Raw genomic sequence first — 72,089 nt, forward strand, 5'->3', positions numbered from 1 at the left:
CATGTATGCAAGCCGTGTTCAACAAATAACATTAAATAGTAATATTTAATGTTAATAGTAACATAATAGTAACATAAATAGTCTTAACCTATGACACAGAGCATTATAGATTTTCTGAACATAAAGGAGCACAGCAGCTGTTTGCCTTCTTACTCTCTTTCTGCAATTGAGAATAATGACAAAATTAATCTTAAGAGCAGCCAAAGAAGGGAAGGTGTCATATGAGTACATTAAAGCTTAAACTATTGAGCTCTGTAAACAACAGACTTATTTAGCAAAGCAGCTATGAACAGCCTGGAAAACATGTGAAGAAGACCTTGCTGTCTAGAAAGGAAAATATTAAATATTATGCAATCATTCACATTTATAAAAAGGTTTAGTCCTGTAAATTTGGATGGGTAATTGGCCGAATGACTAGAGAGGGAGTAACTGTAGCTTGCAATTTACTAAACAGGTACAAAGTTAGAAGCGATAATGCAAAACAAGTTTAGGATGCCAAAGAGCATGCATACACTACAGAGTAATTCACAAACATGGACTCCTCACATTAATGTCTCTGTAGCTTAAAGGGTAAACCCTCATGGTTTTTTCACCTTAATGCATTGTATGCATTAAGGTGAAAAATCCTCCTGTAGTGCTGCAGCCCCCCAGTCCCCCCGTTTTACTTACACTGTCTTTCTCCATCTCATGTCCTGATTGAGTAGATTGATAGCAGCGCAGCCATAGGTTCCCGCTGCTATCAATCAAATCCAATGACACGGGCGTCGGGGGCAGGTCTGAGTCCTGCTTCCCGTGTGAATACACGCAAAAGCAGGACTTGGGAGCTCGTGTGCATGGGTGTCGACCAAGGAGAGCGCTTCTCCAACATGGACACCTGATGCATAGAGAAGCTACCAGCACCACGGGGGATCCCCAGAAGAGGCAGACTGGGGCCACTCTGTGCAAAACTAACCACACAGTTGATGTAAGTATGGCATGTTTTTTTTTTTTAAAACAACCCCTTTAATTGGGGTAAATTGGCTGCATAGAATAATATCTGTAATGCCGCGTACACATGACCGGACTTTTCAACGGACTTGGTCAAGCGGACAATCAGACGGACTTTGCAGCTGAGGTCTGCTGGACCTTCAAACAAACGGACTTGGCCACACACGATCAATCCAAAAGTCCGACGGATTTGAACGTGATGACGTAGAATAAAGAAGTTCATAGCCAGTAGCCAATAGCTTCCCTAACGTCGGTTTTAGTCCTAGCACACAGACGACTGTATTTGTTGACCGGACTCGAGTCTGTCGGAAAGATTTGAAGCAAGTTTTATATCTAGGTCCACCGGACTTTTGGGAAGAAAAAGTCCACTGGAGCCCACACATGATCGAAATTGTCCGACGATTCCAGTCCGCCAGACCAAGTCCGTGCCAAAAGTCCGGTCGTGTGTACACGGCATAAGACTCTGAAAAAACAGAGGTCTAGCTGCGAGTCAGTACATCAGCAAAATAGTTCAGAACCCAAACAGTTATTTGTGATTACTCTGACAGACTGCATCCCTCTCAGTGAAGTCCAGGGTAGCTCTGGTAATAGAGTTGAACAGCTGAAGGGATCAAATGCGCAAGGGTGATGCACCACCGCAATGAAACTTGGGTATTCTGGTAGTTATCAGGGTGGGGTTCCTTGCAGTAGTCTTCTGAAGAAGCTGCATGCTCTTAGGCTCTAAACTGGATGGCCACATGCCAGTTCTGACAGTGGAGGGCCACTCAGCTGGTTGTAAGTCACTTGCCCATGTCTTTGCCTTATCAGGTGTGATCTCTCTGAGCTACTGGAAAGGGAAGGAAGCTGGGCATCTCCAGGAACCCAAGGGAGTTGTGGGAAAAGAAGTAAAACAAGCTTGTACCTGCATCTGGGCATGCTGAACAAATGGGCACTTAGCTACAATAACAGATTAAAACATGGTCTCACTTTATGTTTTTTAATTATACTTGATTGTCATACAAGACCAATTTCTGGAGGGAGCATGGTCACACACACCATATGTGAAGAGTTTATCAGTGGACAGCACCCTCAAACTGAACCTGCCAGCCACTTAAGGCCCCTTTCACACTGGGCAGACTCCATTTTGATCAGCAGGGGATTTGTCCCCTGAGAGCGGGCAGATGACAGGTCAGCAGAGCGGGCAGATGACAGGTCCGTGTCCATTAAGTTTCTCCAGAGCCCACTGTGCTCTATAGGTGGCTAGGTGTAAATGGGCTCCGCTGTCCGTTTACACCCAAAAGCCGTCAGATCCAATTCATCTAGACGAAGGAGGATGGATGCCTTTAGTTTTATTTTAGCAGACTGGATTTGATCAGAGGTAGGCAGGTGTAAATGGACTTATATCAGTCCATAGGGGTGAATAAACTACGCGATCAGTTCCACCTAAAAACTGTGTCCGCTATTATCTTTATTAGCTATAAGTAAGAATTCACACTAGAATGGACAGCTGTTGGAGCGTAAACCCCAGAGCTATACCTCTCTGGCAGCTTCCGACTGCGATAGGGGACGGGGTGTTGTGCGATTCATCACACAGCTCCCTTTTTTTGTACAAACTTTATTTTTAAATGTACATGTTGCCATACAGCAACACAATGCTATACAGTGCTCTACGATAAAATTAAGCATGTCTGCATTTTATAGCAGCCCGCTGCAGCGTAGCGGGCTATGTTACATTGTGAATAGGGCACACAGAAAACAATTGTTTTCTGTGTGTCTTTGCAGTGCTTGGCATTTGACAATGCAGTGCAACGCCTGTCACAGCACATAGTGTGAATTAGTCTCCATTGAGAGTCCCTTTGATTTTATACATTCAAAGAATAGAGCAACTCCTGGTTGTTTCTTTATTGTTGCATAAAAAAAGAGAGTAAAAATATATAGGGGCTCACGCGTTCTGGTTTACAAGCCTTGACCACAGTGCAATCACTTTGATTTTAGTTTTACTTTGTTACTAAGGAATTAAGTTTATCCAGCTCAAAGTGTTTGTTCATATTCCTGATATGTACCTGCTGTACCATGTACTCGTATGATAAAGTATCCTCTTCTCTTTGTATGCTGCTTTTATATACAATCTCTGGTGTTCCTGCCAATCCCCTTGCTTTCCTATTAAAAACTGACCAAACTACGTAGGAGAACATACTGTGGTCAGTTTTCTAGCTATGCTGGGAACTCAGTGTACTCTCCTTCAATGATCTAACTTGTTCTGACACGCCCCCCCTGCACAGCCATTCACTGAGGAGCTCAGTGTGCTGCTGCTTCTCCTCCCCCCAGCTCTTATGCAGCTGAGAACAGTGGGAATATGATCACTTATAAAAAGGTGTATTTATAATGCAGGGACGTGCAGTCAGAACATAAAACAAAAATAAAAAAAAGATCAAGCTTTGAGGGTCATAGCTTGGCGACCTGGGGTTACCTGGGGTGTAGGTAGCTTAAGTCCTACCCCCCACCCCCGGTCAAAATTTGGGGCTCCAGCCGCCTATTGTTTTGGAGATACGGGGTTTCTTGTGCAGCCTGTCAGAAGCTACATATAGAGTAGTCAGTTTAAATACAAGCTGGCACACTCTGTCTGCAGCAGAGAGGATGAGCTCACATTGCCTCTCCTCACTTCTTGTCAGAGGCACTGAGCTCAATGGACAGCTTGGAGCCTTGTACCAATGATAAAGCGCTATTGGTCCCAGCTGTCCAATAAAAATGTTGCAGTGGAGGCTGTCCTCTCACTGCAGTGTCATAGAAGGGGCATGTGTCTAAAAGACAAATGCTGCCTTCCAGCACAGCCCTCTTAACTAGAAGGAAAATGTATGAGTGAGTATATGGGTATAATATTTACCCACAATCCCATGTTTTTCTCACACAGTTTGCTTCCTGCTGAAAAGGTTTTGTTTTAATCAAGCTAAATCGTATATTATTATGCTATATGTTATAACATAATAATTTATTATTTATCTATTTACTGTTAAATTACTGGTTAGAAGTTATAACTTCAAACTTCAGTAATTTTTCCATTAAGCCGCCTGCTTGAGTACAGTTTTTGAAAATATAGTAAATTACCTTAAAAACAATATATAATGATTATTTATATATTACTTACTTATGATAATTAACCCCTTGTCACCCAGGCCATTTCTGGCTCTTCTCTCCTACATGTAAAAATCATATTTTTTTTTGCTAAAAAATTATTCAGAACCCCAAACATTATATATATTGTTTTAGCAGGCATTCTAGGGAATAAAATGGTGCTTATTGCAACTTTTTGTGTTACACAGTATTGGCGCAGACATTTTTCAAATGTGTTTTTTTTTTTTAAAACAGTTTTGTGAATATATAAAAAAACACTAAAGCTAGCCCGATTTTTTTTGTATAATGTGAAAGATGATGTTACACCAAGTAAATAGATACCTAACGTGTCATGCTTTAAAATTGCGCACACTCGTGGAATGGCGCCAAACTTTGGTACGTAAAAATCTCCATAGGCGATGGTTTAACATTTTTTATAGGTTACATGTTTAGAGTTACAGAGGAAGTCTAGTGCTAGAATTATTGTTCTCGCTCTAACATTTGCGGCATATGTAACCTGTGTATCTGGCTCTGATACTAGCCAGTGCCTCACCAGCCATTGACCTCACCGCATGTCCCTTATAATGTTTTTTTATATCTATACACAAACGTGTTGCCTTTCATTTATATTTTAAATGAAATGGGTTGTTTTACAAGGTGATTGTTTACAATCACTTTAAGGGCTGGGCTCCTCCATCACACCTTCCACTCTCCAACGACAGCACTCTTGTTGGTCACTGAACCATGTTCATTGGACAGGAGGACAGTGGATTAGCTTCAAGACCAGGGTTTGGCCCTAATGTCATTGATGACATTGATGAGTAATTTAAAGCTTAGCAAATTAACCACTTCAATACCAGGCACTTAAACACCTTCCTGCCCAGACCAATTTTGAGCTTTCAGCGCTGTCGCAATTTGAGTGACAATTGCGCGGTCATACAACACTGTACCCAAATGAAATTTTTATCATTTTTTTCCCACAAATAGATCTTTCTTTAGTGGTATTTGATCACCTCTACGGATTTTATTTTTTGCTAAACAAATAAAAAAAGACCAAAAATTTTGAAAAAATGTTTTTTTTGTTTCAGTTTCAAAACTTTGTAAATAAGTAAGTTTTATCCTTCACTGATGAGCACTGATGGGGCTGCACTGATGGGCACTGATAAGGCAGCACTGATGGGCATCGATGAGGTGGCACCAATGAAGTGCCACTGATGAGGTAGCATTGATGGGCACTGATATGAGGCACTGATAGGTGGCACTGATGGGCTCTCATAGGTGGCACTGATGGGTGACACGTATGGGCACTGATAGGTGGCACAAATTGGCACTGATAGCTGGCACGGATTGGCATGGATAGGCGGCATGGATGGTCATGGATAGGTGGCACAGCTGGGCATGGATAGGCGGCACGGGTGAGCATGGATGGGCCCTGATAGGCGGCATGGATGGGCACTGATAGGTGGCATGGATGGGCACGGATGGGCACAGATGGGCACTAATAGGCGACATTATATTTTATTATACTGTACTGATGGATGCCAATCAGTGCCAAACAATAATGCATGCCAATCCATGATGCCCATTGTGGGCACTGATTGGCATCCATTGTGGGAACTGATTGGCACCCATTGTGGGCACTAACTGGCATCCCTGGTGGTCTAGGGTGGCATACCTGGTGCTGGGCATCCCTGGTGGTCCAGTGTGGGCATCCTCGGGGGGCTGTGCTGATAATCGATCAGCACAGACCCCCCCTGTCAGAGGAGCAGCTGATCGGCTCTCCTCTACTCGCGTCTGACAGACGCGATTGAGGAAAAGCCGATCACCGGCTCTTCCTATTTACACTGTGATCAGCCGTGATTGGACACGGCTGATCACGTGGTAAAGAGTCTCCGTCTGAGACTCTTTACCGAGATCGTAGTTGCGGGGTGTCAGACTGACACCACTCAAAATCCTGATCACATCATATGATGTCCGGTCAGGATTTTGAAACCACTTTGCTGCTGTCATTCTGCTATAGGCAGTGGTTAAGTCAGAATCAGATGGGTGCACAGAGGAAGATTCTTAGCCAAGATATTTTTAAAATTTTTTGTATTTTTTTCTAGTTTTGGAAAGAGACGGAAGGATAAGAACTTATGTCCAATTCTTTCTGCTGGGTAGATTCTCTGTATTTGTCCTGGTGAAAATTATGTGAAATCCAAAATTTACTACGGTCACATAATAACAGTGAGCTTAAAGTGGTTGTAAAGGCAGAAGGTTTTTTTCATCTTAATTAATTCTATGTATTAGGATAAAAAGCATTCTGTGTGCAGTAGCCCCCCTCAGCCCCTAATACTTACCTAAAGTTCAATCTAGATCAAGCTATATTGCAGCAGTGTCTCAGCTGTCCAGGACTCCCCTGCTTGTTGGCTAAGATAGCAGTGTGGTGCCATTGGCTCCCTAGCCTGTCCATCAAAGTCAGTCAGCCAATGAGGAGAGAAAGTGGGTGGGGCCGGACCATGGGTTAGACTAAATTGACACAGGGAGTTGTGGCACTCAACAGGAGGGAGGGGCCAGGAGCACCGAATAGGGACCAGAGAAGAAGAGGATCTAAGCTGCTCTGTGCAAAAGCAGTACACGGGCAGGTAAGTATAAAATATTTGTTATTTTTAACAAAAAAAACAAGACTTTATAATCACTTTAAACCTTCCATTGGGGATACCTGTTCTACTAACAACTGTCTAACATGGTAATTGCCCTCTCTTTGTAGAGAGTACCTCTTACTTCCTTCTGAATGTCCGAGACAGGAAGCGATGGGATATCTCACCAATGGGACACATAAAGTAAAAAATAAACAGTGTTTTAACATTTCCCTATTCTAAAGAACACTAAAAAGAACATTTTAGCTATGCATACATTTATACACGTTTGCGTTAAAGTAGAACTATAGACAGCACTTTTTAAAAATTTTGGATAGTGTAAGGAAGGATCATAACCCCTGGCAGTTTTTTATTTTTTTGGCATCTGCGTCCCTTTAGGGAGATTTCTCTTCACTTCATGTCCCATAACCAAAACAAGAAGTGAGAGGAAATCCCTGCAAATTACGTTAATTCCTTGGAGACCCCCAGATCACCAGAACTAGTGTCCCCATTGGAAAATTTCCCCTCTATTACTTTTCTGAGGACATCCCAAAATGTGGGCTTTTCTTTTACTTTCAATTTCAATGTATATGATAAACAGGACAAATAGAGAGGGTGAATCTCCCTAACGGGGGCACAGACAGCAATAAAAACTCCATTCTTTTCATGGGAAGAAGCATGCTTTTACCCTCTTTTACCTTTTCAACTGGTGATTGAATAGGCACACTTCTAATACTATAAATGGAGCCAGCAGCGTTTGCTCATGACATGTATAAGACGTGCCTGTAAAGGAACAAGACAATTAAATCTTATTCATGGCAATCTAAAAATTCCAGATCTAGCAAAGACATATTCATGGGCTCAATGTGGGGAAATGTTAGATTACAGAGCTTTATCGCTCTTTATTCTTTTTACAACTGCAGCTGTGGTTTACCAAACAAGGCTATGATACCATCACAAAACATTTTATTGCTGAGAACATCAGAAAATTAGATACATGTGAAATTTCAAAGAGATCTTAAAACTAAATTATAGGAAGAACTTGCAGAATACAAATTACTTTTTCCAATAAAACCTTCTCCTAAAACTTTGAATCAATTTCCAGGACACGCAGAAATATGCTCTTGCTCACGATGGGTAGGTTTGATAAAGTCCCTCCCAGGGAATTGCATAACTGTATACAGTATATCAGGCATGTCAAACTCAAGTCTAAGGACGGTTAGCAAAGGCAGTAGGAACTTTCCTGTAAGGCACACTTTGACAGATATTCTTTTCAGACAGATATTACATGTTAAAGCAGACCTTCCATGTAAATAGAAAGTTCACTTACTTACTGCACCCAGCATTCCCAAATGAAATGCCTTAAAAAAAAAAAAAAAAACTATTTAAAAAAGTTTGACCAAAAACTAGCGCGAAAGTACTGTTTTTTTGGGGTTTTTTTGTGGGATTTGAGTGCACAAAACTCTACAGGAGGCTATGGTGAGACCAGGACCGAAGTAAATATTTTAAATATTATTTTTGATAAGCAATTTAGCGGTACCCCCATGAAGGCCACTTACAGAATGTATTGTACCCCACTGGTTGCCCTGACCTTGCAAGTGCTCTGACACTCTGGGTTCCGACATTCTTGCAGTGACAAAAGATACTCAGAAACAGTGGTGGCCGTTCCATAAGGGGCACAGGGGCACCGCCCCCCTAAAGTTTTGACAAATAGGAAAGCTAATCATAGGATGATTTATTTTTAAATAAATGATAATATGACTAATATTTTTTAACATCTCAAAGTAAAAAAAAAAAATGTTAGTCATATTATCATTTATTTAAAAATAAATAGTTTTATGTGTGTGCATTATGCGGGGCACCGGACTAATGGGTTTCTATAATTCCTGTAATTTTTTTACATGCATGTGATTAGAGCCTGACAAACTCCCTCTCATCGGTTTTCATAAAGAAAAACCCAGTGACCACGTCCCATAGTGACGAAACGCGTAGGGAGGAGGAGCAACGTCCTGACGCCACCAGCTCACGTGTTTGTTCCGGAAGTATTGGATGCTACTTATCGAGACCGGCCGGCTCGAATTTGTTACGCAACTTGTTTAAACTACTTTTTTGTAAGTGCGCAATCTGTTTTTTACTTCATTAAATCAATTGGGTTTTATACTATTGCGAGTTTTATTTTCTTTATGAAAACCGATGAGAGGGAGTTTGTCTGAAGGCTGGGAGAAGTAACAGGTTCCTGTATCCTCTTGTATCTATTTGGTAATACCCTGGACTGGGGGAATCAGTCACTTGCGCTACATGGTTCTCTGTAACAAGGAACCATACACCTTTGGTAAGCGGCAATAATATCTGTGGTGGAGGTCGTGCACTGTTCACATCAATTTTGGATGGTTTACTGTCACTATATCACTGTGGAGTTGCTGTAAACAGATTTTTCTTCTAAAGACTTTATGGACATTTTTCAAATTATTTTTCACTATTTACTATTGTGTTTCACCAGTATACTAAGTTAATTGAATTTTCTGAGGAAACATTTTTTTTTTCTCTCTTCTTTTTTATTATTCACACTGTATCAGATTAATTAATTATTATTTATGGTGTTTGTATTAGGAATAAGGATTTATGCTTGTTATCTTCATTGACACAGTATAGTTTATCTTTATGTGATTTAATTTCTTTTACACAGGATCGATTAATTATTCATCAATTTCTTTAATCATTCACTTTGGTGTAACTCTGCTTAGTTTTTACATTCTTATTTTTAGCGCAACCCACTATTTTTTCCTTTATGCCAAATGTAGTATAACATTTGGGTTTGCTGCTTAATATTTTATATTTTATTCTTTACTTGATAAGCGCGGTTTTTCCTCTTTTTCTATATCTTGGTTTCCATGCCTAGGCAAATGATGTCATACAAACCATGAGCCTTCGGGAGGGGAGAAGGGGTTTTCTAAGCTAAGCACACCCTCCTGACTGCATGCCTGAACTAACGGCAGATGGATTCCAGTAAGTAAATGCTACATGGATCATTTGCCTTTACTCAAGATGGCCACAGCAAGAAATGCTAGAGGGGTGTTTTACAAATGGGTTGATTTACTAAGTGCAGTTGCTCCAGACTTTAGTAAATGGGCAGAAACTCTGCTGACTTCCATCCAATCATGTGAAAGCAAAAATACTGTTTTTTTAATTTTCTTTGTACGTGATTGGATACTCTTTGCAAAGTGAAGCTTTACCTCATTTACTAAGCTCTGGAGCAACTTTACTTTGCAAAGTGCACAGTCAATTTGCCTTTAGTAAATCAACCCAAAAGTGATATCTCAGCAAAATAAAGTACAAGCACATTGATGGATGGGAGAGTTTGCTTTGAAAATGAAAAATGAATTAAATAAGATTTTTGGTTTGTGGTGCTCAGATGCTGTGTAGTTTCTCTTTAAGTGCTACCTCAGTACTTCTGCTATGAACTTTGAGTTTAAATTGCTCCACAGAGGTTAGTGCGATTTTGGTTCTAAGCTTATTTACTACCTTCTAAGAATGTACTGTATAAATACTTCAATATCCATAGGCTGGCCACAGATTCACTTTAAGGCGTTGAAAGTTAACCAAAGTAATAATAATGTCATACAAAAAGTACATTTGGTAATCCCCAGTTATTTTTTTATGGACCAGGGGAGCCTGCAGATACTCTACATAGGGTGTGGATGTCTGACCTGACTCAAGGCTAAAACTCCCAACTGATAAACATAATATGTGAGCTCAAAATGAAAATGCTTGGTGTTAATGAAAAGGCTTACATTCTGGGTTAAAATCAGAAACATCACAAAGAAATTAAATTTAACACAAATTCTTTCTTTTAAAGTGTTCTTAAACCCAGAAGCCTGCATTCACTATATCTGGTTTCCCACAGTACACAGAACAGGGAAATATATAAATAACTATAACAAATATAGCACCAATCAAAGATCATAATCTGTAATTGATAACAACAAATTCATTGATAGGGTAGGATTACTCACACGATGGACTAAAATCCCACCTATATTATATGTGCTATATTTGTTATAGTTATTTATATATTTATGTGCAATATGGGGGAGCAGTTAGATGCCCCAGTAGAAGTCCTTTGTGACGAAATGCGTAGGGCGAGGTTTCTATGTTCCATGTATTGCTTTTATATATGTGATCATGTTTTTTAATATTTTTTCTGTACATGCTGGTTTTGTGCCAATAAACAGCAAATCCTGTTTTTGAACTACACGATGGGAAGTCATTGTTCTTTTTGTTTTACATATGATTCCCTTCGGGGGTTTTTTCTTCATTATTGAATATTGGTTGGAGACCATCTTTTTCCCATTGGAAACTTTGGAAGAAAGTTTGGAACCCTCGAGACGGTGTTGTTGACTAGTATTTATGATTATGTGCATACCCCTCAATCATTGTAGTAGTATGGACATATACATATCTAGATCTGAGAGATCTTGTACAAAAGAGATAGTTCAATCAGCAATACACATTTATTTATAGGGTTACATAATATATACAAATTACACACCAGACAGTATGTACATCACAATATACAGTGTAGGTCCCCTGGCTTACATGATATTTATGAGTTACTCACAGAATCGTATTTACAATACAATATAAGGTGCAAGTTCAGAGTTAGATTACCTGTTAACTTCAGGTCAGCCCATGGTGACTGCCGTGTGCTCCCACACCAGAGTGACTTGGCTTGCTCACAAAGCATTATATCCCCCCTACTTCCTGTAGTGTGGCTAATCTAATTTTCCCTAATTGGTCACTGTACCTAGTCAATGTATATTGGGAACAGCCTGATTGGATGAGTCAACAAAAGCTGTTGTTTACTTCCCAGGTGAGATGTTATCAGGGAAAACAAAAGGCCAAGCTTTGAAGTTGAACCAATTACAGTAACACCAACACAAACACTCAATACTTTAAATATATATTTAAATCTAATGGAAATATATTTCTAATTACAATGTTGTACAGGTATTAATGGAGATTTCACATAAACTCATAAGGCTACAGATGGCCCCTTGTGGCCAGTTTAGAATATGAGACTCGGCCACACATAGAATAATGGTTTATGTGCAATCTTCTTTAATATTTGGAACGTTTGGCTTTGCCCTCTGAAATGAAATAAAACTCTTTGAGAAGAAAAAAAACTTTTAAAATCCCCATCTCTACAGTTCACATTTCTGGATCCCAGTATCGGTAGTCCTCACTTGTTCTGAATGTAATAAGTCCATAATAAAAATCATAGGATACAAAACACAATAAAAAACAAACAAAAGGGATAAAAAAAAAAACATGAGGATCCTTGTTCTCAACCGTCCAATAATAATAGTACGAAAGTCAATAATGTCCATCTGGTCATGTTGCCCTTGCTTCTGGGACAGCCTCCCATGGTGATTCACGTTGGATACCGCATACAGTAATGGCCTTTGGACCAGCTTTCCCGGCTAAGATTATACTTTGTTAATGTGGACAGAGGTAGAGAAAGAACACCACAAGTACATTTGAGACACATGCATTCAAATTAATGCTTGTCTGGTAAGTCTGAGCAGTTAGGACCTTTTATTAGAATTACCATAGATATACTGCGACATATTAATAAGACCCCTTTCTCAGTGACATGTGTAACAATTTGGTTACGCCCTTCAGCCAGGTGTCTGATTTCCACCCCCCATCTTTCTTCCTCCATGGTCATATGCCTGCAAGTAACTCTGTTCTGCCTTCTGCTGTATACCACTGTGTGTCTGTGTATGACCCTTCAAGTGTCCAGGGGGCTCTTGTTGCCATCGCAACTCACCACTACCTCCTTTTACTGGAGCTGTGTTCCATGCTGGTCCCAAACATTGGGCATACCGCTCCATCCTTGGCTACCATGTGTAGCTACTGTACGAGCCCTGCCTTTAGCAGGCTACGGAAGAGGTCATCACTTTAAGAGTTCTCATTGCAGATTAAGCAGTGTCGCCTACGCAGACAAAAATAACTTGATTTCAGAATACAGATAGGTGTGATGTCACCAGTCACTAGTGGCTTCAGGAAAAATCTAACTAAAATACTCTTGAGTACAAATGTACTATACTCCCTGCTATTTGCCAATCACTATGAGTCTCACAAGTCCCAGTATATCTATGATATTCACGCAATGCTCTTTGAACTTATTATGGCACAAAAAGGAAAAACTGAGCAACCTAAAAAAAAGGAAAATGATCAATGACCACATCTGATGACTGCCCAATATTAGAACTGTAGAGAGGATTGTATGTCACATATACCCAGAAAATAGTCACATGGTTGTAGCTAAACCCTAATATTACTATTGTCATGATAATAGCTACAATGACCTAAATTCATATAAAACAATTATCCAATGTCATAAAAGAAAAACAAAAACTGTTGGATACTCGACCCGTCCCCAAAATGCTAAAGGGAAGCTTTTAATATTCTATATCAACATTTGTAATTGCTTTAAATGTTCTCCATATAATGTTCCCCATACTCCCCTCTTTTTTTTTTTTTTATTTCACCATAGGCAAGCCAAACTGAAGAATCACCAAAAAAAATAAAAAAAATAAGGTGATATAGGAAGTAAAGAAAAAAAAAATAGTTTTCCTTAAGAGAAAAAGTTGAAGGAAAAAAAACTAAACAATAAAGAGAAAAAAAAACTATTCAGATTGAATGCTGCCTCAACCTTTAATTTGTTAAAGAGCCTTGAATCTGTAATTGTGTTAAACAAGATGATTGAATTTGCCTTTAAGCATTGCGCAACACCCTCTCTTGGTGGTGATTAACCTATTAATTGACTCTCCATGCAAAACAATTTGCAAGTCAAGCAGGCCACAAAAATTTGTATTAGAGAGCGCAGGACCTCTGTTTATTGAAACAGACCGCCCCCAAAACATTTTTTTTTTTGTTTTAGAATTTAGTTAGGCCTGACTGTAATTAATTCCATTCAAGGCTTCTCCTTAAAACCAACATAAAATTATGTTTTAAGGTCCTCATCTGTGTTTGACAATACTTTGCCCTGTCTGAGTCCAATCATCCATCCTTGTTTGGGCAATTACCCTAAAATACAAAACTTAAAAATCATGAATAACACCTCACTGTACCTCTCTGAGAGGTTCATAATGGTCTACAATAGTAGTGGATGCTTGGAACAGACTTCCAGCCAAGGTAATGGGTCCATTAACCGTAAGTACAGTCAATAATGTCCAGGACCCACCCCCATATCTATACTCGGACAGACCAAAAATTATGGAAAAACTGGGAGGGTTTGTAAATACTTAAATTCTAAACGACAACATGTAGATCTATAACCTTCACACATATTAGCATCACATGAGTTAATTTGGAAGGAAAAACAAAACAAAACACAAGACCTACTGAATCCATAAGATGCCACAAGGTGCAAAGTAATGTATCATGGTAGTTTCCGAGTGTCAGAGTGAAAGAACCTTCACTCTAAACCACAGGAAAGGAGAAAACAAAGATATACACAACATCCCTACAGTTCCTCCTAGTTATAGGGATTGAGATTTCATATTTGTACAAAGGTTATTTATTCGCAAGTACATTTAAACTTGTAAAAAAAAAAAAATTATAAATTTAAACTGGTACCAGCATTGAGCTCATTTCCAATGAAAAAAAAAATTATAAAATAATCATAAACAGTACAACGCATGCGCATTAGTGTGATCACACTTATTTATGGCCATAAAGCAATGTTGAGTACAAAAAAGAAAAATATCTTTGTTTACACATGGACAGTTCATACCCATGCATTCCATCACTCAAACATACACATTCATTTCGATTGCATCCCATACATCCTGGATAGCACCTTGGTAATTGCAAATTAATTGTTATGTGTTTCTGCAAACGGGAGAGAGAGAAAAAAAAAAAAAACAACAACCAAGAACACCAACCAAAAACAAAAAATAAAAATAAACTGAAGCAAGAGTAAGATTCTGTACTAAGCAACACTTGTACCCTATACCTTTGAATATTTATCGCAGTCTTCTGATCCTTTGGGGAAGATAAACACCTATATTACTAATAACCATGTTTGAATACCTAGCCTAATATACATTACCTTAGGTGTATGTATTTATGTATATACATCTATATTGATACACCTGCTTAACATGTAAATACTTTTTCATGAGCTCCCTGCACCTGGAAAATATAACTTATACAAAAGTTATTACCCTTTTCCCTTTCTTTGGCACAAAGAAAGCAAACACTACCACATTGTTACATTTGCATATTTACATTGTTATATGTTCACTGACATCCGCACTTGGATCTGGTGAAAATAAATTACTCAGATCATAGACATCTGAATGACACATTAGATCTGGTATTTCTTTCGCTGTGTCTACATTGCTTATATTTAAGTTTTGTTCCCCGTAAGGGGAAGTCCTAGCAGATAATATAGATAGATTGGGCCTCCCTCCTGTATTTTCTGTTTGAATGGAATAGACGGTTTTCTGTGGGGTCTTAACAATTTGATCAAAAGATTGTTTTATTTCTTTCAGTTCTTTATTACACTGTACCACATCTGCATGGCATGCTTCATATTTTTCCTTAAGAACATGTTGTGATGTTTCCATTATTTTATTGGTATTTTCCCAATTATGAATATGTGCCTTCAGTAGCTTAATCTCATTTTCAAGAGACGTAATTGTGGTTATTAACGTAAGTTCTTTCAGAACTGATCTCCTGTGCTGTAATCTGAGATCGCTTTCCATGGTATTTACATTCAAAGGGGAGCATGAGGCTATTTGCCTTTGACTAGTAACTGTGGAGCCATGCCTATAGATCTTATCTTTGGAGGCATTGTAATTGTAATGATGTCTCTTTCTGTTTGAAAAGGTGGCCAATTCTCCTGTAGTGTGACTTGCTAAATAGGTATTTTTGTTTGTACGCTGGTGATAAATCTTTGATTTCACAGAATTAGACCTTCTGGCTACATGAAAATAATTGTGCATACAATCCATGATACTTTGATATGAATCTTTAAGAGGATTTATAAAAAATCCACATTGAATTTTAAATTTTGGATGGGCATTAGATATTAGGAGGGTTTTGTACTCTGGGTCCTCTCTGTGTACATTTCTCCGTTTGCCTACATAGTAAGCTGACCATAGCCTGTTTGCATATAGAAGTGGATTCTCGTTATTTTCCTGTTTTGTTCTAAATGCTGCTATTAAGCCTAGGTCAAAGGGATATAATATTTTTAGCAGTTCATCTACAGTTTCATTGTAATCTGCTCTTCCTTCTTTAACATGGTCTGGTAAGGAAGACCATGTGTCTAAGTTAACTGTTAATAGTAAAACTTTAACCTGATCTCTGGAGTTGGCAACTCCCAGCAATTTACATCGTTGCAAGACATTATCTGCATGAAATGTTATGTGCACTCCTGGCAATAGTTTGCCAATATTGTTAGCTACAAGTAGCACATTTTCTAAAGACTGTCTGTCCTCCCTATCCATCTTTTGTGCTGTACTCTCAATTCCTGTTACATGCACTTCATTCACTGCAGGAATCATCTTTCAAACCTTTTTTTTTTTTTTTTAAATAGACTGAATCTTCATGCATATAAACATTGGGCAACAGCTCTTTTTATCTCCTTCTAATGTATCTGGACTCTTCATGTACAAATTCTATAATATATTTAGCTTTTAGCATAAATGATGTGTTCCTTAGTATACTAACAGTTGGCTTCCTAATGATTACACACTGTACAACACAGCTATTTTTTATAGCCCATTTCTATATTGAGCACATAGAGCACCCAATGTTACTTTTTAGCCTTCAGATGAAAAACCCTTTCATAGTGTGCCTTTTGTAGATATTGCAACCCTTTGAGATACTGCTGAAAGAGACCACCAATTTTTCCTGTCCCTTCGTCGGTCGCCATTTGTTGACTAGTATTTATGATTATGTGCATACCCCTCAATCATTGTAGTAGTATGGACATATACATATCTAGATCTGAGAGATCTTGTACAAAAGAGATAGTTCAATCAGCAATACACATTTATTTATAGGGTTACATAATATATACAAATTACACACCAGACAGTATGTACATCACAATATACAGTGTAGGTCCCCTGGCTTACATGATATTTATGAGTTACTCACAGAATCGTATTTACAATACAATATAAGGTGCAAGTTCAGAGTTAGATTACCTGTTAACTTCAGGTCAGCCCATGGTGACTGCCGTGTGCTCCCACACCAGAGTGACTTGGCTTGCTCACAAAGCATTATATCCCCCCCTACTTCCTGTAGTGTGGCTAATCTAATTTTCCCTAATTGGTCACTGTACCTAGTCAATGTATATTGGGAACAGCCTGATTGGATGAGTCAACAAAAGCTGTTGTTTACTTCCCAGGTGAGATGTTATCAGGGAAAACAAAAGGCCAAGCTTTGAAGTTGAACCAATTACAGTAACACCAACACAAACACTCAATACTTTAAATATATATTTAAATCTAATGGAAATATATTTCTAATTACAATGTTGTACAGGTATTAATGGAGATTTCACATAAACTCATAAGGCTACAGTGTCGACCCCTCCTTCATTGACGAAGGGACCTACAGCCCCTCCATTGGCTGATTGACCATCGGTGACCTGTTGCACGGTTCCTGTGGAGTCGAGGACTCATTTGTTCAAGCTCGTTTGACCTGGTGTTATCCACATACAGGTCCTCTGTCTCTGGTAAGAGTACCCATTTTATTTACATCTCGTTTGATGTCATCTCCCCAGATGCAATGGGACCACCTTTTTGCCTATGCAACATATGAGCCACCATATTGGTGATATATACATGGACTCTGGGGACTGATTTATTAGTGTTTGTATTTTTTGTGTATTTGGATTGTACCATTTGGGTTGGTGTTAGCCATTTCACCACTCTTTTTATTATTATTAATAATATTTTTTTTCAGCGCTACATTATTGTCTTTCTTTTTACCTTAATGCATTCTATGCATTAACATTAAAAACCTTCTGTGTGCAGCAGCCCCCCCTCAGCCCTAATACTTACATGAGCCCCATCTCGATCCATCTCATTGGCTGAGACAGCAGCGGGTGCCATTGGCTCCTGCTTCTGTCAGTCACAGCCAGTGAGCCAATTAGAGAGAGAGAGAGAGGGTAGGTCAGAGCCATGGCTCTGTGTGTGAATAGGCACACAGAGCAGTGGCTCGGGAGCGAGCCTGCTCGGGTGCCCCCAGAGCAAACAGCTTACTCTGGGGGCAGTCAGCAGGAGGGAGGAGCCAGGAGAGCTGGCTGGGAAACCCAAGAAGAGGAAGATCGGAGCTGCTCTGTGCAAAACCAGTGCACAGAGCAGATCAGTATAACATGTTAGCTATTTTTTTTTCTTTCAAAGCCAAGCCTTTAATATCACTTTAAGCTCAGAGCACTCACATATGGGTCACCTTTCAGTAGACGACTTGGCTAATTTGCATTACTTGCTTTTAACTATTACAATAATTTAGCAACACCTTGTTTTATTACAGTTACCTGATAGTTTATGTTTTTTTTTTTGTTTTTTTTTGGAGATGTGCGAAGAGAAATTACACAAACACTTGTAGGTAAAATCAAACTGTATATAACATTTAATTAAAGTGTTACTAAACCCTCAACAGTAAAATCAGTCTGTATATGCAGTAAAGCATGCTTTTAATACTCACTGTGGAACCTAAGGGGTTAAATTCCCTGCGTTGTGTAAAAATGATGTTCGGTTCTTTCTTCTCTGATCCTTGTCTTCTTACAGAGTCCCCAATCCATCTCCTGATAGAACAGAGCCTTGGAGACACTCCGCACATGTTTCGTTTGGTGTGTATTGCTAGAGAGTTTTTTTTTCTCTTGGGAGAGTGCATGTGATCAACACAGGGCCAATCAGCACTGTCCAGACAGAGGAGCAGGAGTCTTGCAGCCTCATAGGACAATCAGGGGAGAATGAAAACTTCTTCTTCAAGCTTTGACCAGTGCTCTGCAAGAAGTCACAAGACTGCTATATACCGCTGATGAGAAAAGGTATTTAGCAGTTTATATTTACTAAAACTATTGCATTTCCATGTTCTGTGTACTGTGAGAAAGAAGATATAGTGAATGCAGGGTCTTGGGGTTAGTAACACTTTAAGAATTGACAGATAGAAATAGCAAACATAATAATATTGGAAAATGGTAGCTTAGCTATAGATGCCTTTTGTCAAGGAGTTCCCCTTTTCATTATGGCTTGGTAGATGATCAAACCAGATGTGTGCATGAAGCAACCATGGTAAGAGACTACTTTATTCCAAGCTTTGGCTGTGGTATATACATGAGTAATTGGTAGGGGGCATGTGCAATTCATTTTGTAACAAATCAAATTTGTCTGAATTTTGCATGTTTCAGACATTCGGATGCATGCGAATCTCTGAAGAAAAAGATAACAAATTTCAACTAATATGTAAAAAAATTATAACAAAAATAACGAACGAATTCTGCATTATTTGTTAATTCTTAAAAGGTCTAATTAAACAAAGGTCAACTCAGAGTAAATCTTATTGTCCAATCAGCTGATTCATTGTTGTGCTTAGTGATGGACGAACTTCCGACGGGACGTTTCGCGAACGCGAAATGCGAACGGACCCAAACGTTCGCGAAACCGAACGTTCGCCGCGGGCCCCATTGACTTCAATGGGAGGCGAACTTTGCAAACCTTCATGTCGAATTTGCGGCCACGTGGTAATTATTAGGGGGTAAAACGTAGTCCCACCATCTGGACAATGACATAATACATGTATGAGGTGAATTTGGGATCGATAACTACAAGCATTTTTATTTTATTTGGGAAATTGTTCTAACAATTCAGGACTATGGAGCTAATGAAGGCAATGGAGGAGAGGGAAGGTCAGGGACCAGGGTAGGCAAAGAAGAGGGTGCAGGAGATGATCACCAGCAGCGTGACATACCGGAATGACACATGCACCGTGATAGAGGCATCTGACAGCAGCACCGTAATACAGAGCACTGACAGCAGCACCGTGACATACAGCGCTGACAGCAGCACCGTGACATACAGCGCTGACAGCAGCACCGTGACATACAGCGCTGACAGCAGCACCGTGACATACAGCGCTGACAGCAGCACCGTGACATACAGCGCTGACAGCAGCACCGTGACATACAGCGCTGACAGCAGCACCGTGACATACAGCGCTGACAGCAGCATCGTGACATACAGCGCTGACAGCAGCACCGTGACATACAGCGCTGACAGCAGCACCGTGACATACAGCGCTGACAGCAGCACCGTGACATACAGCGCTGACAGCAGCACCGTGACATACAGCACTGACAGCAGCACCGTAAGCAGCCCCAGGAGGAAGTCAGCACAGCACAGGGATGGTGTGATCCCCTCATAATAAGAACCCCCAGGAGGAAGTCAGCACAGCACAGGGATAGTGTGATCCCTTCATAATAAGAACCCCCAGGAGGAAGTCAGCACAGCACAGGGATATCATAAGCAGCCCCAGTAGAAATATGACACCGCTCAACCTCTTCAAAGAGGAGGGTAGGGGCATATAGTACGGTGTGCTTTTTTGGGTCAAGGAAGTGAGCCAAATGAATTAAGAAGGTCTGTGTGCTTGATTAAAAAAATAGTTTATAGACATATACATGGTCTACTGGTCACATGTGTTGAATTCCTCTGAGATCCATGCCTCATTCATTTTTAGAAATGTGAGGTAGTTAACACTGTGGTGAGCTAGGCGAGTACGCTTATCGGTCACAATCCCCCCTGCTGCGCTGAACGTCCTTTCGGACAGGACACTGGATGAGGGGCAAGCCAACAGTTCGATTGCAAATTGGGCAAGCTCTGGCCAGAGGTCAAGCCTGCCCACCCAGTAGTCTAGGGGTTCATCACTCCTCAGAGCGTCCACATCGGCCGTTAACCCAATGTAGTCGGACACCTGACGGTCTAGGCGTTCCCTGATGCTGGATCCGGATGACACCTGTCGATGGGTCGGCTGAAAGAATGACCTCATATCCGAAGTCACCAACACATCTTCAAACCGGCCTCTTCTTGCAGGCGCTGTTGGATTGGTACCCGCAAATCCTTCTCTGGGAGTGGGAATTGCTCCTCTGCCAGCGCACGCAAAAGCAGAATGCAGCATTTCTCGAAGCAAGGCCTGGAAGTGCTGCATTCTGACAGCCCTCTGCGACGGCGGTAACATTTCCGCCATTTTGTGTTTGTACCGGGGGTCTAAGTACGTTGCCACCCAGTACTGGTCCTTGACCCTCATGCTTTTTATACGGGGGTCCCTATTAAAACACTGGAGCATGAAGGCCCCCATTTGCACTAAAGTGGAAGCGGTGTGGTGGCCTGGCTCCTGCTCATCATCCAGGATAATGTCGTCCTCTTCATTCTCCTCTCCCCATCCTCGCACAACAGGGATCCCAGAAAGGTTTAAAGCATGCTCTTCTTGCTCCTGCTCATCCGCCCCGGCACCATCCTCCTCTGACTCCTCATCAGACTCCTGTTGTTGACTTGTCTCAGATAGAGTAGCCCCCCCTGGGAATTCATCCAGCATTGCGACTTCCTCATCTTCCCGCTCCTGCTCCTCCACAGCCTGATCAATGACACGACGCAATGCACGCTCCAGAAAGAAGGCATAAGGTACCATGTCACTGATGGCGCCATGGCTGCGACTGACCAGTTTGGTGATCTCCTCAAATGGCCGCAGAAGTCTGCATGTGTCGCGCATGAGCAGCCACTGGCGCGGTGAAAAAAAACCCAGCTCCCCAGAACCGTTTCTTTCGCAGAGTTCATACAGGTAGACGTTAACTGCACGTTTCTGCTGGAGCAGCCTATCAAGCATATAGAAGGTTGAGTTCCATCGCGTCGGGCAATCGCAAATAAGACGTCTGACCGGCAGATGGTGTCGCCGCTGAATGTCAGCAAGGCGAGCCATGGCCGTGTAAGATCTTCTGAAATGGGCCGAGATTTTCCTTGCCTGCCGCAAGATGTCCTGGACCCCAGGGTATTTGACAAGGAATCGCTGCACGACCAAGTTTAAGACGTGTGCCATGCACGGCACGTGCGTGATTTTGCCCTGTTTCAATGCGCTAAGCAGATTGGCACCGTTGTCACACACCACTTTACCAACTGTCAAATTGAGCGGTGTTAGCCACTCATCTGCCTGTGAACGCAAAGCTGAAAGGAGTGCCGGGCCAGTGTGGCTCTTTGCTTCCAGGCACAACAGACGCAGCACGGCATGGCAACGTCTCACCTGGCATGTGGAATAGGTTCTGGGGAGCTTGGGCGGTGCAGTGGAAGAGACGCTAGCAGCGGAAAAGGAGGAGGCAGCTGAGGAGGAGAGGGAGGAGGATGGAGTAGGAGGAGGAGAAGAAGAGTCAGGCCTGCATGCAATCCGTGGCGGTAAAACCAAATCTACACGGGTGCCACGGGTTACATGCTTGACGGCCGTCAGAAGGTTCACCCAGTGGGCAGTAAAACTGATATACCTTCCCTGCCCGTGTTTGCTAGACCACGTGTCTGTGGTCAGATGTATCTTGGCACCGACACTGTGTGCCAGAGATACATTCACTTGCCGCTGAACATGGCCATATAGCTCTGGGATGCCCTTCTCTGAGAAATACTTCCTTCCTGGGACCTTCCATTGTGGTGTTCCAATGGCCACAAATTTGCGAAAGGCCTCCGAGTCCACCAGTTTATATGGCAGTAGTTGGCGGGCTATGAGTTCTGACAAGCCAGCCGCCAACCGTTGGGCAAGAGGGTTATCCGGCGTCATCATTTTTTTACGCTCAAACATTAGGCCCACGGAAGCCTGCCTTTTTGCAGAAAAATGTGAGCTTGGCGTGATGGAAGGTGGAGTGGAGGACAATTGTGAGGAGAGAGGAGAAGGAGAAGTAGAAGACGAGGCTGGACGGTGAGAGCCTGCAGTGTGGCTTTGTGTGTTCCGTTGCTCCCACTGGGCTCGGTGATGGCTGCTCATGTGCCTTCTTAAGGCGGTCGTCCCTAGGTGAGTATTGGGCTTACCGCGACTAACGCGTTGACTGCAAAGATTGCAGATGGCAACGCTATTGTCAGCAGCGGACACGTTAAAAAAAGCCCACACTGCGGAGCCATGTGCCGGTGTCCTGGGAGCGCCAGATGTGACCGTACATGGTCGATGACTCGCTCCTGATACATTTGCAGTCTGCTTTGTCCCTGCTGTGCAATGTAAGTCATTGCTGCTTCTCCTCCCTATCTGCTGGTCCATATCTCCCTCTGAACTCCCCTCCTCTTCCTCTCTTGTGGGCACCCACGTGACATCACTAGACACGTCATCATCAACGTCACCTTCCCCACCGCTATAAGTAGAGATCTCGGAGTAGGCAGCAACACCGGGGACCAACCTCCTCCTTGGGCTGATCTGGGTACTGGCGTCAGACTGCTGAGTAGCGCTTGTTGCTACCTCCTCTTCCTGATCCAATACCAAGAGTGGCTGCGCATCAGAAATGTCCTCTTGATATGGATCGGAAAATAATTCCAGTGACTCAAGCGGAAGGTATGTGGTGGTGGTGGTGGTGGTCGTGTTGTTGGTGGTAGTGTCTTTGGGGGTGCACATAGCAGAGAGTGAAGAAGAGGGTGCAGATCGAGAGGATGAGGAGGGTGCAGAAGAGTAAGGCTGAGCGAGCCACTCAACCAAGTCTGGTGCATCCTTTAAAGTAATTGAACGCACCTTCTGCAACTTCCCACTTTGGCTCAAGCCTGTTGCTCCTGCCCTACCCCTACCACCCCTGCGGAAGGGCCTGCCTCTTCCTCTGCCTGTCATTTTTTAAATGACCCTGTGACAAAACTCTTAGTCCCTATACCGATGAAGGACTGCTGCAGTATAGGGCAGCGGTCAGCAGTGGTGCACGTCAACCCTATCTATTGTGGACCGATAGCGGTCCTTACAGAACAGCAGACTGTACCGCACTCAAGCCTATGTACCGTAGCACCCTATACCAAGTTACCAGTCCTTATAAGAACTTTTGTGGACCAAGCAGGTTGTGTATTAGTGTTTAGCAGACTGTACGTCAGTCCCTATACCGCTGAAGGACTGCTGCAGTATAGGGCAGCGGTCAGCAGTGGTGCACGTCAACCCTATCTATTGTGGACCGATAGCGGTCCTTACAGAACAGCAGACTGTACCGCACTCAAGCCTATGTACCGTAGCACCCTATACCAAGTTACCAGTCCTTATAAGAACTTTTGTGGAACAAGCAGGTTGTGTGTTAGTGATTAGCAGACTGTACGTCAGTCCCTATACCGCTGAAGGACTGCTGCAGTATAGGTGAGCGGTCAGCAGTGGTGCACGTCAACCCTATCTATTGTGGACCTATAGCGGTCCTTACAGAACAGCAGACTGTACCGCACTCAAGCCTATGTACCGTAGCACCCTATACCAAGTTACCAGTCCTTATAAGAACTTTTGTGGAACAAGCAGGTTGTGTGTTAGTGATTAGCAGACTGTACGTCAGTCCCTATACCGCTGAAGGACTGCTGCAGTATAGGTGAGCGGTCAGCAGTGGTGCACGTCAACCCTATCTATTGTGGACCGATAGCGGTCCTTACAGAACAGCAGACTGTACCGCACTCAAGCCTATGTACCGTAGCACCCTATACCAAGTTACCAGTCCTTATAAGAACTTTTGTGGACCAAGCAGGTTGTGTATTAGTGTTTAGCAGACTGTACGTCAGTCCCTATACCGCTGAAGGACTGCTGCAGTATAGGGCAGCGGTCAGCAGTGGTGCACGTCAACCCTATCTATTGTGGACCGATAGCGGTCCTTACAGAACAGCAGACTGTACCGCACTCAAGCCTATGTACCGTAGCACCCTATACCAAGTTACCAGTCCTTATAAGAACTTTTGTGGAACAAGCAGGTTGTGTGTTAGTGATTAGCAGACTGTACGTCAGTCCCTATACCGCTGAAGGACTGCTGCAGTATAGGTGAGCGGTCAGCAGTGGTGCACGTCAACCCTATCTATTGTGGACCTATAGCGGTCCTTACAGAACAGCAGACTGTACCGCACTCAAGCCTATGTACCGTAGCACCCTATACCAAGTTACCAGTCCTTATAAGAACTTTTGTGGACCAAGCAGGTTGTGTATTAGTGTTTAGCAGACTGTACGTCAGTCCCTATACCGCTGAAGGACTGCTGCAGTATAGGGCAGCGGTCAGCAGTGGTGCACGTCAACCCTATCTATTGTGGACCGATAGCGGTCCTTACAGAACAGCAGACTGTACCGCACTCAAGCCTATGTACCGTAGCACCCTATACCAAGTTACCAGTCCTTATAAGAACTTTTGTGGAACAAGCAGGTTGTGTGTTAGTGATTAGCAGACTGTACGTCAGTCCCTATACCGCTGAAGGACTGCTGCAGTATAGGGCAGCGGTCAGCAGTGGTGCACGTCAACCCTATCTATTGTGGACCGATAGCGGTCCTTACAGAACAGCAGACTGTACCGCACTCAAGCCTATGTACCGTAGCACCCTATACCAAGTTACCAGTCCTTATAAGAACTTTTGTGGAACAAGCAGGTTGTGTGTTAGTGATTAGCAGACTGTACGTCAGTCCCTATACCGCTGAAGGACTGCTGCAGTATAGGTGAGCGGTCAGCAGTGGTGCACGTCAACCCTATCTATTGTGGACCTATAGCGGTCCTTACAGAACAGCAGACTGTACCGCACTCAAGCCTATGTACCGTAGCACCCTATACCAAGTTACCAGTCCTTATAAGAACTTTTGTGGAACAAGCAGGTTGTGTGTTAGTGATTAGCAGACTGTACGTCAGTCCCTATACCGCTGAAGGACTGCTGCAGTATAGGTGAGCGGTCAGCAGTGGTGCACGTCAACCCTATCTATTGTGGACCGATAGCGGTCCTTACAGAACAGCAGACTGTACCGCACTCAAGCCTATGTACCGTAGCACCCTATACCAAGTTACCAGTCCTTATAAGAACTTTTGTGGAACAAGTGAGTTGTGAATGTTTAGCAGACTGCAGCAGAAGGGCAGCAGTCAAGTATAATATCCTTTCTATATTTGGAAGAAAGAATATTATACATGTACAAGCCTATTACTGTACCACTGATACCAGTCCTGAAAAGAACCTTTGTGGAACTAATAATAACAGCAAGTCTTTAAAATTACCCTCACTGCCTGACAACACTGCTTCCTTCCTGTCCCTATACAAATTGGCAAAAAAAGAGAACGATTAGTGGTTACTGGAACAGCTCTTTTGTGGACCTTGATAGTAACAGCTAATGATGATGATGATGATGATGATGATGAAAGACTAATCTGGCTGTCCCTGTAGCATACACCGTCCTTTCCCTTTCTCTAAACTAACAAAAGACACTCAGGCTGCTGCAAGAATCAGCAGCACAGCAAACCTATCAACACCTAACACCTATACCAGTCCTGAAAAGAACTTTTGTGTACCAAATAGCTAGTGGTTTATCTCTCCCTACTCCACACAGGAACCTGTCCCTATCGTAACAGAAGAAAGAATGTAAAATGGCCACCGGATCGGGTGTATTTATAGGTTAGGGGGAATGTACAAGTGTCCATGTGCTGTCATGTCTCAATTGGCTGTCCTGTATCACATGATAAACGTGTCACCAAAGGTTAAAGTTCTTGTATACATTAAACACGTAAGTCCGCCGCGGCGAACGACGGAAAAAGGCGTTCGAACGTGCGGACCGCGAATGTCGGAAATTCGCCGCGAAACGACCGCCGGGCGAACCGTTCGGCCATCACTAGTTGTGCTGGAGGTTGGATTACTGGCAATGTGCATTCCTGAGAACTGAGTGAGAAGGGTGTTGTATTGTATTTGAGCAGAGGAGAAGAGGTATTGGGGGTTATTTACGAAAGGCAAATCCACTTTGCACTGAAAGTGCACTTGGAAGTACAGTCACTCTAAATCTAAAGGGTAGATCTGAAATGAGGGGAAGCTCTGCTGATTTTTTCATCCAATCATGTGCAAGCTAAAATGGTGTTTTTTATTTTCCTTGCATGTCCCCCTTGGATCTACAATGACTTTACTTCCAAGTGTACTTTCAGTGCAAAGTGGATTTTCCTTTAGTAAATAACCCCCATTGTCATTGTGTGTAAACCCTAACAACACACTTTCACCTACAGGTAAAGCCTAGATTAAGGCTTACCTGTAGGTGCTGTAAATATCTCCTAAACCTACATGGTTTAGGATATATTTACAATTCCCCGTACGAGGAGTTCTTCTGTGCATGCGCCGATGTCCTCGGGGCATGCGCACTTTAGAAGGGTCACGGCGTGCCGTTTTCATTAAACGACATGCCGTGACTGGCGGCTCCCGCGCACACGCACGGGAGTGATGTCACGTGACTCCGGCCAGTCACACAGCCGGAGTTCGTGACCCCGGAAGGAAGATGGACACTTCCAGCCGGCGAGAAAATAATCAGGGTTTACTTCCTCTTTAATGGGTTCAATAAACAAGCGACTTTCTGAACTACAAATCATTATCACACACACACATATATATACAGTACATAAATAATGAATTATATGAAAATGAAACAATTAAACAATAAAACGAATCAATTCGTTATATCGAATCGAATATCTATACTCTACAGAAATACCGAATTATCTGAAAACTAATTAACGTAACATAACGAACATAACAGTATGAAATTATGTATTTTATTAATTAAAATTTTTTTTTCCATCATGCACAAGTCTAATTGGTAGTATTGACCAATTGTAACCCTAAGGCTCGGTTCACACAGGGGCGGCATGACTTGCAGCGCCGCGACCTGCACACGATCAGCGGCGACTTGCAAAACTACTTCTGTATAGAAGTCAATGCAAGTCGCCTGAAGTCGCCCCAAAAATAGTACAGAAACCTTTTTTCTAAGTCGGAGCGACTTGAGTCGCTACTATTAGAACGGTTCCATAGTACAGAACGGAGCGCGACTTGTCAGGCAGCGAAGTCGCCTGGAGAAGTCGCTCCTGTGTGAACCGAGCCTTAGAAAAGGGTATTACCCTTAAAGTGGATGTAAACCCTCACATATACCCAGTGAAGTAAACAGCCTTAGATGATACACTGAGATGAAAGAAACCCTCCTATCTAAGTTTTACATGTATATCTTCTGTCTTCAGCTTTATATACTGTTTAGAAAGTTCAGATCGTGTTAGGAGATTTTCTCTGGTTGGCACTGCAGTGAAGCCTGGGCATATGGTCAAGGCAGCTGATTGGAGGAAAGACACACACCCCCTCTTCTCATAGGTAGAGACTTTCAGCTCTGTTAATTGAATCATTCAGGGCTCTACTAATCTATTTATAGCATCCTCTCCAACACAAAACTCAGACTGCTTTTATCATATGTGACGGAGAACTTGTCAGGAGTGATCAGGCTTATAACAGAAGAATGGAGCAGGAGACAGCTATGGGACATAGTGCTTTGAAGAGAGATAACATAACACTGCAGATATACCGGTATGTGCCCAGCTGAAATTTCATGAATCGGATTTACATCCACTTTAACCCCCCTAGCGGTAATCCCGAGTCTGGCTCGGGTTAGGAATTTGCTGATAGAAGCGGTAACCCCGAGCCAGACTCGCAATGGCTTCGCTGGATGCAGGGGAGGACACAGGGAGAGTTACTTACCTTTTCCCCTGGATCCAGCGATGTCCCCCGCGCTGTGCGATCGAGCTGTCCTCCGCTCGATTCACAGTGCCGAATGCCGCCGAGCTCCGTTCCCTGCGACGTTACGGCGCACGGGAGCGGAGAACGGCGGCAAATTCAAACAAGTAAAAATACACAAAACACACACAGTACTGTAATCTTACAGATTACAGTGCTGTATTAAAAAATACACACCCCCTTTGTCCCTAGTGGTCTGTGCAGTGCCCTGCATGCAGTTTTATATTATAAATACTGTTTTTTTCTGCCTGGAATTTGGAGATTGCCCATAGCAACCAAAAAGTGTCCCTTTTTCAGTGTTTTTGGATTTGATTACATTATTGAATAATTTTTATTATTCTTTATTATATTATAAACTTTATCATACCCGGGATGTCTGCTAGACTCTGGTTTGAACAGATTTAAGAGAGTTATTCCTAAGAATTACAGGACTACAAAATAAAACGCCAAATTCCCATGCAAAATAATTGCACCGCTTTCAGCACCTAAAACCAGAATGAATCATACCGCCAGGGAGGTTAAGGAAGGATATTTTATTTACCATTACCATTAAGGAATATAGCACACATTCCTGTAGGGGCTTGGTCATTTGGTCAGTTTGTAATGACATTTGTATAGAATAAAGTCAACTAAGATAACCAAGTTTAGGATTCATTCTTATGTATTTGGTGAGCCATAATAAAGAAATCTGGCTTTTCTTCATCACACCTACTGGCAACCAATTCTCCTGACTTTACAACCTTTTCCTCCTCATATGAAAAATCTCCATCTTGTGATCATAGACTGTGCATATTTTCCAATGTGTAAATAGGCTCACTGTATTTTTAGGGACTTTGTACTATCCCTATATAATTAATTTTATAACTTTGGAAGCTGCTCAAAAAGATGATTAAAAAATGCTGCAAGCAATGACAAACGTTGTATTGTTTCAATAAGATTTAATACCACCATTTCCTAATTATTCATTTTTCTAAAAACCCGCAGTGGAAACAAAAGTTCATTTTATCATAAAACTCAAACCAGAAACGGCACAGATATTCTTAAGTAGGAAACATTGCCTCAGACAAGCGTGTATAAAATGCACCATGTGATTCCTGTATAGAAAATTAAACATTAACGTGAGATGCCAAACAAGTAACATAACATAACGCATTTGGCCCGGAGCGTTGAAAATCAGGCTCAAAACAAAAAATATCTTTGCCAATGTTCATTACTGTGCCTTTGTTTCTCGTTAACATGATAACATTACTACAGAAGAGGCCAATCTGACATAAAATACTAGATTGCAGATTTTTTTAAGCTAAGATGTATCAACTGGTTTGGATCGGTATAGTTATTTAAAAAATACTGTGTTGTAAAGAACACCATACAGCAGTTTGCTATAAAAACGGAATAGAATACACAGAAAAAAAACCTCATGAAGCTGCATACACACGATCGGACTTTGTACAAACTTTCCTGTGGATTTTTGTACAAAGGGCGTCGGGCGTGAACTTGTATTGCATACACACGGTAGGACTTTTTCAGCCAACTTTCACCAAATCATGTGGTTTTTCTTCTCTTTACCGCCACCTGTGGTCAACTTCTGTATTATTGTCTTATCTTTTGCATTGGTTCTAAGCATGCCTGTTTGTACTTTGTACAAAAGTCCTATGGTTTTATGTACACACGATCGGACTTTGCTCCATCAAACTTTTGTTGCCGGAAAGTTTATCCGTTCGCACAGCCAACAAAAGTCAGATGAAAACCGAAAAAGTTTGTCCGATGGAGCATACACACGGTCGGATGTTGCTCCAAAACAGCTCATTTGCATGTTTGTTGTCAAAAAGTCAGATCGTGTGTACCGGAGATATGTCTTTAATTTGCTCCTATAAAGAAGGGATGTGCTTGTAATAAGCTTGCATTGAGAGATAATGCATGGTAGTTTTGTACGTATTTTCTTTCTTCATTCATTATGACAAGGACTAAAAAAATTATTTGTTTAAAAAATGTCCTTTTGTGAAGTTAAGCCTCGTACACATGATCGGATTGTTGGCCAACAAAACAGTGGACTTTCGTCCGAAGGACGTTGGCCCAAACTTGTCTTGCATACACACGCCACACAATTGTTGGTCAACAATCATGAATGTAGTGATATACTACATGGTTTTTCAGCTCTTTAGCGCCACCCTTTGGGCTCCTCCTATTAATTTTGTGTTAATAGAAGTTTGGTGAGTGTTGATTTGTGCTTTTCATTTTGAACTTTTCATTTCGTGCTTTTTATTTTGCGCTTTTCATTTCGTACTTTTCAGTTCGTTTCTGATTGGCCGTTCGTCAACCAGACATGTTACGGAATCGGAAGAGATAATGTGTTATTTATTATTGGCCTTGGAGTTATTGCTTTGACATTTTTTTTTTTTGGGTTGAATAATAATGATTTGATTTGGTATATTTTCTATATTTTTGAATGCATAAAATTCACTTTTTGGTTAAGTTCTATCGACAGATAGCATGTCTAATTTTTTTTTTTTTAATGCACAATAAAAAAAACTGTGGAGAATAATACTTGGCTATGTGTTTTACTTCAAATGACAGTTTGGGAGTAGGCAGTTACATATAAAAAAAATACAATGTAAAATTGACAAGGGACACCAACATAGTTGTATCTTTGATCTTAAAAACTACGGGAAACCGAGCCGAGAGAGGAGCGAGGAGCAACTTCACAACGTCAATTTACCGAAGAAGGATGTGATCGTCTTCCTGCAGCATAACTCATCGGAGTCGTTCCTGGCAGAACACAAGTTGCTAGGAAATGTCAAAAATTTAGCAAAAACAGCCAATAAGGATCATCTCATCACAGCCTATAACAAATTTTTTGAAACAAAGCGTTTCAAGGGAACAGATGGTGCTGAAGGTGTGACAAGACAAGTGAAACTGAAACCAAGATAGAGGTGGTTGATGAGGGTCCCCCCAAGTACACCAAGTCCACTTTGAAGAAGGGAGAAAAGACCAGCTTTCCAAAGAAAGGAGACACTGTGCATTGTTGGTACACTGGGACTTTGGCGGATGCAGCTGTGCTTTACAGCAATATACCAGCAAGTGCAAAGAAGAAGAGAGGTACCAAGCCCTTAACCTTTAAAGTTGGTCTTGGCAGAGTCATTAGAGATTGGGATGAAACTCTTCTCACCATGAGCAAAGGTGAAAAAACTCAACTTGAAATCGAGTCTGAATGGGCCTATGGCAGGAAGGGTCAACCTGACGCCAAAATCCCACCCAATGCCAAGCTGTTTTTTGAAGTGGAACTGGCTGACATCAACTGAAATATAACAGCTGTGATCGTCAGCTACAAGAATGTGAAGAATAAATGCTTTGTTTATACTCTGCTACCAGCTACCATGTAAATAAACTGGATACATTGAAAAAAACTATGGGATAATGGTGTTGTGGTAACTTGCCCAAAAAAAAAAAAATATATACATATATATATATTATTCTTGATATCACTAGAAAAAAAAAGCCTTTGAAAATGTGTTTGCAATAATAACGCCATCAGTATCACTAGCTAAGAAGCTTCATAATTATCCCATTAAAGAAGAAGAAAATTGTGCCCTGCATTTTCGAAATTTCATTAATTTGCCATGTCGCGAATGTTAATTCTCCATTAGGAATGCTAGTTTACAAGATCGACCGCTTCTCGCTCATCCTTGCTTCCGAGCATGCGTGTTTGTACTTTGGACTTTTGTCTGACGGACTTTTGTACACACGATCGGAAAATCTGACAATTCACATTTTAAATTTTAAAACCTGCTAGCCAACATATATCCACAGAACATACGACAAAAATTGTCCGATGGAGCATACACACGGTTGGATTTACTGCCAACAGCCTGTCATCGTACATTTCCCTTCGGAAAATCTGATCATGTGTAGGAGGCTTTAGCCTTTGTACACACTGTCGGATAAATTCCGACCACAAAATCCGTCTGATTTTTTCCGACGGATTTTGTCCAAAACTGGTGTTGCATACACACGGTCGGACAAAGTTGTCAAAAAAAAACAATCGTTCAGAACGTGATGATGTTCGTTCATTACGACGGGACTACGTTCAGGCTAGTAGTGAATAGCTTTGGTCTCTTAATTTGATATGAGCATGCGTGGCACTTTGTCCGATCGGAATTCTCTACTGGACAAAGTCCAATCGGATCATGTTGTCGGAAAATTTTATATCCAGCTCTCAAACTTTTTTGGTCTGACTTTCCGTCTGAAAAAGTCAGATGGAGTCCACACACGGTCAGAAGATTATCTGACAACACGGTCCAATCGAACATTTTCCGTTGGAATTTCTGACCATGTGTACAAGGGCTAAGAGTTATAAATTTTCCATTTTTTTTTTGACAGAATGTGGAGCTCTCGACTTCTTTTCATATCTTCAACTATCTCTTTACAGCCTGATGATTACAGACCTCAATAGCTCACACAGGTCAAATACAGACACCTTTTAAAAAACAAATAACGCTTATAAAAAAAAATCACATGTACACAAACAGGAACTAGAAATAGATGTAACAACAGAAGAAATCAATTAAGCTGAAAATCTCTATAGGGAAGCACACAGCAAAGGGACAACACTCTGGCTCCTTGTGGTTACATGGTAAAGTATTATCTTAGAATCTTTCTTCCCCAGGGACCTACATAAAAAGAGAAAGAGAAATAATAATGTCACCAATAAACAACTAATGTTACTTTTACCTTGATATACAGTCAATCATAATAAATTTAATTGAGCAACCATATTCTGCAAAGTGTCTGCCAAAAGCAACTGTATGAGTTTGTCCCTAATTAAGTATTAGTTAGTCTGAGCACTATTGAAGGTCATTACGTCTGTATGTGAGTATAACCAAATTGCAAACCTTGTTACTGTGATAGTCATCCTTGCCTCGCTTGAATTTAGAACAATTATGGCTTTCAATATTTCTCCCTAATGGAATATGATTTTCTTCAAGAATAACTTTGAATTTGAGATTTAAGAAATGTCAAATTACTTTGTGATTTTTTTTTTTTTTTTTTAAGAATACATAACTACATTAACAGTTTTTTTTAATATCTGTCTAGCTACTTCAGCTCCAGATTTATCCCTCTTCATGACCAGGCCATTTTTTGGGATACAGCCTTGTGTTACTTTAACTGACAATTGCGCGGTCCTCTCTGTTTTTTATTTTTTGCACTATAAACAAAAAAAGACAGACAATTTTGAAAAAAACAAACAATATTTTTTACTCTCTGCTATAAAACATATCCCAAAAAAATGTAAAAAAATCAAAGTTCTTCATCAATCTAGGCTAATATGTATTTTGCTTCATATTTTTGTTTAAACAATTCCCAATAAGTGTATATTATTTGGTTTGCTCAAAAGTTATAGCATCTACACACTATGGGATATATTTATGGAATTTTTATTTATAAATTTTTTTTGCTAGTAATGACGGCGATCAGCGACTTATAGCGTGATAGAGATATTGTGGCAGACAAATCGGACACTAACTGACACTTTTGACATTTTGTGGGAACCAGTGACCAGTGCTAAAAATATGCACTGTCAGTGTAGTTTTAACACTGCCTGGGAAGGGGTTAATATCCGGGGTGATCAAAGGGTTAATTGTGTGACTAGCCAGTAATTTTGTACATTGTGCATGTTTTATCAGGGGAAAACATGGATCCTTGTCCCTACTTTGCAGGAACACATGATCCATGCCTTCCCTATGACAGAACGGCAATCTACCTTGTTTACATGTGCCTCTGTCTCTGTACCGAATGATCGGCAGACATCGAGTCTGTGCTACCCGATGATCGGCTCCTGCTGTGTATGATCACAGCGGGAGTGAACCTCCGGGGTGCGCATTTGCGCCCACTACCTGGAAGAGCCAGATCACATATATATACAGTGCACAGCTGCCAACCTGTAGCAGTGAAATTGCTATGGGGTGGACAGCAAGTGGTTAAAGTTCAGTTTTAAGCTACAATAGGCTCTGTGGGCCAGCAATACAACATTGCAAAGGTGAAGTTTCTATATTTATTTGTGTCAGTACTCACTAGAGGATGCTTTGGGGGGTAATGGTTAGTTTGGCCCTGACTACCAAACAACTGTAATATTAGGAGTGTGGACAAAACATCTAAGACGAAAGCACAAAGACAAAATTGTTGATGTAAGGAGAAGGAAACAAGTACAGTATTTATTGGTGTATGAAACGCACCCCAATTTAAGATGGAAGTTTCAGGAAGAAAAACTTTTTTGTGCGCCCATCTGCAGCCTGTTGTGTGCCCATCTGCAGCCTGTTGTGTGCCCATCTGCAGCATATTGTGTGCCCACCTGCAGCCTGTTGTGTGCCCACCTGCAGCATGTTGTGTGCCCACCTGCAGCCTGTTGTGTGCCCACATGCAGAATGTTGTGTGCCCACCTGCAGCCTGTTGTGTGCCCATCTGCAGCCTGTTATGTGCCCAACTGCCCCCTCAATGCAGCTCACCATATCTCGGATAAAATCACAGAGCTGTCATCTGTTTCCTCGCTCTCAGTCGGCGGTCACATACACAGTCCCACCTCTGCCATTGGCATTGGACCAGTTCCTGTGATAGACAGAACACTGGTCCAATGCTGGTGGCGGAGGCAGGACTGTGTGTTGGAGTGCCAAGTGGAGAGGAGATGACGGCTCAGTGATTTCCAGCGGCACTCATCCCCTCCTGTGACCTGTTTTCAGCAGAGAGCGGGCTGAAGTCGGCTCTCTGCTGATGTCACAGAAGTCGGTCCAGGAACCACGCCATCATATCAATGGAAGTTGGGATCCTCCAGTTCCCTGGACTGACACCTGGCTCAGTCTCTCAACAAGCCGCTGAGAGCCTGAGCCGGCCGCTGTGCACCCTCCACATCCCTGCACTCCAGTGAGCGAGGAGGGGGGGCAGAGCAGAGAGCTGTGGCTGACAGTCTGCAGCTCTCTGCTTGGGGAGCTGTCAGAACCAAGCAATAGCAGTGTTCGATCGCTCGGTTCTCAGTGTAGAGTTGCCGAGGGACAGATGTGGCATCGGACCAATGCTGCATCCACCTAGTTAAGTATGATCCTGGGAAAAACCAGATTCCCATACTTCTCTTTTAAGTCCCTTATGCTACACTATGTTACCAAAAGGATTGGGGCGCCTGCCTTTACACATTAACTTTATTGGCACCCCAGTATTATTCCATAGGGTTCAATATTGAGTTAGCCCACCCTTTGCAGCTATAACAGCTTCAACTCTTCTGGGAAGGCTGGCCACAAGTTTAGGAGTGTGTCTATGGGAATGTTTGACCATTCTTCCAGAAGTGCATTTGTGATGTTGTTGGGCTGATGTTGGAGAAAAGGCCTGGCTTGCAGGTTGAGGTCAGGACTCTGTGCAGGTCAGTTCTGTTATTCCACCCCAAACTCACTCATCCGTGTCTTTTTGGACCTTGCTTTGGGCACTGGTGCACAGTCATGTTGGAACAGGAAGGGGCCATCCCCAAACTAAGGGGCTAAGCCCAACCTCTGAAAAACAACCCCACACCATAATTCCCCCTTTAAAAAATGATTTAGACCAGTGCACAAAGCAAGGTCCATAAAGACATGGTTGAGTGAATTTGGGGTAGAGGTACTTGACTGGCCTGCACAGAGTCCTGACCCCAACCTGATAGAACACCTTTGGGATGATGAGGTGTGCCTAACCTCACCAATGCGCTTCTGGAAGAATGGTCAAACGTCCCCATACACACACTCCTAAATCTTGTGGACAGCCTTCCCAGAAGAAGTGAAGCTGTTATAGCTGCAAAGGGTCGGTCAGCTCAATATTGAACCCTATTGACTAAAACTGGGATGCCATTAACCACTTAAGCCCCGGACCATTTGGCTGACAAAAGACCAGAGCGTTTTTTGCAATGCGGCACTGCATCGCTTTAACTGACAATTGTGCGGACGTGCGACATGGCTCCCAAACAAAATTGACCCACAAATAGAGCTTTCTTTTGGTGGTATTTGATCACCTCTGCCTTTTTTATTTTTTTGCGCTATAAACAAAAGAATATCGACAATTTTGAAAGAAAAACACATAATTTTTTACGTTTTGCTATAATAAATATCCCCCGAAAAAAATTATTTTTTTCCTCAGTTTAGGCCGATACATATTCTTCTACATATTTTTGGTAAACAAAATCACAATACGCGTTCATTGATTGGTTTGCACAAAAGTTATAGCGTCTACAAAATAGGGGATAGTTTTATGGCATTTTTATTAATATTTTTATTACTAGTAATGGCGGCGATTTTTATCGTAACTGCAACATTATGGTGGACAGATCGGACACTTTTGGGGCTATTTTGGGACCATTCACATTTATACAGCGATCAGTGTGATTAAAAATGCATTGATTACTGTGTAAATGTGAATGGCAGTGAAGGGGTTAACCACTAGGGGGCAGTGAAGGGGTGAAGTGTGTCCTAGGGAGTGATTCTAACTGTGGGGGGGAGGGGCTATGTGTGACACAACATTGATCACTGCTTCTGATTACAGGGAGCTGTGATCAGTGTCCTGTCACTAGGCAGAATGGGGAAATGCTTGTTTAGATCAGCATTTCCCCCGTTTTATGTTTTATGGTTTGGTATGAAACTTTACACCAGTAATAAAGGGCCATATCCATTTCAAACCAATAATTCATTTTTTTTAGTTATTATAAATATTTACTTTTTTGTGTTTTTAGAATATAATTCTGCATGATATCATCCAACTGCTGAAATATAGAAGGGGCTCTGTAAGTGAGAAAGTCAGAGTAGAGGTGGCCATACACAGCTCAAATTTCAAGTGATTCCTGATTAGTCTTCCATAGTTCAAACTGTGGGTGACCCTGTCGGCACCACTCGGTTTGACGAACTTCAGTTGGAAAATCAAAGGAATCGGTTGGGAAATTGTTGCGAAAATAGTCACTTTTCAGGTATTCAGACAGCTGCACGTATTATGATAGTCTCGATACAACAACTGGAAGGGGGGAAATTTCTCCATCCACATTATTTAGCATGGATAGGAGCATTGAGTGATTTCTCTCATTCACCCCGTGGGGCTGAACAAGAGAAATGCTAATGAGTATGGCTAGCCTAAGACTGGGAGGTGCAACTGCAGCAAGCAAGGTAATACACAAACTAAAAGGCTATGTGATCCGAAAAAAAACTTGGGACTATTGGCCAGGAAAAACTTTAATATGCCCAGGGAGAGAAGGCGTTAGGGGTGATTTACTAAGGGCAAAAAGACTGTGCACTTTGCAAAGTGCAGTTCTACCATGTTGTCGTTTCAAAGAACAAGCTAACTGACAGTTTTGTGTGTGGATTTACTGGTGCAAGTTAAAATGGTTCCAAAAGATAATTTTTTTTTTACCTATAATAATAATCATGTTATACAGTACCTACCTGCTCTGTGCAATGGTACTGCCAAGTGAGGTATGTATGGGGGGGGGGGGGGGGTGCTATATGGCTACTTGGACCACTTTAAAGTGGTTCTAAAGGCTGAATGTTTTTTACCTTCATGCATTCTATGCATGAAAGTAAAGAAACCTTCTGTGAGCCCCCTAATACTTACCTTAGCCCCATCTTTAACCAGCAATGTGCACAAGAGCAGCTGCTCTCCCAGCTCTCTCTCTCCTCATTGGTTCAGACCCAACAGCAGGAGCCATTGAGGAGGAGGGAGCAGGGGGCATGGCTGAGCCCCATTCTGTGTGTCAAAGGACACACAGAGTGGGGCACGGGTGCAAGCATGCACCCGCCCCCCCCCCCCCCCAGTAAGCAGTGTGCTATCTGGGAACTGAAGGGGGTGGGGGAGCCATGAGTGGCATGAGCCCCCAGAAGTGGAGAATCTAGGCTGTTCTGTGCAATACTACAGGCATACCCCACTTTTAAGTACACAATGGGGTTTATTTACTAAAGCTGGAAAGTGCAAAATCAGGCTCACTTCTGCATAGAAATCAATGAGCTTCTAACCCTGGCTTGTTCAATTCAGCTTTGGTAATAAAACCTGAAAGCTCATTGGTTTCTATGCAGAAGTGAGCCTAATTTTGCACTTTCCAGCTTTAGTAAATAAACCCCATTGTGTACTTAAAGAGGAAGTAAACTCTCACACTCTGATGCTTCTCTTCATTTAGTCCATTATAATAAGTAATTATCAGACTATATCCACTATAATCCAGCCCAAATCCCATATTACTTACTGTTTAAAGAAACTTTAAAAAACTTGTTTCCAGGGGTTAGGCAGCGCCATCTTAAGTATTGTTTTCTGAGTCCACAGTGGCGTGTATTTCCGCCCTTACATTGAGCACTTCCTGTACTGTTAACCAAGCCTCCTTCTCAATCCAACGTTTCTATGGCAACCCTGCTTCCCTGTTCATAGCTGACTTGTTTTATTTCATAGTATTTACTTGTGCCGATGTCTAATGTTTCCCTTTGTCAGTCTTATCAGCTTCAGCTGATAAGACTGCAGTAATGACCAACTTTACACTGCATGTGATGTCACATGGTCACATGGTGTGTAGAAGGAAGCTCTGAATGATTCTGAAATCTCCTGGGAGTTCAGTGCTGTGCCGTAGGAAGTCCTGATAACAGATAGATAAGCACATAGAGAGTGTGCCGTAAATCAGGGGAGATCTGGGCATGCTCAGTGACTTCATTCTAAAGAACAAAAAGGATTACAACAATACTAAGCAAGTAAGGAGATATCTACAAGCAGTGTTCATTAGGGTTTTTTATGCTGATTTACATGGGACAAAGTTGTGGGGGAGGGTTTACAACCACTTTAACAGTGGGGTATGCCTGTACTGCACAAAGCAGGTAAGTAAGAGTTTTTTTTTGATTACTTTTTTCCTTTAGTATCACTTTAAGTCCACACACAAACATTGAATGTATAATAAATTCCTTAAATTTGAGAATACACTGGTAGAATTTTGTTCAACAATTTTCATTGTAAGAACATTTGTTCATTTTTCTAATCATCACTGGGGTCAAATTGATGTTCATTTTTGTCCACAGTTATGAGGAAATTCGAAAGAGCCGGATGGAAATTTTTTATCAAATGTAAGAATTTCTAACAGTGTATGTGGTTTTCATTTGAGAAAGTCAATTTATTCCAAAATCGAATGTAAGAAGCAAACAAAATCTTCCAAATGACATTTGCAAGTTTTGAGAATTTTCATAGAATTTTTGTTTGAACTTCTACTAGTATATACCCAACTTTACTCCTGCTTGTGAGCACCTCAACTACTGCATTACTGTTTATGTATCTATATTTCTTTTTTACAAAAGAAATTGGAGGTAATATTATCTGCTTTTATAGGCCAACATTCCTAGAATATATGGAAGCAATGGGGGTTATTTACTAAAGGCAAATCCACTTTGCATTGCAAGTGCACGTGGAAGTGCAGTTGCTCTAAATCTGAGGGGTAGATCTGAAATGAGGGGAAGCTCTGCTGATTTTATTATCCAATCGTGTGCAAGCTAAAATGCTTTTTTTTCCTCCATTGTCCCCCTCGGATCTACAGCGACTGCACTTCCAAGTGCACTTTCAGTGCAAAGTGGCTTTCCCTTTAGTAAATAAACCCCAATGTTTCCCCCTTGATAAATGGGACTTTAAAGGCACAGAAGCATAGATGAAAATTGTATAAAATTTTCAAGTTTAATTGTATCAAAATTTGCATAAAATGAAAAAAATTATACATGAAAAAAGTGGAGTAAAATACCGGGCTTCAAAGAGAAAGGTACACATTACCACACCATGTTAACAGTAATATAAATGATTTTACATATAAAATTGCATTGACAAATTCCAACATTCCAGTTTTCAGAGTAATCAGAGTAATCTTGACTCCTTCCCCAGAGATAGTCCTTTTACTCCACTTTTTTTGCATATATATATTTTTTTCATTTTATGTTATGCACATTTTGATACAATTAAACTTAAAAATGTTATACAATTTTCATCTATGCTTCTGTGCCTTTAAAGTGCCGTTTTTCAAGAGGGAAACAGAGGGGGTTATTTACTAAAGGCAAATACACTTTGCACTACAAGTGCAAACTACAAGTACAAAGTGCACTTGCAAGTGCAGTTGCTGTAGATCCGAGAGAGACATGCAAGGAAAATAAAAAACAGCATTTAGCTTGCACATGATTGGGTAATAAAATCAGCAGAGCTTCCCCTCATTTCAGATCTACCCCTCAGATTTACAGCGACTGCACTTTCAAGTGCAATTTCAAGTGCAATTTGCACTTGTAGTTTGCACTTGTAGTGCAAAATCGATTTGCCTTTCGTAAATAAGCCCCATTGTTTATATTTAATATTTATATATACTATTGCAAACTATATACAGTTTAATCTGACACGAAAAAAAAAATGCTTACTGTATACAACATACATATACAGTGGGTAAAATAAGTATTGAACACATCATCCTTTTTCTAGGTAAATATATTTCTAAAGGTGCCGTTGATATGAAATTTTCACCAAATGTCGGTTGCAACCCGTACATACAAAGAAAACAAATAAGTTCAGAAATTAAGTTATGTGTAATAAAATGGAATAACACAGGGGAAAGAAGCATGCATTGCATGTATTGCTCAGGTGTGATTTTGGCCCATTCTTCCACAAAAAACAGTCTTGAGGGTCTGTGGAACCCTTCTATGAACTCTGGTCTTTAGTTCTTTCTATATATTTTCTATTGGATTCAAGTCAGGTGATTGGCTGGGCCATTCTAGCAGCTTTATTTTCTTTCTTTAAATTCAATTGAGAGTTTCTTGGCTTTGTGTTTGGTATTATTGCCTTGCCGAAATGTCCACCCTCCTTTCATCTTCATCATCCTGGCAGCAGATTTTTTATCAAGAATGTCTTGGTACATTTTTCCATTTATCCTTCCTTCAATGACATGAAGTTTGCCAGTACCGTATGTTGGAAAACAGCCCCACACCATGATGTTCCCATCTGCCAACTTCTCTGTTGGTATGGGGGTGTTTTTGGGGTGATGTGCAGTGCCATTTGAAATTCAAACATGGTGTATATTATGGCATCCAAAGAGTTCAACATTTGTCTCAAATGACCAGACTATATTCTCCCAGTATTTCACAAGCTTGTATAAATGCCATGCAGCAAACTTTAAAGCGGAGGTCCACCCTAAAGTGGACCTTCCGCTCATCGGAACCCTCCCCCCCTCCGGTGCCACAATCGGCACCTTTCAGGGGGGAGGGGGGTGCAGTTACCTGGATAATCCAGGTAACTGCACCCACTTCCGGGATAGCTCTCTGCGGAAAGGGGCGTAACTTACGCTCCTTTCCGCAAGTGCCCGCCCCTTCCCGCAAGTGCCCCGCTGCCTGCTGGGAAACACACAGATCCCAGAGGCAGCGGGGAGCGTCCTTATTGCGCAGCCCGATTCGCGCATGCGCAGTAGGGAACCGGGAAATGAAGCCGAAAGGCTCCATTTCCTGATTCCCATACCCAAGATGGCGGCGGCAGGACCCGACAGACGACCTAGAGATCGGCTTCGGGTGCCGACATCGCGGGCGCGCTGGACAGGTAAGTGTCACTATTTTAAAAGTCAGCAGCTGCAGTATTTGTAGCTGCTGGCTTTAAAAAAAAAAAAAAATGCGGAGTCCCGGTGGACTCCCGCTTTAAACAAGCTTTAACGGGCTTTTTCTTCAGCAATGGAGTCTTGCGTGGTGAGCATGCATACAGGCCATGGCGGTTGAGTGCTTTACCTATTGTTTTCTTTGAAACATTTGTACCTGCCAATTCCAGGTCTTTTTGAAGCTCTCTACAATTGGTCCTTGGCTCTTGGACAACTCTTCTGATAATTCTTTTCATTTCTCTATCAGAAATCTTGCTAGGAGCACCTGGTCGTGGCTGATTTTTGGTGAAAGTATGTTTTTATGGCCCCAACAGTGCCCACTGGAACATTAAGGAGTTTAGAAAGCCTTCTGTAACCAATGCCATCACTATGTTTTTCAACAAAGGTTGTGAAGATCTAGAGAGAGCTCTTTGCTTTTATCTATCATGAGATGTTTCTTGTGTGACACCTTGCTAATGAGACTTTTTATAGGCCATCAGTTGAAATTGCTTTCTAAATACTGATAGATTTCAACTAGTGTCTTGGCTTTCCATGCCTTTTTGTACCTCCCTTTCTTCATGTGTTCAATACTTTTTCCCGGTGTAATTCCATTTTATTACACAAAACTTAATTTCTGAACTTCTTTGTTTTGGTTTCTTTGTATGTATGTATTGTATGGGTTGTTACCGACATGTGGTGAAAATGTCTGCACCTTCAGAGATATATATATATATATATATATATATATATATATATATATATATATATATATATATAGTAAATATTTACACACACACATACAAGTATAAATGTTATTGCAGTTTACTTACTTGATGAAAGATGGCAGCACTTTGTGCCTAGGAACTGAGCAGTGCAGTTACTATTACAGCCATATACTGTATACTATTTGCACACATAATGCATGCCTCATGTTCTCCTTTAATTGTAACAACTATATTGTCAATAAAGCATGAAATATCCTTGTCAGTACAATTTTCTTCTTGTACATTGTCCAATATCAAACCATGTCATTTCTTACTGAAATGCATATTGATCATTTTATTATGGGAAAGCTGGATGTTTCGGTACATATGTATGATCATTAACCTACAAAAATGTTTTATTATTCAAACCACTAAGTCCACCACAGTCGTCTCTCTGTATTAATTGTCTATTCGGTTTGCATGAAATTGCATTTAAAGATCAGGGAAAATGAATATCATCTGACTTATAATGGGCTTCATTTTAAAGGAGAAAATGCAGATGTCATCTTCAGATAATTGCGCACTTATCTGTAAAACTATTGCATTTTCCATTTCAAGCGTATCTTCGTGCGGACTTACTGGTGCCAGCTAAGGCTGCGTAGGAGTGGTGGAGCCTTTCGCCCTACAGTAAATAAACCCTCAGGGCTTTAACAGGGACACACAAATGTATTTTTCATAAGAGTACTTCTTTGTTAACATTGACAAAGAGTTTACTTACATATTGAAATGTCTGGTAAGGTCACTACAGCTGGATGATTCATTTATTGTAAATGTATTATTATATTTGCAATTAGCATGCCATAATGGAAGGTCTACAATGTACACTGAACCATAATGACCTGATGATCTACAGAATGATGTTTAAACATTGCAGTTATTTTGCATATCTTCATGTCACTCAATGGCAACCATAGGCAAGGATAGTAATGGGATTTCTGAAGAAGGGAAAACATTCACAAGGTTTTGCAAACTCCTCCCACACCCATGTGGCAGGACTCTGGGGATTGGCTGTTTAATGTCTGAGAACTTCATTATGGGAAAGTGGGGAGAGAGTCACGTGACTCCCCTATACATTGGAAGTACCTAATACAGGCACACCCCACTTTTAAGTACACAATGGGGTTTATTTACTAAAGCTGGAAAGTGCAAAATCAAGCTCACTTCTGCATAGAAACCAATGAGCTTCTACCCCCAGCTTGTTCAATTCAGCTTTGGTAATAAAACCTGGAAGCTCATTGGTTTCTATGCAGAAGTGAGCCTAATTTTGCACTTGCCAGCTTTAGTAAATAAACACCATTGTGTACTTGAAAGTGGGGTATGCCCGTATTTCATCAGCTTCATTGACTGACATAGTCATCAAAGGGCCATAGGTTAGGCAAATCTTTGGGTCCATCATTTATCTACTTTTCAAGCAAAAACCCTAATTCGCTGTGCACTAACAGATAAATAAAAGTGAGCTGTGTCCATGTCTAATACACAAATGGATAGGTCCCAGCAATTATCTGACTCACATCAAACATAAATGGAACCCTAAAGCTGGGTACACATAATGCAAATTTTGATGATACAACCAAAATTCACTATGTGCATGGTACTGTTGGCCACCTCTCGCCTGACATCTTTTGATTGAATAATTATCAGATGAAGCGTGACTGTATCCAATCGGATGCAGCCGCTGTTTGCATATTCTGACAGCTGCTGACACAATGTAATAGCCACAAAGGGAGATTCTGCCATTTGCGCTGTATTGCATGGTTGGGGGAATCTGATTATTTTTGTTCAGCTCTTAAGCTGAAGTAAAGCAGTCTATGTGTACAGTATATACTGAGCTTAAAGTAGACGATCAGCCAAAAACAAACTCTAAACCTACTCGTAGCCACATTCTAAATCTAAAACTGATCTATGCAACCCTGTAAAACAAAAATCGATATACATACCTTTTCTGTCTTTTCTGCAGCTGATCCGGTCCAGTCTCACGGTGAGCTGTCAGCAGCGGCTTCTCTATGTAGGCATGTGCAGGAGAAGCAGCGACAACAGAAGCCCTATAGTAAGTCTATGGGTGACATCACTTCCCAGGCATTTCCCAGCCATTGTTGGCTGTCTCCTGCACACAGCATCTGCCACTAGAAACTGGACCGGAGTGACTTCAGAAAAGGTATGTATAGCGAATTTTGCTTTATGGGTTAGATAGATTTGTTTTAGAATGTGGTTGCAAGTAGATTAAGAGTTACTTACTTTTTGGCTGAACTTCTTCTTTAAGTCTCAGAGTGCCCTTGTGCAACTGCATAGTCTGTACGAATAGTATGTCCATCACTGTGCAGTTGAGTGGGGGAATGCTGACTGCTTGCTGTGCATATAGCAAAGCAGCCTATTATTGTGTATGAAATAGACAAAGCATGGGTTTATTTTAAAGCTACCCACATGTAAAGGGTGCTTACAGCACCCTCTTGCATAACTGGCTTGCGATTGGTGAAAATGTTCTCCAAATTTAAAGAAAGGACATTGGTTGCTGGGTGGAGTAGGAGTTCTGCAGAGGCAGTCAAAGTGAAAAGACCTGTTTTCTGGAGCTTTACTATAACTAGGCCTTACCTTGAGGGAACCCAGGCTGATGAGCATGTTGCTCCAGGGCATGAGGAGAGAGATGAAACTATATTGTGGAGTATGCTTTATTGAAGTATTTGAACCAACTACAGATTTCTGTTGACTGGTGAATAACAATTATATTGAAGCTCCATTAATAAAGTAACTAGATTAATCTATATGTAAACTGATGCTATATCCAAGATGCCTATCTCTGTATCAAAATATCATTCTTTTCTAAGTTTAGTAAAGTTGAAAATAAGAGAAATAGCGTTCTCCTTCTCTCCAGGGGCACTATACCTTGTGTGCAGGGAAATGATGTAGGAATAGTATAGAGAATGTATGATAGGATTAACAGTCACTCAACATGGCAGGATAGCTACCCTGATGGAGGTAAGAGGAAAGACCTGAGTTTGCATTGGTCACAGTATAGATTCACCTCAGTAACTAATAATTTTATCTCATATTGTTGAGTTGAGTGAAGGTATTCACAGGGTCCCTTTCACCACCACACACAAGGCGAGATTTTCTAAAACTGGTGTACACAGAATCTGGTGCAGCTGTGCATAGTAAACAGTCACCTTCCAGGTTTTATTGTCAAAGCTTAACCCCCCTGGCGGTATTCCCGAGTCTGGCTCAGGGTGAAAATTCAGCACCATTAGCGGTAACCCCGAGCCAGACTCGGGACCGCATCGCTGGATCCAGGATGAGTTTACTTACCTTGTCCCGTAGATCTAGCGATGTCCCCCCCGCAGTCCGAGCGAGCCGTCCTCCGCTCGATGTATCACATCGCCGGGCTCCGTTCCCTGCGAGCGATGCAATGCACGGGGACGGAGAACGGCGCCAAATTCAAAAAGTAAAACACACACATTACATACAGTATAATGTAATCTTACAGATTACATTGCTGTATGTAATTATTTCACATCCCCTTTGTCCCTAGGGTTCTGTCCAGTGCCCTGCATGCAGTATTATAATATAAAAACTTTTCTTTCTGCCTGGAAACTGGAGATTGTCCATAGCAACCAAAACTGTCCCTTTACATCAAAAGAGGTTTTAGACCAACTAGAAAACAGCGATAATAAATTAGAATCACTCGAGAATTAAGCGATAGCGATTTGTGGGGAGATCCGTCATCAAATACTGAAAAGTAATGACAGTGACAATACTGCAACTGAGCAAATTTCATTGTTTTTGATTTGATTACATTATTGAATCATTTTTATTATTATTATATTATTATTTGGTATAATTGTTTATACTTATTTATTATATTATAATTTATGATTTAATTTTTCAAACTTTATCATACCCGGGATGTCTGCTAGACTTTGGTTTGGAGAGATTTAAGTGAGTTAAATTTGATTGGTTACCTTTACTCAGGCTAGCTCTATAAATCCAGGCAGGAGGAGAGCAGAGGAATGACTCCCTTTGTGTCGGGCCTCTCTCTCCTGTCCCCTGACACTTTAAACACTCTATACAAGACACCAGGTAAAGGCTTAACTTCTTAGATAAACTACCCAATGCATATGCAGAGGCCTGAATATGTGTGTGCAGATATGTATAGCACTAGCTTTAGTCCTTTTGAGGAAAAGATAAGATTTGATGTCTTCAGCTAGCCACTTTCATTGGTGCACTTAAACTCCTGTATAGCGGGCCCAAACAACACAGATGGGCAAAATTCCCTCTCACCAGATCCTGTGATCAAGGCCCAAATGAATTTCATGGAACAGCAGGCTTTCTTGGTAACCCGACTAATCAGCTCACACTGGACCTTGATATGCACCTGGAATCCCACTCTCTCGGGCTTGATGTCCCAACTGGTGGTGGAGATCATCTGAGAGACAGCATCTCTCCTACAAGTCTGATCTCCCTCACTGCCTCATCATGACTGACTGACTTTCCCTCAGGACACAAAATGGAGTCCTCAGCTCCTTTTTGTGCAGAGCATCCAGGGCTTTGTAGTTTCTCCCTGTATACCAGTCTATGGGGCCGTTTTGTCAGGGAACTGAATGTCCCAAAATCCATTGCAGCTCTTCCTGCAGTTCAGTACAGTCTCTCTGATTGGCTGCGGTAACTGTGCCTTTAATTGTTTTTTTTCTTCCTGCCAATAGGGGCACAAGAGAGGCTACTGAATGTGGAGCTCTGTGTGTGTCAGCTCATATTACATTAGACTCAGTCAGTGAAACAGGGAGAGGGGGGGGGTAAAAAATCCCATGCAGACACTGACAGGTGCTTTCTCCCTAACTCAAGCTGGAAGGCCTGTGTACATTGCTCCGGCCAGCTTGGTGGGGTCGCAGGAATTGCGGGCATCCGCTACACACAATTTTTCCCTTTTCCATTTTTTACTTTCACTGAATTATGTCCTCTCATAGTATTTTTCCCTGGACTTTATTCAGTTTTCATTTTGTATTCATTTGTGGATTATATTTATATGGTGGGTCTATATTGTTATCTGGTATAGCGCGACTCTTTATGTTTTGCTAATGATATGACTGGATTTCTATCTCACAGCAGAGTTCCGGCTTTGATTGTTGGTCTTTACTTTTTACAAATGATGGCATAGGCTTATTGTTAGTAAGCACAGTTTTTTATTTCCTTTAAAAGGTTTAAAGATATGGCGGTAAAGAAATATGGTGGTTAAAAAAAAAACTGTCATTAACTATAAAAAATTTCCGGGAAAAGCACAGATTTGTTTTTCTAAATATTCTAAGTATTCTAAATGCTTACTCACCACAGTTTTACTTTCTAAACACTTTTTTTTTTTATTGACTTGCAAATTGTTTCTGAGCTTGCTATGGAAATACAGTAAGCCCTCCAAAAATGTCAGTTCCCTAGCACTGACCTATGCATTCCTATGCTTTTTACAGAATCATAGTCCACGTCTGACAGTGTCTAATTACAGGCTGTGCTGGCCCAGCTCCTCCTCCATTTTATGTAGAAGCTGGGGAGGGGATTAAAGAAGAATACAATACTGTGTCACTTGAGTGACAGTTTTGAATCACATCTGATATGGTGGTGTCCAGCACAAGCGCCAAGGCTTTTGGATATCTACACAAGGGAAGCTTTTACAGGTAAATAGCATGTCAGATGACATGTTCTCTTTAGGCTATTGATAACCTTGTGATGAGAAAAATGTGCACAGCATTGTGAATTCTTCTCCACATCTACCATTTTACAATGAAAAACTCCCCAAAAAGATCTTGTTTAACCACCTTCAGACCGGACCATTTTGCTGGTAAATGACCAGAGGTCTTTTTACAATTTGGCACTGCGCTGCTTTAACTGGTAATTGCGCGGTCATGCAATGTTGTACCCAAACAAAATTTGCATCCTTTTCTTCCCACAAATAGAGCTTTCTTTTGATGGTATTTGATTGCCTCTGCGATTTTTATTTTTTGCGATATAAACGTAAAAAGACCGCAAATTTTGAAAAAAAATGATATTTTCTACTTTTTGTTGTTAGAAAAATCCAATAAACTCAATTTTAGTCATACATTTAGGCCAAAATGTATTCAGCCACATGTCTTTGGTAAAAAAAAAGTCAATAATTGTATATTTATTGGTTTGCGCAAAAGTTGTCACATCTACAAACTAAGGTACGTTTTCTGGAATTTACGCAGCTTTTAGTTTACGACTGCCTATCTCATTTCTTGAGGTGCTAAAATGGCAGGACAGTACAAAACCCCCCCAAATGACCCCATTTTGGAAAGTAGACACCCTGAGGAAATTGATAAGTGGCATGTTGAGCCCATTGAATATTTTATTTTTTTGCCTCAAGCGATTGAATAATGACAAAAAAAATTTTTTTTTTTTTTTTTTACACAAAGTTGTCACTAAATGATATATTGCTCACACATGCTATGGGCATATGTGAAATGACACCCCAAAATAAATTCTGCTGCTTCTCCTGAGTATGGGGATACCACATATGTGGGACTTTTTAGGAGCCTAGCCGCGTACGGGGCCCCGAAAACCAAGCACCGCCTTCAGGCTTTCTAAGGGCGTAAATTTTTGATTTCACGCCTCACTACCTATTACAGTTTTGAAGGCCATAAAATGCCAAGATGGCACAAAACCCCCACAAATGACCCCATTTTAGAAAGTAGACACCCCAAGCTATTTGCTGAGAGGCATTTTGAGTCCATGGAATATTTTATATTTTGCCACAAGTTGCGGGAAAATTACAAACTTTAATTTTTTTTTTTTTTTTTTTCACAAAGTTGTCACTAAATGATATATTGCTCACACATGCTATGGGCATATGTGAAATGACACCCCAAAATAAATTCTGCTGCTTCTCCTGAGTACGGAGATACCACATATGTGGGACTTTTTGGGAGCCTAGCCGCGTACGGGGCCCCGAAAGCCAAGAACCGCCTTCAGGTTTTCTAAGGGCGTAAATATTTGACTTCACTCCTCACTACCTATTACAGTTTTGAAGGCCATAAAATGCCAAGATGGCACAAAACCCCCACAAATGACCCCATTTTAGAAAGTAGACACCCCAAGCTATTTGCTGAGAGGCATGTTGAGTCCATGGAATATTTTATATTTTGCCACAAGTTGCGGGAAAATTACAAACTTTTTTTTTTTTTTTCACAAAGTTGTCACTAAATGATATATTGCTCACGCATGCCATGGGCATATGTGAAATGACACCCCAAAATAAATTCTGCTGCTTCTCCTGAGTACGGGGATACCACATATGTGGGACTTTTTGGGAGCCTAGCCGCGTACGGGGCCCCGAAAGCCAAGAACCGCCTTCAGGTTTTCTAAGGGCGTAAATATTTGACTTCACTCCTCACTACCTATTACAGTTTTGAAGGCCATAAAATGCCAAGATGGCACAAAACCCCCACAAATGACCCCATTTTAGAAAGTAGACACCCCAAGCTATTTGCTGAGAGGCATGTTGAGTCCATGGAATATTTTATATTTTGCCACAAGTTGCGGGAAAATTACAAACTTTTTTTTTTTTTTTTTTTTTTCACAAAGTTGTCACTAAATGATATATTGCTCACACATGCTATGGGCATATGTGAAATGACACCCCAAAATAAATTCTGCTGCTTCTCCTGAGTACGGGGATACCACATATGTGGGACTTTTTGGGAGCCTAGCCGCGTACGGGGCCCCGAAAACCAAGCACCGCCTTCAGGCTTTCTAAGGGCGTTACAGTTTTGAAGGCCATAAAATGCCAAGATGGCACAAACCCCCCCCCCAAATGACCCCATTTTGGAAAGTAGACACCCCTAAATTTAGGGGTACACTAGTGAGACTAGGTAATAAATGGCGGGTGCCCTGAAACTATAAAAAAAATAACTAACCAATCAGCGTCACCTGTAACAGTTATATGGTGATCACTGGTGAAAGGGTTAACTAGGGGGCAATCAGGGGGCTTTATGCGGTAGTATATGGGGGTCCCTGGCGCTATAAAAAGCTGCGGCGAACCTAAATACCTACCTGCCTAACTAGCGTCACCTGTGACACTAATACAGCGATCAGAAAAACGATCGCTTATTAGGCTGGGTTCACACTGGAGCGATGCGGGAACGCCACGAATCCGCGGCGGGTTCCCGCATCGCATGCCTCCCAGCGGCAGTTCACACTGCCCTATGCGAACTGCTGGGAGTGTCAGTGAAATGTTAATGACACCCCCAGATCAGTTCGCATATCGCAGTGCGATCTGCAAACTCGGATCGCATGGTGTGAACACCCATGCGATCCGATTCTGCTGCGGACCAAAAAAAGGGTCCCGTGCGAGTTTGCGGCGGGTGCGACACGAATTCAGCCATACTATCTGTATGGCTGAACTCGAATCGCACAGAGATCGGATGTGATTTGCACTGCAGTGCGGTGCGAATCACATCCGTTCTCATAAACCGCTGCAATGTGAACCCAGCCTTAGTGACACTGGCGACGGGGGGTGATCACGGGGTTAAACCTTTATTGGGGGGGTTAGGGGGGGTACCTTAGAACTAAAGGGGGCTAACCCTAACTGCCCTAACAGTTATTACAGTCACAAATGACACCCGCCGGGTGATCAGGGGGTTAAACCTTTATTAGGTAATAAATGGCGGGTGCCCTGAAACTATAAAAAAATAACTAACCAACCAGCGTCACCTGTAACAGTTATATGGTGATCACTGGTGAAAGGGTTAACTAGGGGGCAATCAGGGGGCTTTATGCGGTAGTATATGGGGGTCCCTGGCGCTATAAAAAGCTGCGGCGAACCTAAATACCTACCTGCCTAACTAGCGTCACCTGTGACACTAATACAGCGATCAGAAAAACGATCGCTTATTAGGCTGGGTTCACACTGGAGCGATGCGGGAACGCCACGAATCCGCGGCGGGTTCCCGCATCGCATGCCTCCCGGCGGCAGTTCACACTGCCCTATGCGAACTGCTGGGAGTGTCAGTGAAATGTTAATGACACCCCCAGATCAGTTCGCATATCGCAGTGCGATCTGCAAACTCGGATCGCATGGTGTGAACACCCATGCGATCCGATTCTGCTGCGGACCAAAAAAAGGGTCCCGTGCGAGTTTGCGGCGGGTGCGACACGAATTCAGCCATACTATCTGTATGGCTGAACTCGAATCGCACAGAGATCGGATGTGATTTGCACTGCAGTGCGGTGCGAATCACATCCGTTCTCATAAACCGCTGCAATGTGAACCCAGCCTTAGTGACACTGGCGACGGGGGGTGATCACGGGGTTAAACCTTTATTGGGGGGGTTAGGGGGGGTACCTTAGAACTAAAGGGGGCTAACCCTAACTGCCCTAACAGTTATTACAGTCACAAATGACACCCGCCGGGTGATCAGGGGGTTAAACCTTTATTAGGTAATAAATGGCGGGTGCCCTGAAACTATAAAAAAATAACTAACCAACCAGCGTCACCTGTAACAGTTATATGGTGATCACTGGTGAAAGGGTTAACTAGGGGGCAATCAGGGGGCTTTATGCGGTAGTATATGGGGGTCCCTGGCGCTATAAAAAGCTGCAGCGAACCTAAATACCTACCTGCCTAACTAGCGTCACCTGTGACACTAATACGGCGATCAGAAAAATGATCGCTTATTAGGCTGGGTTCACACTGGAGCGATGCGGAAACGCCACGAATCCGCGGCGGGTTCCCGCATCGCATGCCTCCCGGCGGCAGTTCACACTGCCCTATGCGAACTGCTGGGAGTGTCAGTGAAATGTTACTGACACCCCCAGATCAGTTCGCATATCGCAGTGCGATCTGCAAACTCGGATCGCATGGTGTGAACACCCATGCGATCCGATTCTGCTGCGGGCCAAAAAAAGGGTCCCGTGCGAATTTGCGGCGGGTGCGGCGGGTGTGGCGGGTGCGGCGAATGGCTGAACTCGAATCACACAGAGATCGGATGTGATTTGCACTGCAGTGCGGTGCGAATCACATTCGTTCTCATAAACCGCTGCAATGTGAACCCTGCCTTAGTGACACTGGCGACGGGGGGTGATCACGGGGTTAAACCTTTATTGGGGGGGTTAGGGGGGCACATTAGAACTAAAGGGGGCTAACCCTAACTGCCCTAACAGTTATTACAGTCACAAATGACACCAATGCAAAAAAAAAAAAAGCAATTGGTGTCACTGTGACTGGGGGGGGGGGGGCAGGGGTAATTGGGGGGTGATCGGGGGGTAAAGGGGGGGTGTGAGTGTGCCTGGCATGTTCTACTGTGTAGTGTAGTGCTTGTGCAACTCACCGATGCTCTCTCCTCGGTGCCGGAACGAAAACTACCGACACGGAGGAGAGAATACATCACTTCCTCTCCTGTGTTTACATTACAGGAGAGGAAGTGATGTCACCGGACAATTTCATTCGCCGGGAGCGATCGCGAGGGGGTGGCCATGAATGAATGGCCGTCCCCTCGTCCGGGATCGCTCCCGAACGAATACCGACCGCCGCAGGCACCGGGCGGGGGCCCGATCGGGCCCCCGACCCGCGGGAGGCAAGGGACGTACATGTAAGCCCTTATGCCTGCCCGTGCCATTCTGCCGACGTACATCGGCGTGCGGCGGTCGGCAAGTGGTTAATGTAAAGTAAACTGAACAGTTTACATAAAGCACACGGCAGGACGCTCACGGGTCTCCAGCAAGATATGGCTTGAGATGGAGGTGACTGAATTGAGCGCGCCCCAACAATAGAAATGAGCTTTTTGGAAAGTGCTCTCATGTGGAGCCATGAAAAATGAATTAGTGACAGTCAGCGTCCTCTCGGACACATGATGCCTTGTATGGGAAATACACTGAAGCTGAACTAGAGATAGGACAGCTTAATAGAACGGAGAACGTTAAACACGTAAGCACTGGTAGCGGGGGTCCGGCAAGCTTAGGAAATAACATTTAGCCTTCTGTGATCTTCCAAGTAGAGAAAAATTGGAAAACCACATGCGCTCTTCTGGAATCCGCACTCATGATATAATCTCATTGTCTGATCAGACCACATACATCTCTTAGGGCTAAACTCAATAAATGCATAGGATTCTTGATCTCCCACAAGCCTGGCTCCAGAGAATGAAAATATTGAGCCAGTCCTTGTATGTGAGGCAATCTGGAGGCACAGAGCACCCTGGTGTTCCCACAGTTAACATGTTGAAGACATTTTGCACTTTTTGTGAGCAAAAGCAGTCAATGTGTAATATCATTCCATGAGCAGATCCCTCAACACTGTAGCCATACTAAAGTCAGAAAGTCTGTTCTTTTTTTTCTGCATTTTATACAGTGCACTGGAGCCAGATTCAGTAAACGTCTCACAGTGATTCTGGTTAAGACTGCAGTCTCTTGTCACATGATAGTCTGCTGTGCAGCCTCCCTGAGTTCAAGGTAGTGCTTTAACTAAGGACAATGATGTCCTGTATTTTCCCCAGCTCTGATTCAAGATCATCCTGAAAATAGTGATGATGCAGCCAGAGAATACGAATGTCATGATGTACTTTACAAACACAAAACCAGTAGGCAAGGCCCTGGAGGAACAAGGCCCTGTAAGGGGTTTAAATGTAAAATTTTCATGAGATATGTATCTTTTTAAGTTGAGTCATACAAGTTCAATTTGGTCTCAGGAGCTTTTAGCCATAATGTGCTGGTTTTCAGAGCACATTTGCACACATTTGCAAATATCTGAGGAGGCCACACTGCCTGGCCAAGGCTCCTTTGTAAAATGCGATCCTAACGCTTATATTTAGGAGTTTCCATGTTGGAGAATATATAGTAGTGGGTAAATTAAGGGAAGGCATGCCTTGGGCAACCCATTCCTCCTAAGAGGTGCAGGGACACATTAGAAGCAGAGCAAAAGCACAATGGCAGGTGAAGGCGTCCATTGCGATTGATTTACTAAAACGGGAGGGTGCAAAAGCTAATGCAGCTCTGCATAGAAACCAGTCAGCTTCCAGTTTTTTTTTGTCAAAGCTTAAATGAAAAAGCTGACATTAGAAGCTGTTTGGCTACCATGCACAGCAGCACCAGTTTTAGTAAATCAACCCCATTGTGTACCAAAGCCCATACCAGCAAGCAAGCTATACAAAATATGGCAACCACCTTAATTTATAGTGCATCAGGTGAAAATAAAGGAAAAAACCCCACTAAAAACAGGAAAATAATGGAGCCATGTAAGGATTGGTAAGCTGTAATACATACATTTTGGGGCTTTAACCCCCCTGGCGGTATTCCCGAGTCTGGCTCGGGGTGAAAATTTTGTACCATTAGCGGTAACCCCGAGTCAGACTCAGGACCGCATCGCTGAATCTAGGAAGAGGTTACTTACCTTGTCCCCTGGATCCAGCGCTGTCCCCCCCGCTGTACGAGCGAGCCGTCCTCCGCTCGATCTATCATGGAGCCGAGCTCCGTTCCCTGCGAGCGTTGCGATGCACGGGGACGGAGAACGGCGCCAAATTCAAAAAGTGAAACACACACATTACATACAGTATAATGTAATCTTACAGATTACATTGCTGTATGAAATTATTTCACATCCCTTTGTCCCTAGTGTTTTGTCCAGTGCCCTGCATGCAGTTTTAATAATATAAAAACTGTTCTTTATGCCTGGAAACTGGAGATTGTCCATAGCAACCAAAACTGTCCCATTACATCAAAAATGGTTTTAGACCAGCTAGAAAAAGAGGAATTTTAATTATAATCACTCGCTTAATTGAGCGATAGCGATTTGTGGGGAGATCCGTCATCAAATACTGAAAATTAATGACAGTGACAATTCTGCAACTGAGCAAATTTCAGTGTTTTTGATTTGATTACATTATTGAATATTTTTTATTATTGATATATTATTATTTGGTATAATTATTTATAGTTATTTATTATATTATAATTTATGGTTTCATTTTTCAAACTTTATCATACCCAGGATGTGTACTAGACTCTGGTTTGGATAGATTTAAGTGAGTTATTCCTAAGAATTACAGGGCTACAATACAAAACGCCAAATTTCCATGCAAAATAATGGTACCGCTTTCAGCACCTAAAATCTGAAGTAATCGTACCGCCAGGGAGGTTAATAGGCTTTCATCTTCTCAAAGAAGGCAGAAGCAGCAAACATAGTCTATGTTGGAGCTTTTATAGTGGCTCATGCCTACAATAAGCAGACGTCCTCTGCCCTTTTTTGCACTAGTGACATAGGATGTGACTGGCTACCACCAGGACATGAGGTAAGTTGTAGTAAATTTTAATATCCACTGAAAATGTCAAACTACAACAGGCAAGCACAATGTAATAGCTAACCATAGTTCTTTCAGCTGTACAATGTATGCTCACAATGTTAACATATACTATAGCTGTTTTTTATTTTTTATTTTTTTAAAGCAAAGTTTAATTAGGCCAATGATATAATATTTACTACTTAAGAGAGATGAGTTCTCAGAGGGTTAAAGTAAATTCTTCCTTTTTTTTTAGCGTGGTCTGTAATAGCTGCATAGAGTGTATGGTTGGCCAGAAGCCTGTCCATAATTGTATCTTTTTTCAGTGCTGAGAATACATCTCATTAGATTGCTGGAGAAGTCGTGGTAACTCCTTTATCTCTGTAGATATGGGGAATGTATGTGGGAGCGCTATCCCAGAGAAAGGGAATGAAAATAAACCATATTTCACAGGTGGATATTGTGCAATGAGAATTGTTACAAGCTAAATGTTGTTTGTTTCTTTTGGAGGTCTTGCCTTTGCGCTCTGTCTTGTAAATAGTAAGGAAAAGTGAACTTTAAAAGCCAGCTATAAAGGCGATTCAACCAGACTGCCTAAAGAACCTTGAATCCAACTGGTCAGACAAGCCATTAACCTACAGTGGATCAATAGTCCAAAACACGCCACACTACCTTGCCCTTACCATTCCTTTAAAGCCCAATTGTAGAATTAGTCCACACCTCCTCCCCTTCAATTTAAATGTTTTTAGAATAACTTTTTTTCCAGGTGTGTTCTGTCTGGAGTGGACCCTTCTCCTCCAGCAGCAAGGTCGCCCAATCGTCCATGCTTTTTAAGAAGTCTCCTGTAACCACATGCCAACCTGATGATGTACCCCAAGGGATTATATCTGTGATGCTCTGGGCTCACAGAAAAATGACTAGCATTATTAAGCCTGAAAGAAAGCCAGTAGACCAGCAGAAAAGGAGCATGTAATGAGTGGTAAAGGGTTACATGTTCTATTGCTGTCTGTGCCCCTGCTGTGGAAATGCACCCCTCTATTTGTCCTAGCGCCCATTATCTCTGGTACAAAAACTGGTGCCAAAACCCATATTTTTGATTTGTTACAGGAACACTAGGTGAAGGAAATCTTTTAATAGGTAAACCTCCACTGGTAACATTTGTCTAAATCTGGCCATTGATAGATCAAAATTTGGCTGGTTCAGTAGGGACTGGCCAAATTTCAATAAATGTGTGGTTATCCTTCCTCGACAAAAGTAAATTTTTTGATCAATTTTCAAAAAAGGAGAATGTCGGAAAACATTTCTTGATCAGTGGCTGCATTTTGACTATAATTCTGATTAAGAATGTAATGTCCCAGAGTGGGGGCAGGGGGGATTCCTCCATCTACTTCATTTGGGTGGATATAGGTATCTGTTAGCCCCCGTACACATCGTCGGACATTCCAGCGGAAAATGTCTGTTCGGACCGTGTTGTCGGATAATCCGACCGTGTGTGGGCTCCATCTGACTTTTTCCATCAGAATGTCTGACCAACAAAGTTTGAGAGCTGCATATAAAATTTTCCGACAACATGATTCAATCGGACTTTGTCCGATCATTTGTAGAGAATTCCAATCGGACAAAGTGCCACGCATGCTCAGATCAAATTACGAGACCAAAGCTATTGGCTACTAGCCTCAACGTAGTTCTGTCGTAACACATGAACGTCATCAGAACGATCGGATTTTCTGACAACTTTGTCATACCATGTGTATGCAACACCAGTTTTGGACAAAATCCGTTGGAAAAAATCTGACGGATTTTTTGGTTGGAATGTCCAACTGTGTGTATGGGGGCTAACACCATAATTCTGACTTTTCCTTTAGTACAATGTAATGCTGATCTTTTACTGAGCATGTGATCCTGATTCTTCCCTGAGCACATAGTGATGCTAACTTTTTTTCTGAGCACAATGAGATGACTTTTCTGAGCACAACACAATGCTGACTTTTCCCTGAACACAACATAATACTGACTTTTTCCAGAACAAAACATTCTTACTTTTTTTTAAACCACATTGGTGACTTTTACCTGAACAAAACATGATTCTGTTTTTTCTTTGAATACGTGATGCTCACCTTTACCTGAGCACATGATGCTGAATTTTTTCTGAGCACAACGCGATGATGCCTTTTTCCTGAGCACAATAAGATGCTGACTTTTTTGAGCCTAACGCAATGCTGACGTTTCCCTGAACACAACATAATGCTTACCTTTTCCTGAACAAAACATGACTGACTTTTCACTGAGAACAACATGACGCTGGTTTTTACATGAACAAAACATACAGTAATGCTGACTTTTCCCTGAACACAACATGATGCAAACATTTTTCTGAACAAAACTTGATTCAGACTTTTCTCTGAGAACAATGCGATGCTGAATTGTACCTGAACACTTGATGCTGACTTTTACCTGAACATAACATGGTGCTGATTTTTGCCCCAAGCACATGATGCTAACTTTTGTATTGTGAGCAAAATGTGATATTGACATTTCTAAGCACTACGTGATGTTGACTTTTCCATGAATACAAGTTTATGCTGACTTTTTCCTCAGCAAAATGTATGCTTACATTTCCCTAAACTGTGCGAGGCTGACATTTACCTGAGCACAACATGATACTTATTTATTTTATTTTTTTCAGAGCAAAATGTGATATTAACTTTTCTAACTTTTACCTGGACACTGCTGACTTTTTCCTGAACAAAACGTTATGCTGACTTTTCCCTAAACACAGCATAATACTGACTCTTTCCCCAAAATATAATGCGGTGATGACTTTTTTTCTGAACAAAATGCGTGATGTTGACTTCTTGAGTACAACATGAAGCTGACGTTTCCCTAAATACACTATGATGCTGACTTATTCCTGGGCAAAATGTGATGCTGACTTTTCCCTGAGCCCAACGCAATGCTGCCTTTGTGGGTGTCGAATTAAATGGTTTCATACCATTTGTGTGGCCCAAGGATTGGGCAATTGGAATAAGCTGGAATTGTAACAGTATGTCCTAGTTTCTTTTTTTATTCTATATATATATTGTTCTACTTTTATTTTAGAATGTCTCCTATACTCCGTAATGAAATGACCATATGCTTTTTTTCCCAGCAATAATTGTATCCATTTCCTTTCTTGTTTCTTTGTAAAGATAATGACGTTACCAAAATATTGTTCCTATTCTTTTTACTGTTTTCTTTGTTGGGTACAATTGCTCTTTTGTGTGTTTAATTCCCTCCCTGGCCCTGTGAATTCATTTCACAAAGAATCTTTGCTTGTTTTCTTCTTTTGATCTTTCCCTGTGAAATGATGATCTGGTCCCTTCAAGTCTGTAAAGTCACAATGTAGATGACAGCTCAGTGTCAATGTGCAATATGTTTCGTACTATGATGAAGTAGTTTATAAACTGTTTGGTTGGGATTTATAAGATGCTTGGCCTTGAACAGCAATGAAAAAACAGGGGATTTAACCTCAAAGGTAGGTGAGCCAATATGCCACTTACACTGTAAAATATTTAATGGTAATAAAAGACATGGCGGGGGGATGGGTGTTTTAAAAGGAATATTGCCACTTGCCTTCATTTTCACATTCATTTATGGATAAGTGTTTCTATATATATATATTTTTTTATTATTATTGTAGCACTGACCTCTGAAGGAGCTGCTGGTTTGAATTGGGCCTACCGTTACCTTCTTTTCTCCTCATTTCACGTCTAAGGGTGTCCTGTGGTAAATGGCCCAGTAACTCGAGAGACTGACAACAGATCCACTTGAATGGATTTTATTTGCAAAACAGAGACGATGAAAAATGAATAAATTGGGATCAGAGGGTTGGAAAGGAAGTTCAGGTACTCTTAGTGTCAAAGTCAATATTGAAGAACTTGCTTACCTTGACTGCATCCAGAGAATATCCATTCGCAACTGGATGTTCACTCAAGTTGGACAGTCCCTCTCTCCCAAGGCCTAGCAGCCAACAAGGTGCTTACTCAGGAACAAGTCTCTGCCAGGCTTTGTTGTACAACATACGAGATATGTCTCTGCCACGGACATTGTTGTAGAACACGTAGAAAAACTAAACTTGAAGAACACTCGTGGGATACCTGGATCTTTCAGCCAGCTTGGCGATATCAATGAGACCGGATTCTCTTGGGTACTCCAGCTCCTCCAATCTCTTACTAAGAAACCAACCCATACGTGGCCTTCTTCTGAAGAGTCCTCCCCTGGATAGCGCAAAGTCACTGGGTCTCTCCCAAACCAGAGATGGCACCCAAACACCTCAGAATCCTCCTTTGGTTTCCTTGCATCGGGCTAGCCAGCCTCGAGACATCAAGATCAGGTGGATCCGCACCCCAGGCCATAGCCTTCCTGGGGGCTGGTCAGGAAGACCAGGACCATGAAGTCAGTACATTCTTCTGAACCGGAACCCCGAACCACGTGACGTCCGCATCTTAAATACCCTCTCCCAGAAAGCACAGCAAGAGCGCCACTCCCACTGGGGGGCTCCGAGAGAGAGTAACTTAAGCACCCAACCAGACCATAGTTCCATACCTGCCAGAAGACACAGTGCCCCCTGTGGTCAGGCGGAACATCTCATAGTCCAGTCAGACTGATGCTGAAGTCCAAATTTAGACAATTGTACCCAAAGCAAACTGCAGTTTAGGTATAACCTTTAACATTGAAAAACGCATAGCGCGTGCTCTTCAGGATCCGGCGCTACATTATTATTTTTTATTACAACGTATCAACATAGTCAACATATTTTTGAAAAGTATATTGATTATACATATACACAGTAAATACATTTTTACAAGCTTGTTGGTTCTATTCAGAAACCATGGCTGCAGTCTCACTTTTTACCATACTCCATAAAGAAATCACAATGATCTGTCACCACTACTCAAGCTTACTGTATAAGGCAGGGCATTATACTATATATTAAAGTAATCATTAAAATTTGTTTTGCATTTTGCAATTTGTCTGTTTTATTTTAAATGTAACAGATTTTAGCACTGAGGTTTTGCCTGAATTCATCCTACACTGCTGTCTGCTTTTTTTAACTGTATCCCCCTAATCTGCAACCAGAGGTTTTACAAAATGCCTGGTACATCTAGGCATGGGCTATAGGGGAAGACTAAGGCTGGGTTCACATATATGCGAATTGGATGTGTTTTTTGTATCTAATTCACATTACATATGATAGTGACCGGCGCTCAATGGATCCGGTTCACACATGTCCAGAGCGGCCCTGGTTTAGTTTTGAAAAGGGTCCTGAGCGTTTTTGGGTCTGGTTCATGTGTGAATTCAGGGAAAATTTTCACCTGAATCACATCTGAATCGCACCTGAACCGGTGAAAAGAAACACACAGGACTCCGGACTGCGAACTGCACCGCAGATATGTGAACCCAGCCTTAATAAATAGGGGAGTTGCACTCATGAACAATATATTTACAAAATAAAAAATGTGTACTGCAAACAATGTAAAACAATTTGACTATACACCTTTGTATCCCATACTTAAAATTATAGATCTGTATTTTAAAACACAGATTCAGAATACCTCTATTCTCATTCAGCTACTAATTTAAATGCAATTTCTCTTAAACATTGGATATATATATTATGCATCCATGAACCACCCCCTACAATGAAAAGTATCCTCCATTGGAAATTACTAGATATAAGCAGCTATGATTGAATACATTTAAATTGGATGTCATAAGACTTTTCGTAATCATATCCATTAGTGGGTTTTGTAGAGATGTTGTTTAATTAATTATCACTAAATGGGAGCCCTAGCTCCATATTTGCATGTGTACCTGAATCTGGTTAAATCATATGGGGAAAGGCATACATAGTTTTTCCTATACAGCTTTGCAGGTGCTTCGGCAGTGGTGCCCATTCATTTCTATGGGCAGGGGCAATGGAAGAGTGATGTATTCACCGCTCCTAAACTGATACAAAGATGCTGCTTGCAGGACTTTTTCTAACGCCCTGCAAGCGCACCGCTCAAGTGTGAAAGCACTTTCACACTGGGGCTGCAGGGGAGTAGTTTTTCAGGCGCTTTACAGGCGCTATATTTAGCCTGAAAAACGCCTTCAGTGTGAAAGGGGTCTTAGGTGTCAAGGCTGACATTTGGTAACTCGAGCCTTCAGCTCCCTCCACATATTTTCTATGGGATTAAGGTCTGGAGACTGGCTAGGCCACTTCAGGACCTTAATGTGCTTCTTCTTGAGCCACTCCTTTGTTGCCTTTGCCATGTGTTTTGGGTCATTGATATGCTGGAATACCCATCCACGACCCATTTTTAATGCCCTGGCTGAGGGAAGCAGGTTCTCACCCAAGATTTGACATAGCTCTGTCCCTCAACTCTTTGATGCGGTGAAGTTGTCCAGTCCCCTTTAGCAGAAAAACACTCCCAAAGCATAATGTTTTCCACCTCCATGTTTGGCAGTGGGTATGGTGTTCTTGAGAACATAGGCAGCATTCCTCCTCCTCCAAATGCGGCGAGTTGAGTTGATGCTCGATTTTGGTCTCATCTGACCACAACACTTTCACCCAGTTCTCCTCTGAATCATTCAGATGTTCATTAGCAGACTTCAGACGGACCTGCACATGTGCTTTCTTGAGCAGGGGGACCTTGTGTGAGGATTTTAGTCTTTCACGAGGTAGTGTGTTACCAATTGTTTCCTTGGCCATTGGCTCCTGCTGCTGTCAGTCAAATCCTGTGACGAGGGAGTAGGGGGCAGGGATGAGCTGCACTGTCTGTGTCTATAAATGCAGACAACTTAGCTCAGGATCGAGCCCGCAGGTGTGCCACAATGGGAAGTAGATTTCTATGGTGGCACACCAAGAAGAGGAGGAGCCAGGAGTGGGGGACCCGAGAAGAGGAGGATCAATGAAATATAAACCTGTTTGTTATTTTTGTTTTTAAAATAAAACAAGAGGGTTTACAATCACTTTATTGTGAATTGATTTCATAGGTGTATACTCCCCTGTGCCTCCAACAATGCAATGCTCAGCATCTACGTACGTTTTTTTGTGGGGGTTTGTTTGCACAAGAACGGGTCTGGGATAGTTGAAAGCACATTTCCTAACTCTCAGGAGCCACTTAAAACTTATTATCCCCTAAAAAAAAACATTTAATTTCACCTTCTCCAGTGACTCAAAGTTTTGCCAATTTTATTTCTAATTTTCACAAATTTCAGGGAAATCAATGTTATCAATTTGCCTCATCAATGGTTTCAAAGCTTGGGGGCATCCCTAGCCTTATACAAATACTGACTTGCAAACATTTGCATATTTTTTTTCTCAAAACTCTAACGTCAGGTCAAGGCAGTAGAGAAGAGTGGTATAGTAAGCAGCAGGCACTTTATGTCCCAAGAAGGGGAGCTCCGTGGCCACACTTTCCAAAGATGTCTTGTGACTTCACATGTATTTGCAAACGAATGCAACAAAAACCTCTGCTTTTAACATCATGTTTAAAAAATTGCCCTAGTATGTGTATGTGTGCACATGAAGAAAGGAACTTAATTTGTTAGTTCCTTAAGGCAGGGGCTGATATGAATGTACAGAGCTGCATAAATTGTTGGTGCTATATAAACACCTGTAATAAATAGATAAATAAATATGGGTGGTTGCCATTTTTAATTTGCAGGCGCCTGCTTTAGTAAGAGTTTTTTTTATTGATACAGGTTCACTTTTTCACATATTAGAACACCTTTTCAATAAACCAGCTTGCAACTTGTACTTGTCTTTCAGTATCAGTAACATCTACAAAATCAGTGGAAGCCACAGAACAAAGAGATTATTGTCCACACTTTAGAGATTTCTCTCTGCTTACCGGTATTTCTTATTAATGTCACCTGCTACAAGTGAACTTGTTCAGAATGGGACAGCTATTATCTACTTAATTCTGAGATTTTGGGCTGATCTGTTTCTTTGTTGGAGAGGATTCACCTTCTTTGTCTGTTTTTCATCTATGCCTTCGATAAACGCAGCTTCTGAAATCATGCTTTTTTTTTAACACAAACAAGATGACAATGGGTTTTGCAGTTGAAAAGTTAACATCTGCCCTGAAACAGTGCTCCACCCCAGCTCAGCAGCTTATTTAATCCTAGAAATGATCTGTCAGGTGTGAGTGACAGGACCTCGAACCCCATTGAATGGAGGCAATAGTTCCCTTCACTCCCTTCTGCTTTGTATTTGTCGCCATTCAAGATAACGCTGAGGAGGATGGGATAAGCCCAATGAGGATCATATGTGTCCTAGTTTTAAAAGAGAGGGGAAAATTATAGCTTAACATAATTATATACATTTCTTTTCTCTTTATTTTTCTGGCAGGTTTTACTGCTGGAACAATCCAACGGAGCCAGGACATCAGAGACATCATCTGCTGCTTTTTCTGCTCCTACAATGGTCATTTAACTCTACGACCTTGAGAGATCGATGTCCTCCAAACAGCTGAGTACAATGTTATATAGAGGAACTGATACTTCTGGCAAAACATATGTAAAGTCCACATCAACGCCCTCATCTACATCACCGACCTCATCTGCAGATATTGCCCAAATCGTCCCCTCCGCTCCTCCCAGGACCTCCTGCTTTCTAGCTCCCTTGTTACCTCCTCCCATGCTCGCCTTCAAGACTTCTCCAGAGCCTCTCCCATCCTCTGGAATTCCCTGCCCCAGTCTGTCCAATCAGCCCCTACTCTGCCCACCTTTAGGAGATCCCTGAAAACTCATTTATTTAGGGAAGCGTATCCCACACCCCCCTAACAACTGTCCCCGAGCCACCCCCACATCAAATCATTCTCTGCAGCTATTACCTTTTGTACCACCACCCCCTCCCTTTAGAATGTAAGCTCTACAAGCAGGACCCTCCTGTACCCTTTGTAATGAACTGTACTGTAATTGTGTTGCCCCCCCCCCCATACATTGTAAAGCACTGCGTAAACTGTTGGCGCTATATAAATCGTGTATAATAATAATAATAATTAAGTATTCAAGGCCAGATTTCTGCATAGCCGAAGGGCGTAGGGTGGCAGGGTTGCCAGGATAGACGCAAAACCAGTCACATTTATCATGTTTAATTTCTGTAAAACACTCCATGTATAATAAAAGATTCCAGAATCCAGTTAGGTCAACACTTGTTGTCACTGCACAGTTTGTATTTATTTCTTGGTGGAATAGGATATGGCGGAATTACTCTTGGTCAGTACACCTAGAACCAAACAGAGAAGGGTGACAGTTTGCCCTACAGCAGGGATATGCAATTAGCGGACCTCCAGCTGTTGCAAAACTGCAAGTCCCATCATTCTTCTGCCTCTGGGTGTCATGCTTGTGGCTGTCAGAGTCTTGCTATGCCTCATGGGACTTGTAGTTCTGCAACAGCTGGAGGTCCGCTAATTGCATATCCCTCCCCTACAGTATACTTCTAGGTGTCCTCAAAGAGAGTGGACAAATTGTATGTTTTTCCATCCTTGAGGTTTGGTGAGACAGACGTCAGTGCTGGTGGATGCATTGGAACTGAGTATAAGGTGTGGAGTCGCCTCATACTGTGGAGAAACTCATCCTTTATACCCCTCTGCATTTGACCTGAGGATTTCCCCTTCCTACCAGAGTTTGTCACTTCGATTGTGGCTAATAAGATTTATATTTTTGTGATATTTATACTACATTTATACAATATTTTGAAGCTCAAGTCTAACCTCTAGGACCACACATCTCTTTATGGACAAAACAGGGTGGGCTCTATGTTAATACAATAGAGGTCTCTTTGAAACAGTCTGACCTATGTGATGTCCATCGCTAAGCGTGAATCCTGAAGAAGCTTTTATAGCAAAGAGCGTTGATTCCACATGCTTATAACATTCAATACACAGAAGAGTCAGGCAAGCCGGGTCAAACCAGACAGTCAGTACAGGAACAGATGCAGCAGGCAGAGGCAGGAACGTGGAACAGGCCGAGTCGGTAATGGATGAGCACGGATGGACCAGAGGATTAGACAGGGGCAGAGTCATAGACAAGCCGGAGGTCAGAGGCAGGCAGAAGGCAAGGAAGGTCACAGGTCAGGCCAGGTCAATACACAATCAGATCAGATTCAGGCAATAGAATCAGGAACGCTGTAGATCAAGCAGCAAGATCTGAAGGGAGAACTTTGTTTAAATAGCCCGCCTGGCGCCGCCAACCGTGCGCGCATGCGCACACACACGCGCACACAGACAGGAGATGGACCACTGTCCCCAGCCAGCCTTTCCTGACAGTTATCTAATCCAACTGTGTACCCCCTGTTCTCCACTTCCACTGTCATTGGGCCTTTGTTCACTGATCAGGGTTTGGAGGAAAGTCATTTTCCCCTTGTTTGAAGTGTTTTTGTTTTTTTAACTCGCAAATCCTTGGCTCTGCCAGTATCTCAAATTCTATTTATATGCTTTCACTACAATGTAAAAGAGACGCTGTTGCCACACCATTTGTTTCAACAAAACATTTCCTATAAGATCATAGGTGAACGCACCATAATGTAGAGCCCAGAGACTGCTGGTGAGCAAAACCATCTTGGATGTGACACTGTATACTATTCCCCTTCACTCCTCCTCAGGTAGCTACATAAAAAGTTATGTAGGGAGGTAAAGGGAGGGTGGAGAAGTTGGGCCAGTACACAGAGTAATTAGACACCTTCATAAAAAGAGAGGGCTATGACGTGGAAGGAGGGACGTGACTGTGCTACTGAATTGATTCTTCCTGGATTGTTCACATTTTTAAAGCCGTATTTAAACCCAAAAAACAAAACACTAATATATTGCAGTTTACTAACTTTACATGTGGTGGTTGTATTTGTTTTCTTTCTTTTAGTCTTTTTTGCTTTAAATAAAAGTGTATGTTGTTGCGCCTATCCCCTTAATAATGTGCGTTTGTTTATAATAACAAATCAACATAGTTACATAGTAGGCAAGGATGAAAAAAGACACAAATCAATCAAGTCCAACCTATATGTATGATTATATGTCAGTATTACATTGTATATCATTGTATGTTGTGGTTGTTCAGGTGCCTATGTAATCGTTTTTTGAAATTATTGATGCTCCCCACTGAAATCACTGCCTGTGGAAGAGAATTCCACATCCTAACCGCTCTTACAGTAAAGAACCCTCTGCGCAGTTTAAGGTTAAACATCTTTTCTTGTAATTTTAGTGAATGGCTTGTGCCTTTTTAAGTTCCTTTTCGCGGAAAAGCTTTATCCCTATTGTGGGGTCACCAGTACGGTATTTGTACATTCAAATTATATCCCCTCCCATCTCCTCTCCAGAGAGAATAAGTTCAGTGCTCGTAACCTTTCCTCATTACTAAGGTCCTCCAGTCCTTTTATTCATTTTGTTGCCCTTCTCTGGGTTCTCTTCAGTTCCAGTACATCCTTCCTGAGGACTGGTGCCCAGAATTGGACAGTATACTCCAGGTACGGCCAAACCAGAGTCTTGTAGAGTGGGAGAATTAAAGTTTTATCTCTGGAGTCAATCTCCTTTTTAATGCATGTCAATATTCTGTTTGCTTTGCTTGCAGCCGCAGCTTGGCATTACATGCCATTACTGAGCCTATCATCTACTAGGACCCCCAGGTCCTTTTCCATCCTAGAGTCCCCCAGAGGTTCTCCCCCTAGTGAGTAGATTGCATTCATATTTTTGCCACCCAAATGCATTATTTTACATTTTTCTACATTAAACCTCATTTGCCATGTAGTTGCCACCCCATTAATTTGTTCAGATCTTCGTGCAAGGTTTCCACATCCTGGGGAGAAGGTAGTGCCCTAACTACCCTGTTTCCCCTAAAATAAGACCTAGTGTGATTGTCGGTGATAGCTGCAATAAAAGCCCTACCCCCCAAATAAGCCCTAGTTAAAGTCCTTGTAGGTCTTCTTTTCAGGGTAGGACTTATTTTTGAGGAAACAGAGTAGGGCTTATTTGGGTGGTAGGGCTTATATTGCAGCCAACACCGACAATCATGCTAGGTCTTATTTTAGGGGAAACAGGGTAGCTTAGTATTGTTTGCAATTACAGAGATTGAGCTGTTTATCCCATCCTCCAGGTTATTTATGAATAAATTAAATAGAATTGGTCCCAGGACAGAACCTGGGGGACCTCACTTTCCACCCGGACCATTCTGAATACATCCCATTTATCACCACCCTCTGAACTCGCCCCTGTAGCCAGTTTTCAATCCATGTACTCACCCTATGGTCCATACCAATGGACCTTACTTTGTACAGTAAATGTTTATGGGGAACTGTGTCAAATGCTCATGCAAAATCCAGATACACCACGTCTATGGGCCTTCCTTTATCTAGATGGCAGCTCACCTCCTCATAGAAGGTTAATAGATTGGTTTGGCAAGAACGATTCTTCATGAATCCATGCTGATTACTGCTAATGATCCCATTGTCATTACTAAAATCTTGTATATAGGGGGTTATTTACAAAAGGCAAATCCACTTTGCACTACAAGTGCAAACTACAAGTGCAAAGTGCACTTGAAATTGCACTGAAGGTGCACTTGGAAGTGCAATCCGAGGGGGACATGCAAGGGAAATAAAAAAACAGCATTTTATCTTGCACATGATTGGATGATAAAATCAGCAGAGCTTCCATTCATTTCAGATCTACCCCTCAGATTTACAGCGACTGCACTTCCAAGTGCACTTTCAGTGCAATTTCAAGTGCACTTTTCACTTTTAGTATGCACTTGTAGTGCAAAATGGATTTGCCTTTCGTAAATAGCCCCAATAGTCCCTTATCATCCCCTCCAAGAACTTGCATACAATTGTCCTTAGGCTAATTGGTCTGTAATTCCCAGTGATGTATCTTGGCCCTTTTTTAAATATTGGTGCTACATTGGCTTTTCTCCAATCAACTGGTACCATTCCAGTCAGTAGACTGTTCATAAAAATTAGGGTGCTTCCTGTGACATGTCATGATGATAAACATTGCAGTTTTGGTTACTGAAGCCCCCCGATTCCCTTGTCAAGACTGAGGAGAGGAATAAATTCCATACCTTGGCCATCTCTCGATCCTTAGTAACCAGATTCCCTTCATAATTCTTTATGGAACAGATATGATCTGACCTCCCTTTCTTACTATTTATGTACTTAAAGAATTTTTTGGGATTTTTTTTACTCTGCTCCTCTATGTGCTTTTCCTGTTGTATCATAGTCGCCTTAATTGCACCCTTACATCTCTTATTGCATTCTTTGTAAAGTTGGAATGCTGATCCCTCAACCTTGTATTTTTTGAAGGCCTTCTCCTTTGCTTTATATGCATTTTTACATTGGAGTTAAGCCACCCAGGACTTTTATTAGCTCTTTTAAATGTATTTCCCATTTAGATGCACTGGCTAATGCCCTTATTTAATATTTTTCCTCCGTTTTCTTTGTTCCTAAGATTTTAGCCCAATTATTCTAGCAAGGATCGTTGTTTAGGGAAGTTGGCTCTTTTAAAAGTCTGTGTCTTTTTATTCCCCTTATGTTTCCTATTTGTGTGATTTATACTAAAAGAAATTGACCTGTGATCGTTGTTTCCTAAATTGCCCCGTATTTCCACATCTGTGATCAGGTCTGTATTGTTGGTAATCAGTAGGCCTAGTAACGCTTTGTTTCTAGTTGGTGCCTCTACCATCTGACCCATGAAATTGTCCTGCAATAAGTTTAGAAACTGGCAAGCCTTAGATGAATGTGCGGTTCCTTCCACCCAGTCTATGTCTGGATAATTAAAATCCCCCATTATAATGACACTTCCCATTCTTGCCGCTAAGCCAAATTGTGATAGGAGGTCTGCCTCCACCTCCTCAGTCTGGTTAGGGGGCCTATAGCATACTCCCAGTATTACTTTTCCCTTACTTTCCTCCCTTTGTAACTCTACCCATAAGGATTCCACCTCCTCCCTTGCTCCCTTATTGATGTCATCTCTCACATTCACTTGTACATCATTTATGATATACAGGCATACCCCTTCCCCTTGTTTACCCTCTCTATCCCTGTAATATAGGGAATACCCTTGAATGGTTGCCAGCCAATCATGAGAGCTGTCAAACCAAGTTTCTGTAATTCCTACAAAATCAATATCCTCCTCATACAACAGTAGCTCTAGTTCTCCCATCTTGTCCGCCACTCCTGGCATTGGTGAACATGCCACGTAGTTTAGACTGGTCGCATACTATCTCCTTATTGGGTGCTCTGGGGTTGCAAATAGGACTTATTACTATACAGTGGTGCAAAAAAGTATTTAGTCAGCCACCAATTGTGCAAGTTCTCCCACTTAAAAAGATGAGAGAGGCCTGTAATTGTCATCATAGGTATACCTCAACTATGTGAGACAAAATGTGGAAACAAATTCAGACAATCACATTGTCTGATTTTTAAAATAATTTATTTGCAAATTATGGTGGAAAATACATATTTGGTCAATATCAAATGTTCATCTCAATACTTTGTTATATATCAGTTTTCTGTAAATCTTCACAAGGTTGTCACACACTGTTGCTGGTATGTTGGCCCATTCCTCCATGCACAACTCCTCTAGAGCAGTGATCTTTTGGGACTGTCGCGGAGCAACATAGACTTTCAACTCCCTCCAAAAATGTTCTATGGGGTTGAGATCTGGAGACTGGCTAGGCCACTCCAGGACCTTGAAATGCTTCTTACGAAGCCACTCCTTTGTTGCCTGGGCAGTGTGTTTGAGATCATTGTCATGCTTAAAGACCCAGCCACGTTTCATCTTCAGCTCTTGCTGATGGGAGGAGGTTTGCACTAAAAATCTCATGATACATGGCCCCATTCATTCTTTCATGTACACGGATCAGTCGCCATGTTCCCTTGGCAGAGAAACAGCCCTAAAGCATGATGTTGCCACCCCCATGCTTCACAGTAGGTATGGTGTTCTTTGGTTGCAAATCAGCATTCTCTCTCCTCCAAACACAACAAGTTGTGTTTCCACCAAACAGTTCTACTTTGGTTTCCTATAACCATATGACATTCTCCCAATCCTCTTCTGGATCATCCAAATGCTCTCTAGCAAACCTCAGATGGGCCCGGACATGTACTGGCTTAAGCAGGGGGACACATCTGGCACTGCAGGATCTGCGTCCCTGGTGTCATAGTGTGTAACTGATGGTAGCCTTTGTTACATTGGTCCCGGCTCTATGCAGGCCATTCACTAGTTACCCTGTGTGGTTCTGAGATTTTTGCTCACCGTTCTTGGGATCATTTAGACCCCATGGGGTGAGATCTTGCGTGGAGCCCCAGGTCGAGGGAGATTATCAGTAGTCTTGTATGTCTTCCATTTTCTAATTATTGCTCCCACAGTTGATTTCTTCACACCAAGCTGCTTGCCTATTGCAGATTCAGTCTTCCCAGCCTGGTGCAGGTCTACAGTTTTGTTTCTGGTGTCCTTCGACAGCTCGTTGGTCTTCGCCATAATGGCGTTTGGAGTGTGACTGAGGTTGTGGACAGGTGTCTTTTATACTGATAACAAGTTCAAACAGGTGCCATTACTACAGGTAATGAGTAGAGGACAGAGGAGCCTCTTAAAGAAGAAGATAAAGGTCTGTGAGAGCCAGAAATCCTGCTTGTTTATAGGTGACCAAATACTTATTTTCCACCATAATTTTCAAATAAATTCTTTAAAAAATCAGACAATGTGATTGTCTGGATTTGTTTCCACATTTTGTCTCTCATGGTTGAGGTATACCTATGATGACAATTACAGGCCTCTCTCATTTTTTTAAGTGGTATAACTTGCACAATTGGTGGCTGACTAAATACTTTTTTGTCCCACTGTACTTACCTCGGATTTAGGTGCTTTAGTCAACCTTATGCCGCCAATACTACCCTCTGGAATATGTTCCCCGCTGGCTATATCTACCTCTGGCCATCTTTACTCCGAGCAGATCTGCACTTTCCCCATTTAGGTGCAATC

General features: G+C 41.9%; 1 pseudogene; it reads left to right on the forward strand.

The window, feature by feature from the left end:
* Window positions 1–4,821: 4,821 nt before the first annotated feature.
* On the forward strand, window positions 4,822–31,761 carry LOC143998020 (peptidyl-prolyl cis-trans isomerase FKBP3 pseudogene; annotated as a pseudogene).
* Window positions 31,762–72,089: the final 40,328 nt, after the last annotated feature.

The sequence above is a fragment of the Lithobates pipiens genome, unplaced genomic scaffold (assembly GCF_037356315.1).
Source record: "Lithobates pipiens isolate NorthernLeopardFrog02 unplaced genomic scaffold, aLitPip1_a1.2 Scaffold_19, whole genome shotgun sequence".
Classification (NCBI taxonomy): Eukaryota; Metazoa; Chordata; class Amphibia; order Anura; family Ranidae; genus Lithobates; species Lithobates pipiens.